Source organism: Balaenoptera musculus, chromosome 9 (genome assembly GCF_009873245.2).
Source record: "Balaenoptera musculus isolate JJ_BM4_2016_0621 chromosome 9, mBalMus1.pri.v3, whole genome shotgun sequence".
NCBI classification, from domain to species: Eukaryota; Metazoa; Chordata; class Mammalia; order Artiodactyla; family Balaenopteridae; genus Balaenoptera; species Balaenoptera musculus.
Genome location: NC_045793.1, coordinates 58,922,883 through 58,994,971, shown reverse-complemented (window position 1 = coordinate 58,994,971; position 72,089 = coordinate 58,922,883). Strand labels below are relative to the sequence as shown.

The following is a 72,089-nucleotide window of genomic DNA, read 5'->3' as shown; positions in this document are numbered from 1 at the left end:
AATTATGATCATCTCTTGTGCTGATAACTCTTGAGTTAGGATTTCCACTGCCAGAAACAAAGTTTTAGAAAATCGAATTGTGAAAATTAAGTGTCAGAAGTTTGGATAATTCAACATGTATGAGTTATAGCTGATTTGTGTAGAAAAGCTGGCTTCCGAGTGAACAAAAGGGCCATTTCTATGCTCAGAAACTTTCTCTCAAAAATTGGAAGAACCTAATGGCCTAGGGCAGAGACCAGTTAAATGCAAATTTGTTCTATTTGTCAGAAATTTTACTTTTTTTCTTTTTTTAGCTGTCAGGGTGAAATTATTATTGTTTTTTTTGTTGTTGTTGTAAAAAATTGAAAAGATTTTCAAGCTTTTAATAAAAGTACTTTAAAAAATTGGATTGTGGAGAAGTATTCACCAAAAATTGTGAGGGTTTGGAAGTTTGTTGGAATCTATTTGTGGTAGAAAAAATAGAAGTGTAGTAGTTGAATTGTAGATGTGTTGCCGTTTTAGGCCACTGCTGTCAGAGAAGATAGTACCTATAGAAAGGTGATTACTTTTCTTAGCAATGTAGTTAAAGGTTTTCAGGGAAGGATTTTGTTCAAGATGGTGTAGAAGGAGGTGCATTCACTCCCTCTTGCGAGAGCACCAGAATCACAACGAACTGCTGAACAATCATCAACAGGAAGACACTGGAACTCACCAAAAAAGATACCCCACATCCAAAGACAAAGGAGAAGCCACAGTGAGATGGTAGGAGGGGTGCAATCACAATCAAATCAAATCCCATAAATGCTGGGTGGGTGACTCACAAACTGGAGAACACTTATACCACAGAAGTCCACCCACTGGAGTGAAGGTTCTGAGCCCCACGTCAGGCTTCCCAACCTGGGGGTCTGGCAACAGGGGGAGGAATTCCTAGAGAATCAGACGTTGAAGGCTAGCAGGATTTGACTGCAGGACTTCGACAGGACTGGGGAAAACAGAGACTCCACTCTTGGAGGGCACACACAAAGTAGTGTGTGCCTCAGGATCCAGGGGAAGAAGCAGTGACCCCATAGGAGACTGAACCAGACCTACCTGCTAGTGTTGGAGAGTCTCCTGCAGAGGTGGGGGCTGGCTGTGTCTCACTGTGAGGACAAGGACACTGGCAGCAGAAGTGCTGGGAAGTACTCCTTGGCGTGAGCCCTCCCGGAGTTCACCATTAGCCCCACCAAAGAGCCCAGGTAGGTTCCAGTGTTGGGTCGCCTCAGGCCAAACAACCAACAGGGAGGGAACCCAACCCCACCCATCAGCAAAGAAGGGGATTAAAGTTTTACTGAGCTCTGCCCACCAGAGCAACAGCCAGCTCTACCCACCACCAGTCCCTCCCATCAGGAAACTTGCACAAGCCTCTTAGATAGCCTCATCCACCAGAGGGCAGACAGCAGAAGCAAGAAGAACTACAGTCCTGCAGCCTGTGGAACAAAAACCACGTTCACAGATAGACAAGATGAAAAAGCAGAGGGCTATGTACCAGATGAGGGAACAAGATAAAACCCCAGAAAAACGACTAAATGAAGTGGAGATAGGCAACCTTCCAGAAAAAGAACTCAGAATAATGATAGTGAAGATGATCTAGGACCTCGGAAAAAGAATGGAGGCAAAGATCGAGAAGATGCAAGAAATGTTTAACAAAGACCTAGAAGAATTAAAGAACAAACAAACAGAGATGAACAATACAATAACTGAAATGAAAACTACACTAGAAGGAATCAATAGCAGAATAATTGAGGCAGAAGAACGGATAAGTGACCTGGAAGACAGAATGGTGGAATTCACTGCTGCGGAACAGAATAAAGAAAGAAGAAAAAAGAAATGAAGACAGCCTAAGAGACCTCTGGGACAACATTAAACGCAACAACATTCACATTATAGGGGTCCCAGAAGGAGAAGAGAGAGAGAAAGGATCCGAGAAAATATTTGAAGAGATTATAGTCGAAAACTTCCCTAATATGGGAAAGGAAATAGCCACCCAAGCCCAGGAAGCGCAGAGTCCCATACGTGATAAACCCAAGGAGAAACACGCCGAGACACATAGTAATCAAATTGGCAAAAATTAAAGACAAAGAAAAATTATTGAAAGCAGCAAGGGAAAAATGACAAATAACATACAAGGAAACTCCCATAAGGTTAACAACTGATTTCTCAGCAGAAACTCTACAAGCCAGAAGAGAGTGGCATGACATATTTAAAGTGATGAAAGGGAAGAACCTGCAACCAAGATTACTCTACCCAGCAAGGATCTCATTCAGATTCGATGGAGAAATCCAAAGCTTTACAGACAAGCAAAAGCTAAGAGAATTCAGCACCACCAAACTAGCTCTACAGCAAATGCTAAAGGAACTTCTCTAAGTGGGAAACACAAGAGAAGAAAAGGATCTACAAAAACAAACCCAGAACAATTAAGAAAATGGTAATAGGAACATACATATCGATAATTACCTTAAACGTGAATGGATTAAATGCTCCAACCAGAAGACACAGGCTTGCTGAATGGATACAAAAATAAGACCCATATATATGCTGTCTACAAGAGACCCACTTCAGACCTAGGGGCACATACAGACCGAAAGTGAGGGAATGGAAAAAGATATTCCATGCAAATGGAAATCAAAAGAAAGCTGGAGTAGCAATACTCATATCAGATAAAATAGACTTTAAAATAAAGAATGTTACAAGAGATAAGGAAGGACAATACATAATGATCAAGAGATCAATCCAGGAAGAAGATACAAAAATTATAAATATATGTGCAGCCAACATAGGAGGACCTCAAAACATAAGGCAACTGCTAACAGCTCTAAAAGAGGACATCGACAGTAACACAATAATAGTGGGGGACTTTAACACCTCACTTACACCAATGGACAGATCATCCAAACAAAAAGTTAATAAGGAAACAGAAGCTTTAAATGACACAATAGACCAGGTAGATTTAATTGATATTTATAGGTCATTCCATCCAGAAACAGCAGATTACACTTTCTTCTCAAGTGCGCATGGAACATTCTCCAAGATAGATCACATCTTGGGTCACAAATCAAGCCTCAGTAAATTTAAGAAAATTGAAATCATATCAAACATCTTTTCTGACCACAGTGCTATGAGATTAGAAATCAATTACAGGGAAAAAAACATAAAAAACACAAACACATGGAGGTGAAACAATATGTTACTAAATAACCAAGAGATCACTGAAGAAGTCAAAGAGGAAATCAGAAAATACCTAGAGACAAATGAAAATGAAAACACGACAATCCAAAACCTATGGGATGCAGCAAAAGCAGTTCTAAGAGGGAAGTTTATAACAATACAATCCTACCTCAAGAAACAACAAACAGCTCAAATAAACAATCTAACCTTACACCTAAAGTAACTAGAGAAAGAAGAACAAACAAAACCCAAAGTTAGTAGAAGGAAAGGAATCATAAAGATCAGAGCAGAAATAAATGAAACAGAAACAAAGACAACAATAACAAAGATCAATAAAACTAAAAGCTTGTTCTTTGAGAAGATAAACAAAATTGATAAACCATTAGCCAGACTCATCAAGAAAAAGAGGGAGAGGACTCAAATCAATAAAATTAGAAATAAAAAAGGAGAAGTTACAACAGACACTGCAGAAAACACCCATCCTTCTCAAAATCTTCCAAAAAATTGCAGAGGAAGGAACACTCCCAAACTCATTTTATGAGGCCACCATCACCCTGATACCAAAACCAGACAAAGAAACTACAAAAAAAGAAAATTACAGACCAATATCACTGATGAATATAGATGCAAAAATCCTCAACAAAATGCTAGCAAACAGAATCCAACAACACATTAAAAGGATCATACACCACGATCAAGTGGGAGTTATCCCAGGGATGCAAGGATTCTTCAATATATGCAAATCAATGAATGTGATACACCATATTAACAAATTGAAGAATAAAAACCATGTGATCATATCAATAAACGCAGAAAAAGCTTTTGACAAAATTCAACACCCATTTATGGTAAAAATGCTCTAGAAAGTGGGCATAGAGGGAACCTACCTCAACATAATAGAGGCCATATACGAAAGACCAACAGCAAACATCATTCTCAATGGTGTAAAACTGAAAGCATTTCCTCTAAGATCAGGAACAAGACAAGGATGTCCACTCTCACCACTATTATTCAACATAGTTTTGGAAGTCCTAGCCATGGCAATCAGAGAAGAAAAAGAAATAAAAGGAATACAAATTGGAAAAGAAGAAGTAAAAGTGTCACTGTTTGCAGATGACATGATACTATACATAGAGAATCCTAAAGATGCCACCAGAGAACTACTAGAACTAATCAATGAATTCGGTAAAGTTGCAGGATACAAAATTAATGCACAGAAATCTCTTGCATTCCTATACACTAATGATGAAAAATCTGAAAGAGAAATTAAGGAAACACTCCCATTTACCATTGCAACAAAAAGAATAAAATACCTAGGAATAAACCTACCTAGGGAGACAAAAGACCTGTACTCAGAAAACTATAAGACACTGATGAAAGAAATTAAAGATGATACAAACAGATGGAGAGATATACCATGTTCTTGCATTGGAAGAATCAATATTGTGAAAATGATTATACTACCCAAAGCAATCTACAGATTCAATGCAATCCCTATCAAATTACCAATGGCATTTTTTACAGAATTAGAACAAAAAGTCTTAAAATTTGTATGGAGACGCAAAAGACCCTGAATAACCCAAGTGGTCTTGAGGGAAAAAAACGGAGCTGGAGGAATCAGACTCCCTGACTTCAGACTATACTACAAAGCTACAGTAATCAAGACAATATGGTACTGGCACAAAAATAGAAATATAGATCAATGGAACAGGATAGAAAGCCCAGAGATAAACCCACGCACCTATGGTCAACTAATCTGTGACCAAGGAGGCAAGGATATACAATGGAGAAAAGACAGTCTCTTCAATAAGTGGTGCTGGGAAAACTGGACAGCTACATGTAAAAGAGTGAAATTAGAACACTCCCTAACACCATACACAAAAATAAACTCAAAATGGATTAGAGACCTAAATGTAAGGCCGGACACTACAAAACTCTTAGAGGAAAACATAGGCAGAACACTCTATGACATAAATCACAGCAAGATCTTTTTTGATCCACCTCCTAGAGTAATGGAAATAAAAACAAAAATAAACAAATGGGACCTATTTAAACTTAAAAGCTTTGCACAGCAAAGGAAACTACAAACAAGACGAAAAGACAACCCTCAGAAAGGGAGAAAATATTTGCAAATGAATCAATGGACAAAGGATTAATCTCCAAAATATATAAGCAGCTCATGCAGCTCAATATTAAAGAAACAAGCAACCCAATCCAAAAATGGGCAGAAGACCTAAATAGACATTTCTCTAAAGAAGACATACAGATGGCCAAGAAGCACATGAAAAGCTGCTCAACATCACTAATTATTAGAGAAATGCAAATCAAAACTACAATGAGGTATCACCTCACTCCTGTTAGAATGGGCATCATCAGAAAATCTACAAACAACAAATGCTGGAGAGGGTGTGGAGAAAAGGGAACCCTCTTGTGCTGTTGGTGGGAACGTAAATTGATACAGCCACTATGGAGAACAGTATGGAGGTTCCTTAAAAAACTAAAAATAGAATTACCATATGACCCAGCAATCCCACTACTGGACATATACCCTGAGAAAACCATAATTCAGAAAGACACATGCACCCCAATGTTCATTGCAGCACTATTTACAATAGCCAGAATATGGAAGCAACCTAAATGCCCATCGACAGATGAATGGATAAAGAAGATGTGGTACACATATACAATGGAATATTACTCAGCCTTAAAAAGGAGCGAAACTGGGTCATTTGTAGAGACGTGGATGGATTTAGAGACTGTCATAAAGAGTGAAGTAAGTCAGAAAGAGAAAAACAAATATCATATATTAATGCATATATGTGGAACCTAGGAAAATGGTACAGATGAACCAGTTTGCAGGGCAGAAATTGAGACACAGATGTAGAGAACAAACGTATGGACACCAAGGAGAGAAAGTGGTGGGGGCTGGTGGTGGTGTGATGAATTGGGAGATTGGGATTGACATGTATACACTAATATGTATAAAATGGATAACTAATAAGAACCTGCTGTATAAAAAAATAAATAAAATAAAATTCAAAAATTCAAAAAAAAGAAAAAGGGCTTTCATGAAGATCCAGCCTTGTAGGGATAATGGTAGCAGTGGTGCTGGGTACTTTCTCTACACCAGCCTCACAAGCTGCAATGCATTCCTGTTTCCGATCCTAACAGTCCGATGGGTAGTGCCATTGTTATCACCATTTTATGGATGATGAAATGGTGGAGACAGGATTTAAATCCAGATAGCTTGTCTTACTAAGCTCCTGTTCTTTCTGTCACATCCTCGTCTCTCTGTTCCATATAATCCTTAAAACCTCTTGCTTAAATCCTGAAGGATTACTCATGGTATTTGGGGGCAACATTTGCAGCATTGGACAGCACTGCTCACCCAAAAGGCCATTCTCCTTTTGAGCTTTATGTTTTTCTCCTTGGGACTTCCATTTATTAGCTCTATGGGAGAGATATTAAGGATAGATTAGAGAGGGTAAGTAAAAAAAAGGGAACATTGAGGACATAAGGTAGACCGCTATGGACACTATCTCTCCACCATCTGGAGAGAAGGCTGTGTGTCTGGGGCAGACAGGAAGTAAGCACAGGAAACTGTTCTATTTTCTCCTCCTAAATCCGAGTTTTCATTCTCTGATGTTGTGCATGTGGCAGTGTTAAAAGACCGGGGTGTTCTATTATCCAGTCAGCAGGGGGAGCAGTGAACTTGAAGTGACATCCAGTAGGGAGAGAAGGGCCATCCACTCAGCACAGTGGTTTGTGAGTAAGTGTTCTTATCCTGCCTGGCATTAATAGATTCCATGAAAAAAACAAAATTGTTTCTGTTTTTTTTCCATGCTGTTTATGGTTAATTATTCAGTGGACACCAACAGCAATGCTGCAGCAGAAAAATATTTACTTTAGCAGAAAAGTACATTTAGTGTTATGATTAGTAATAAAGTACATCTTTAAATATGTAGTGAATTGTAGTTTTAAAGATACCTTTCTAGAATCCGTTAGGATTGCTAATTCTGGCCAAGATTACTCTTACACCTTGGACTCAGAATAATAGCTCTGCTTGGGAGCAGCCAGATGAAGAGGAGACATTTTGGTTCTAAGAGGTGATTTGAGGGTCCCTGAAAAACATGTTCCTATTACTGTCCTTACAACCTCTAATAGTGCCCAGATTTTTAATCCCTTTTAGGTTAAAACTTCTTTTTTTCAAAAAAAAATATATAACTTACATATACATATTTTACCTAAAAGGAATAACTCATTAATTGATCTCCATTATTGACTTTGTTCTCATTTGAAGAGGTTCCATGGACAGGTGCATTTTGATGTTGCAGAGTATAAGGCTGGGTCATAAAGCATGTGCAAAGACTTGTTAAAGCATAGGATAGAGGTCTATAGCAGGGAAGTGAAAGAATGAGTGACAAACCTCTATTTTAATTTGGACCATTGTTGGTTCATTCTCTTGGGTCTTAGGATAGGAGAAGCAGCGTGTTGAGTATGAGACCCAAGATGAGATATGAAAGTCTAGTTCAGAAAAGTTCAGGTTTAATGAAGTGAGTAGTACTTCTTTTGGTTATCGGTTTATAACATCTTTTTTGGCCATGTACCCCTTGGCTTAGCTGAAGAAAGTTGTGGACCCTTTTCCAATAAATATGCACACACACACAAAATTTAACACTCTATTTCAGGAGTTCACTGATGTTCTGTTCTCCCCTGGAGCCCACCATGAGTCCTTGTTTAGAGCAATAGTCTCTGAAATGAGGGTGGGTAGGTGATACATGCCAAGGTGTGTGCCAAATGATCCAATGGAGTGTGGAATTTTCTATTTGTATTTATTTTCTGTCTTTTAACATTTTTTTCCATGTAGGTTTTATATTGCACATAATATATTAGTACAACTGTACACATATAACATTTATACATAAATAGATTAACAAAATTAGTTGGAAGAGCTCACATTTTTACTGATAGGGAGGCACAACTCAAAATTGATAGACTACCAATTCAAGAATGGTGCTAATTAAATTTAAATTCTAGTCTCTCCTCTCCCTAAACTGGAGGGCCAGGGATAGGAACTTAAATCAAGAGGAGATTACAAGTGACTGGAAGTTTTGGACCTAATGATGACAGGTAACATTTGCCTACACTTCATTAAGCACTTTCACATATGCCCCACTTAGTCCTCCCAGTGGTTCTGTGAGATAGGCACAGTAGGTATGCTGATGGAAATCTCTGAGAGCAGGTATGTTAACCAAATTCTCAGAAAACTTAAGACTTTCCCAAGGGCCCATGGCTAGTCGGTGGTGGAGCTGGTGCGCATAACCTTGGCTGCCGACCACAAATTATATGCTCATTTCACTGAACTGCAGGGATAAGTCAATCATTATGGGCTGTCTATGGCCCCCTTGTTGCAGTTACTGGTGCTCCCCCAGGCCACTGAGTTGTTGAATCCCTGGCTGATCCAGGCACAGGGATAGAAAACATACTTAGCTACTTGATCAGAGGGCCAGGAAGCTGAGCTAACAATTCAGCATTAGCTCTCTCCTGTTGGTACTGTAATACCAACATATTTCAAAACAGATAGAGGGTTCTGGAAGGGTTTAGATACATCTATGTACAAAAAAGATTTACAATGGGTTATTAAATGGGAGTTTTGAGGCTGGCTTCATGGGAAGTGCCAACCACTGTTTCTCCCAAATTTCCCCTGGTGCCACTGTCAAAGGCAAAGTACTTATCTAGATGGATTGTTGTTCCGACCCAAAATCACATTTCCAACTTTTCTTATATATAATCCAATTTCTGAACTTCCTTTTCAGTGATATTAAGTGGAATAGCATAAAAAAGTCTTTTGGCATTAAAGATAATAAATGTGTTCAGCATTGCTCAGGTGTCTTTGCTCTTTGCCAGTGCGTTAGCTGTATTGACTTTAGAATTTTAAATGACCAGACTTCATTTTTTTACCAGACTTCATTAATATCTCTTCCCCTCATCTTGGCTACCTAGCTCCTTCAACTCTCTCATGTGCAATCTTCTTCCCTCTCACACTAACACAAGTTAGAGGCGGCTGACCTTCACATGACCAAGGGTCGGGAGATGTCATGAGGAGGTTCCCTTGAGTCTGGTGATTAGCCTCTGAAGAGGGGACCTGCTGTTCAGAGGTCAAGCCTTCAGTACATTGCCCAGGCCCTGGAAACACTAACAGTGGACCTCCTGTCTTGGTAAGTACCAGACTGTTCTAATATGTGGCTTCTGGAAAAGAAACATTTAGCCAGACAGAAGGCTAGAAGGTGATATGAGATCTCTGGCAAGAGCTGGCCAGCTCAATCCAAATATCACCGTTACTGCGTGAGGCTAAGGTCAATTTCCTGGGATTCCATCTCATGAATTAATAGTGTCCTCTGCTATCCTCAGAGGACACTTCATTTAAAATTGTGTTCACACATTATTTTATTCTCTCTCTGCAACTGAACTGCGAGATCCCTGAGGTTGCTGCTGCCTGGTATGGCTTTGTGCACCCCTCCCCAGTGTCCCTCAGAGTGGCTGGGACATGGTGAACGATGACTCTTAGGTTAGGATTTTCCTTCTCTTTCAGAAAGTGGGTGGGCGGGAGGGTGACCACCCTTCCCCTGGAGTTGGTCACTCCTCAACCAGGATTGTTTTCACTTGGGACTACTTATTTCTTTTCATGATATTTTTTTTTTTTTTTTTTTTTTTAAATTTATTTATTTATTTATTTATTTTTAGCTGTTGGGTCTTCGTTTCTGTGCGAGGGCTTTCTCTAGTTGTGGCAAGCGGGGGCCACTCTTCATCGCGGTGCGCGGGCCTCTCACTATCGTGGCCTCTCTTGTTGCGGAGCACAGGCTCCAGACGCGCAGGCTCAGTAATTGTGGCTCACGGGCCTAGTTGCTCCGCGGCATGTGGGATCTTCCCAGACCAGGGCTCGAACCCGTGTCCCCTGCATTGGCAGGCAGACCCTCAACCACTGCGCCACCAGGGAAGCCCTCATGATATTTTAAGAGTAAATTTGTTGTAAATGATAAAAGTAATATAACTACATTATAGCAGATTTGGATAATTTAGACATAAAAATCATTTCTATCATTACTACATAAATGTACCTACTCTTAGTATTTTTACATGCATTTAAAATATTTTTAATGACAGTGTGCTTGAATATTATATTTTAAAGATTGTAACATTCTATTACATTTTTTCTTTTGTTTAATTATCCTCATAAATGTTATTGAGATACAAAAATTTATTTCACTATTTTCCTATTATTATCTGTTAGATATATCATTATTTTTTCCTCATTAGTATTTATTAGATATTCTATCATTTATTTCCTTATTGTTATCTATCAGATATACCATTATTTAACTATTTTCCTATACTAGTCTCATAAGGATGATTAAATGATTATTAAGGAAATCTGCCTATTTGGATACAGTTTGACAAAAGTCATTACTAACATGTAGCATAGTTTTGGCTCGTAGTTGGTACTCAGTAAATGTTGGTTTTCTTGCTTCTTCTCTTTCTCCCTTCCTTATACCAACTTTATCAACTTTATGGTTTGTTCTTGTACTGCGAGCCTGAGGGCATAGCATATGCTTTATCCAGAGATTTCTAACTGGTTATTATGTAAGTTTGTCTTGGCTGTTTCAATTAGTAATTTGTGGGGAGTACTAGTACTCTGATCCCAGAGGTTCAGTTTTCTTTATGTTGCTTGGTTAGGTATATTGATTCGTTCTTGCCAGACATAAAATGTTAAAACTACAAAGGATTGTTGAAATCACCTTATCCAGTGGTTTCCCAATTGGTGCATGTCAGAATTTTTCGAGGTGCTTAAAAGAATACTGATTCCTTACTAAATCTTAATTTGGTGGATGAGGATTGGGAGTCTGCATTTTAATAAGCATTCTAGTGTTCTGATTTAGGTGGTGGAAGGACCATAATTTGAAGTTACCATTTGGTTAGCAGACCTTGCTAACTTTTTAGAGTTAATTTTAGATTTTTATCATGTTCAGTCTTTTGCTTTAAAAACTAATTGAATCTCGAGATGACTTGTAACAGGAGGCAAATATTACAATCACAATTATGTTCTGCAACAGGAAATAAGCTCTAAATGAATCTTAACATTTTACTTGACACATTACTATGTTTAAGTGTATTAAAGATGTCATTGAAAGGTGCAGGGGAGGAAAATGAACTTGATTTGGCAGGTAGGTGTTCATGGTACTATTATCCACAACTGTCTGTGCTGATTGACAGCACACACATTACCTCTTAACAGGCATTGTACTCAGTTGCATCAGATTTAAGTGTATGGCATTTTTACTGAATATTTGAAACTGTTTTAGTTAATAGTATTAATTGTGCATAGACCAACTTTCAGCCACTGTTTCAAAGTGCTTAATGGATAATGAACCAAAAAGTTCTATGGATCTCTACTTAGAATAAACTTAGGTCAACAATTGCCATGTTGCTTAGGTATTATGTATTTTGAGTAGGGCAAATGTTTAACAGTCCAGAGAAGGAATCTTCCCCGTGTTATAGATAAACTGAAACTCAGAAAGGTAAAGCGCTCAAGGTCATTTAGCCAGAAGGAGCTGAGCCAGAATTGGAGCTCAGATCTCCAGGGTCCTTGTTCTCTGCTCTTTCTACCATACCAAACTGCCCTTTTTGCATAGTTCCTATCTAATGAGAAATACTCGGTCTAATGGCTGGTTAGAGATGCTATAATCCATATTTATACTGCAAAGAGCATGGAAGCAAGGAATTCTACTCAATATTTTCTTTGGAAAACCAAACATGCTTTATTTCATTTTTTGCACAATTTATTTAAACATCTCACATATACAAAATAGGTACAATTTAATTTTTCTGCTTGTCCGAGAAACAAGGCTTCTTTGGAACCACGGGAGAGGATGAAAATGAGACTGGCAAAGAACAAATGCTGAATTTAAAGAAGAGGACAATGTTGGGCAAACGATCCACTTACTTTTATTCGGGAATAAGATGTAAAGTACTGATGTTAAATCAAATGAAAAAAAATACACAATACAACTCAACACAGGAGTATTTCTTCTCAAATTCTCCTAGCACCATCAACATTCTTCAAGTATCTGAAATACTATTAGTTAGCACCTTTGTATTCTGGACAAAAAACAGATACCTCAGCTCAACTCTGTCTAGGTCAGCACCTAATGGTGTGGATCACACTCACAGGAAAGTGTTTTGAGGTAGTTTACACCTTTGGAAGTTTGGGTTTTAAACTTCCCTCTGTGGAAGATATTCAAAAGCCACAAGTGGTGCAAATGTTCATGGTTTTTATTTTTCAATTTTTATTTTGGTTTTCTTACAAAGGTTGACATTTTCCACAACAAGTTTAAGAGTGTTGAAAAAAAAATTCCAAATCTTTTGGAGAGGGGGAAAGGGAAAGGGAATTAATTAAATCGTATTGCACAATGCTCTGATCAATCCTTCTTCTTCTCTTTTGCCCACAATTTAAGCAAGTAGATGTGCAGAAGGAATGGAAGGATTCAGCTTTCAGTTAAGAAAGAAGAAAAAGAAATGGCCAAGAGAGAAATTTTTCAGATTTCCTTTTTCTTTAATTTAGGTTGAGTTCATTTATTTGAAACAGACTGGGCCAATGTTCAATCTGATTTCTTGGTCAGCGCCACCGATGTCCAAAGGTGCAATATCAAGGATGGGCAGGCGAGATGGCTTATTTGTTTTATATTCAATGATTGTCTTTCTCCATTCATTTATCTTTTTCTGTTTAAAAAGAGAAGAAAAATATACATAAAGCAGCACTATTACGGAACCTAATCATCTTGTATAATATTATATAATTATATATTGCATACAATTGTATTATATAATATATAATTATATAGAACATATATTTATATATAATTATATATTAGATAATATTTATATATAATTATGTTATATAATATTATATACTAGATATTATAATAACCACTTTTTGGCTCATGTCCTTCTGAAGATGTGTGTCTCAGATCAACAAGTTTATCTTTGAAACGGTAGCATCAGGGCTGTCTTTACAGGGAGAGGTTTCCTACCAGTCTAATTTTATAAAAAAAAATTCCAATGCATATTCCAAGTGGTTTATTTCTACATTATCTTTTCAGGATGTGTGTGGTAGGGTGGCTATGCAGTACTACTATTAGTGAATTTAAATTTTCTTCAATTTATAGTATATTATAGAGAAAGCATAAAGAAAAATTAAATGTAGGCCATACTAATAAGTAAAATAAAATACATATAACTATAAATTACAGTTTGGGCCCTTTTAACCTCAAGTAATTTTAAGTTATGGGTATACATCGTCATTTAAGAAACTCATGTTAAAAGACAAATAACTAATACGTGGAACAGAGTATATATTTCAGTATTTCAGAAAATTTCAGAAGGCAAGATCTGATAAGAATATTCTGAATTTACCATCTGAATTTAAACAAATACATTTATGAAAGAAAAATCAAATAAGTTAGGTCTCTCATTCATCTGTTCATTTAATGGTCTATGCTCCACTATCCCACTTCCCAAATAAATGTTATTCCCATATTTCACTATTACTTACAGAGCAGCCATCTACAAGAACAGTGTAAGTGAATCTGCTGTTGCCCTCGGCAACAAGTTCAACATCATTGGATCCTTGCAGAATGACAGCCTTTTTCAGGTTGCCAGTCTCCTCATCCATGTATGCAATGCTGTTCTTGCAATGGTAGGTGATGTTTTGAGAGGCATGGTTGGCCAGCAGGCGCATGAAGGCAAGTTGGGTAGCCATTTCCTTGGTGGTTACTCCTTCAACATTATATTCAAACTACAGAGAATAAGATGGGCATTCCAGTTAAATGAAGAAGGACTCAGATACTAAGAGTCAAATAAAAAACAGTCTGGTATAGAGAGGAAAAATGGACTCAGATCTGAACTTGTACTTTTAAAGGAAACTCAATTCACTTGTCTTTGAAATATAAGCTACCTAGAAGGAACATAAGAACTACCAGGCTGAGGCAAGTCATCTCAAAAAGGGACCTGTTTCAGATAAAGCCCAGATATATATATATACAAATACACACACACACACACACACACACACACACACGTATATGTGTTTCTTTTTTAAAATAAGAGAGCAAGGGGGCTTCCCTGGTGGCGCAGTGGTTGAGAGTCTGCCTGCTGGTGCAGGGGACACGGGTTCGAGCCCTGGTCTGGGAGGATCCCACATGCCGCGGAGCGACTGGGTCCGTGAGCCACAACTGCTGAGCCTGCGCGTCTGGAGCCTGTGCCCCGCAGCGGGAGGGGCCGCGGTGGTGAGGGGCCCGCGCACCGCGATGAAGAGCGGTCCCCGCACCGCGATGAAGAGTGGCCCCCACTTGCCGCAACTAGAGAAAGCCCTCGCACGAACCAAAGACCCAACACAGCCAAAAAATAAAATAAATAAATAAATAAAGTAGCTATTAAAAAAAAAAAAAAAAAAAAATAAGAGAGCAAGGATATAGAGATTCAGACCCCTTTAGTTTTCTGTAATTCCCACCAATAAAGTTGATGAAAACTTTTAATTAGAAATTCAGAAAAGCTCATATCTTGAAAATACATGTGGCATGAGTACTGGACTACATGCTGGCCAGTACTCCTTCACACTAAATGACATTAGTCAGTTTCTCCAGTGATTATCAATTAAGTCACATTTGAATAATTACTTTTGAATTGTATGGATATGTCTAATCAATCCATCTTTAACGTGCAATCTAGGATATAACCAAACCCAAGAACACAGCAGGTTCTTTTAAAAAGCCCATTTTGGTAAAGGGCTAAAATGTAGATAATTAAAAAACAAATAATCCTAACAAGATATTATTTAGTAGGAGAAGGAATGTTTGTAGGATTCCTTACCTGGGTACCACCATTGATAGTTTCTCCTACCCAGACGTGCTTCTTGGCCTTGGAACTTCTGTACCAGTTCTTGACTGGGATGTTTTCAGGCTGAGCCCGGATGCAGGTTTCGCCAGTAGAGAAATCACAGTATACTTTGATAGCATCCATAGTACATCCTTGGTTAGGGTCAATCCAGTAGTAACCTTTTAAAAAAAACAAGACCCAGATCATAAAACCTCTCATTGAGCGGCACATAGGTTCTAACAATTACTAGTCAAAGATTCTGATTCCCATAAGTAACATTTTTGATTGTACTGTTATATTGTCTACTCCACCTTAACAGGAAGAGGGTGGCTATTTTCTAAATTAGACAGTTCCTCCTCTCCTCTCCATGAAAATCAAATCAGGGTACATATTACCATGAAAAGGGCAAAAACAGATATCAAGACAATCTTGAAAATGGGTGCTGGTTGGGAGAAGAAAATGTTTTATTAAGTGGGTATGATTTCACATAATGCAGTTTTTACCCAAATACCTTTTTACTCTAAATATCAGTGGGGACTGATTTTGAAAAGCCTAACTTGTGAGAAGGGTCATTCTGGTTGGACATCTCAACCTACCACTGCTCCATTCTGGGTGGCTGAGTCTCAAGTCACGGCATGTGCGAGCTGGGTTCTTCTTAGAGCCTTCTGGAGTAAGAAGAGTCTCAATCTGGTTGTTGAGAGATTTCAGAGTAGCATCAACTTCATAATCCTTGGGTCTGAGAGATGGTGGTGAGCGAGGCTGGTCAGCCCTGTAGAAGTCTCCTTCAAAACCGAAGTCATAACCACCACCACTTTGGCCAGGAGGGCCAGGAGGGCCAGGAGGACCAGGAGGGCCCTGCAAAGTGTAAATAAGAAAGAGGAGGCTTTGTATTTGGTTACAGTGAGAGAGAACGAGAGCAGGTTTTCCGTCGAGATTCACACAAAAGCATGTTCTAATAAGTAAAAAAGAATCAAGTTCATGTAAATAACAACTTGCTCCCAGGCATACTTGCAGGGATGGGCTTATAGAGCTCATTACATACAGACAATTTTTATATATTTTAGAAAACATACAGAAGTGGGGGATTACTTTAATGTGTTGTTATAATTGTCTTGGTTTAGTCTAAAGAAGATATTCCCTTAGGTCAGTGATGCCCTTTATTATTTCCCTAAATCATACTTACAGCAGGACCTTGGCTACCCTGAGAGCCACGAATGCCAGCAGGTCCGACTGCACCAGGATGTCCAGTGCGACCATCCTTGCCAGAAGGGCCAGAAGGACCAGCAGGGCCCTAGGGAAGAAGGACACCAAGTCTGTGTGAGCCAGTGAAAACCCCACAAGGGAGAAGAGGTCTGGGGCTCACTGCCTGCCATAGGCTCCTTTCAGAGATAAACGTCTCTTAGTTGACCTACCCTAGGACCAGCAGGACCCACAGTGCCAGGAGAACCTTGATCGCCATGATGACCCTTTAAAGAGAGAATAGGAAAATCACACTTTCAGAACATGTGTCGATACATAGATTTCAAAAAACTGAATGGAAAACTTTAGTTTCAATGGACTCTGGATTGAGAAAATTGAAAATGTAAAATGGGGCTCTTTTCTTTCATTATGTCTATTATATTCAATTATTTTTTTCTACAAGCCATTTCAGAAGTGCAATATTAGTCATTCCTCTAATTATATTTATTTTAAGTGGGGATGAAGGACATTGTTGCCAGGAGATTTTAATATATGTATATTTCTATCTCCCCTAACCCTCACCTTTTCATGTTGGGATGAAATAGCATTACCTCTGAGCTACGGAGTTAGAGAACGGGAAGTGAATATGATGTAGGACATTTTAGAACAATACCAGTGAAATTGTGAGGAAGTTCATTCTGAGTTGAAGGACTTTAAGATCTGTGTACATGCTGGATGTCCACATTGTACTTACAGCAAAACCAGGAAGACCCTGCAATCCATTGTGTCCCTTTAAGCCAGGAAGACCTCTGGGCCCCTTATCACCAGGCTCTCCCTTATCACCTCGAATACCTTGTGGGCCCTATAAAGAAAAAGAAGGACAGATAGGACATTTACCTTTAAAAGATGACACTCACTTCTCCACAAATATTGTTCAATCTGTTTACAAAGATAATTCAAGACATGCAAAGGTCTAAAAGCCATGTGGGTGCTACTCCCAACTCTTAACCTGCTTTATAGTTGAACTGTCTGTAAAGTGGCTAAGCGTTGTGATAATTTAATACAAATAAGAATAGATTTGAAGTATAAGAGATTAAAAGGTATTTGTAGCAACTCTCCACATGGACTAAATTTAAAAATATATATAAAATCCAGTCTATGTATTATTTATCTTCTTAATGGACAGTGTGGACTGATGCTCCCTAACTGCTGTACAGAAATTTTCACCATGTACGTACACTGGGACCTCTTGGACCAACAGCACCGGCCAGACCAGTGGGACCAGAAGGACCCTGTGAATTAGAAAAGAAAAACACAATTTATCAGCCAAGCCCAAGATCCTCCTCCCTAGGCCACCACAGTTCCCAAGTGTGGGGAGGTCAGAGGTAAAGCCTGCTGAGGATGACAGCATTAAGGGACTGGTGTTTCTAAACTTACAGCTTCACCGCGGTTTCCATGTTTGCCAGTGGGACCCACAGGGCCTTGAGGACCAGGTGCACCCGCAGTACCAGTGGGACCAGCGTTACCAGGGTAGCCACGATCTCCCTGCCAAAGGTAGAGAAATGAAGCTTAGCATCAATCTGGCCTGTAGTTTAGTCCCTTTTAAGTTAGAGAACAACGATGAGGTGTACTGACCTTGTGTCCAGCTTGACCATCGCGGCCTGGAGGACCATCACTCCCAGGGTTGCCCTGTGAAGACACCATGCCAATTAAGGTGCTTAGGGAGGCTCTGTAGCCCACTGGCCCCTACAGTTCAGCTGTCTGCCTTCATTACTCCCAGTGCCCAATGGAGAACCCCCTTTCAGGCTGTTAAAAATAGGAACAAGAACTTGCCAACCTAGATTTTTATAGAATTGGTTTTTTTAATATTTTGGCCAACTTGAAGTATGCTACTTAAAGACTCATTCCCCAGCCCAAGTTATTTTTAGGATTGTCAATGCTGGGAGTGGTGAGTACATGTAGACCTCAGCTCAGGATACAAAGTTACACACAAGGAAGTACTGCTAGGTTATATTTTACAAACCAAATGTTGGACTCACATCACGACCAGCTTCACCAGGAGCACCATTGACGCCAGGATTACCCACAGCACCAGGGGGACCACGGGCCCCAGCTGGGCCTGAAATGCCGAGAGGGCCAGGTTCACCCTAAAGAGGCAGAGAAGACAACATTCCTCTCATTGGATTGAGTGCCACTCTCATTCTCCCAAAACAATGTTAGCCAGGGGATTCCAGTTTTAAGCGAGAAGGCAGATTGAAAGTGAGTGGGCCACATAATGGTAAGAAGTGTCATTAGTGTCATCTTTGCCTTCCTCCTACACACTTAGATGGTCAGCTTTATGTACTTTTGGAATGTTGCTCTGTACAAGGTGAGTCTAGTGTCATCTGATTTTCCAAATAAAATGAATTCATAAAGTTGAGAGAGTTTATGGAGATTAGATGGTTCCTAGTTGCTGTCATGTATTAGGTTTAATGGAATGATTCAGAACTTCTAGAGTTTCATTCTTCCTACAGGATAAATGATGCTAGCATTTCATACTGCAGAGGAGTAAATGCAATTAGAGCTTATATCGTTTTTAAGCATGTAAAAAGAACAAAAATTGTTCTGCATAATGTTAAGCTGTGTCTTTATAGCATGTGTCTAAGTAAGGTGGTATTAAAGCTTCTTAGATAAGTGACATGTGATCTGTATAAAGAAAATGCCATGAATAAAAAAATCTTAAGTGGAGTTATTCAGTGATCAATCTGTCACAGTTGAAGTGGCAGCTTTTAAATCTTTTCTTATGTTAATGAGAATAAGAATGGTGTCAAACACTCACCACAGATCCAGCAACACCTGGTAGACCACGTTCACCTCTAGAGCCTGGGAGACCCAGAAAACCAGGAGCACCAAGAAGACCTTGAGGACCTGGGGTGCCAGGAGATCCCTAAACAACAGTAAAAATACTGAGTATTACTGTAAGACCCTAGGAGATAACACAGGTTGGCTTGAGGCTTCTGAGAATGAGTTTATCCTCAGTTTAGAAAAAGGCTAATGACCTCCTATTAGTAGAACATATCTTTGGCTATCTTTTCTCTAGTGAAGACAATGAGTTTACATCTTGGCATGTTTATTTCTTTGTACCTGGTTCCTCCTTGAGACCAATGGAACAACATTTAAAAATATGTGGTTGGGATTAATGAAGCCATCTTGGAGTGAGGGAATAGAGTTCTTACAGAATTTATGCTGGGAAGCAAATTTTGACCTTGGCCTCTAACTGCACCAGGTCTAGTAAAGTCACATGTCAGAGTAGCAATAATACTGCACATTGCATGTTTAAAAAATTGGTAGCTTACTTATATTGATTAATTTACAGTAGAGTGACCACAGCAATGGGATGCTGTTCTAATCCCAGTACCAGTGAGGTACCCTCACAACAGCTTAAAGGGCTGTACTGATAAAACAGTGAGTTCCCTCACTTATTGTCATCTCCATCTAGTGCCTTCTGAGCATCTGCTGAAGCCATGACACCTCAATATCTGTTGGATAGATTTCCTGGTTCACCTGAGCTCTACTTGAGAGCCCGCAATACTCATCAACAAATATATGCCACCTGAAGATTTGTATAAGGGATTTATATTAATTCAACACAAGGTATTAAGAAAGAGGAGTTTGAAATAACTTACAGCAGTACCAGGCTCTCCAGAGGGACCCTTCTCACCAGCAAAGCCAGGAGGGCCAGAAGCACCTGTTTCTCCAGTTCGACCAACTGGACCTTGGTCACCACGAGGCCCACGAAGTCCTTCTTTACCAGCAGGACCAGTGGGACCAGGGGGGCCAGTGATACCCTGTGAGCAAATACATGAGGTCATTTACTTTCTGTTAATCATCACGGAATGGGAGAGAGAAGCTGAGGTTCTAAATATTAAGATGCAAACAACTTGAGGCAACAAAATAATATCCTGGTCATTTTGGAGAAATGTTTAGAAGTTTTAACAATCTTTCTTGTAGAAAGAAGCAACTTTCCTCTTCCTCTCCTGGGGCTGTAATAAAGTGAACAACCGAGGCAGAAGCTATGGCAAGTGTCTGTGAGGAAAAGCAGTGCTGTGCCACCAGCCACCTGGCGTACTGGAATCAGCACTATGTCGAGTTATAAGAGCTAGCTGTAAATGAATGGGAATTTGGGTTTTGGAGGACTCTGCTTGTTTCTTTTTGAAGAAAGCCAATACAGGCATTTTGCTCATAATTGAGGAATCACATATGCTCTCAACTAGGTTTAATTAAATGCCTACAGGGAATGAAGATTTTTCTGTTACGAACCTGTGAAAGGATTCCAAGAAATCAACATCTTCACTATTTTTTTTCCCTGAAACCTTAACCAGAAGACTTAATCCTTTGTAATTAATTAAATTCTCTTGAGTCCTGACAGGAGAGTCTGAATCAGAATTAAATTAGAGGCCAAACCACCTTTAAATTCAGGAACAATTATACTTTAACAACGGAGGCAGAATGTTGGCCATAAAGGGTAATTAGATATAGAAATATCTGATATGTGACTAAAACTGTTCTGTTTTTTATTTTTAACAAAGAGACCATGCCCCTAAAAGGGGACAAGGGGACTTATGTTCACATGAATAAAAGCCTCTTAAACTGATATTTCTAATATAATTTCTGATGATTTTGCCTTAATGATTCAGAAAAACTGATTTCAGATTAGGAAAGTAATAGCAAAATATTAGTAGCATGTTTTTCATAGGGAGTTTCTTACCAGTTTCCTACTAGAGGCTAGGGATTTTGGCTAGAGTAAATAAATGAAGACACATTTTGAAGTGATTTACTTACAGAGGGTCCAGGAGGACCAGTCCGTCCAGCAGCACCAGGGAAACCAGTAACACCCTAAGAACCAAGCACATAAAAATTCCACAGTCAGCACCAACTCCAGGAATTTGGGTAAGATGGAAATTTCTCCCTTGGAAAATCCTCAGTACCTGTGACCAAGGATGGACCAAAGAGTAGGCAGTGACAGCCTCAGGTAGGGTATTATTTAACCAGGACCCCGAAGACCCTCCATCTCTACACATCTTCCTGACCAGCATGCTCCCAGTTGCAATGCCTATATTTTGCATTAAGGCTCTGATAGTTCTTTTCTGAAATGCTAACATATTGCCTGATGGTTGTAAAAGCAAGAAGACAAGACACTATACTATTACTATATATGATCTGTATATATTAATAACTCTTAACCACCTGGCTGGGTGCTAAGGGAATGGACACTGAGTAAGTAATTTTGTTTACAGAAGAAGGTATAATAAAAGACCAAGGGTATTAATTGCTGTCCAATGAGAGGAGGAAGAAGTCAGGAGTTGATTGCTGGGGAGCTTTGGGTCTCTAGGAAGTCAGTGTGATAGCACTGGACACCAAGGGAAGGGACCTAATCAGGCAGAAGAAGGGGGGCATCAACAAAAGGATAAAAGGTACCAAAGAAATATTTTACCCATTTCACAGTTAAACTACTTGGGGTTAACTTTGTTTATCACTACCTCAACTGAGTTCCAACTGGGATTAAGTTAACGTTCCATGAATCTGATCTTAACTTCATTATCAGAATTTCTTTAAATAGTTAGCCTGACTCTCAAGACTCTCATTATAGGCCAAATTACCAAAAATTTCCAAACTTTCAAGTTGTCCCTAATAGATTCTGAAGAAAGAAAAATTATCAGAATACACTGTAAATACTCACAGGGGGGCCTCCATCACCACGACTTCCAGCAGGACCAGGGGGACCATTTGGACCCTAAATGGAAACAAAAAAAGATGGTCAAATCAGAAAACAATCTTTATAAATGTTACTCTTTTCTTCAAATGGATCATTCCCATGTCTATTAGAATCAAATCTAGAAATGTAAAACGATTATCTGTGTTATATAAAATAAATGTCCTTACTTCAGTATTACCACCTTTATGGGTAATCAAAGAAGTGAGATAAAACAATATTTATGAAACTATTATAATGTGTAAAGTGGTATGCAAATGTTAACTCTTATTTTAAAATTGTCTTCTATCTGATATGTTCCCTGATGTATAGCAGGCACTTGATTGATTTATGTTGAGTTATAAGATTTCATGGGTGACTGCACAGGCTGTGTTGACCATCAGTGAATTCAACTTACAGCTGGGCCAGCAGCTCCAACGGGGCCTGTGGGGCCAACAGGGCCATTTTCACCCTTGGGTCCTTTGGTTCCTCTCTCTCCTTTAGCACCAGGTTGACCAGCAGCACCCTGTTGGAAAGGAACAGTTACAGTTCAGGTGTTCCAACTTACTCTACTTGCTAACTTGGAATGTTTTCAGATTAACCTTCGTTACATGATACTCACAGCAGGACCAGCAAATCCATTGGGGCCAGCGGGACCAACCTCACCACGCTCACCCTAGGTGGGAAAAGGGATTTTAAAAATGTCTTAGCAATCTTCGATTCCTCAGTGTCTAGAAGTTATGAGTGTCTAAAACGACCCAGGTGTTTACTTACAGGCATACCACGAGGACCAGCAGGACCAGCGGAACCGGCAGGGCCAGCTTCACCCTATAAGGGGGCCAAACATGAGTGTGTCAGTGTTCCTCACACAAATGCTCCACGAGGTTAGGAGGGAGAGGGAACAGTCGTAGACAGTGGGCTCTTGTCAGAGTTTGCAATTGCATCCAAAGAGATAACTAATTCACATCTCACAGAGAAAAGTGAAATGGATTCTTACTCTGCATAATATTGTATTAATTTTGGAGGGTGAAGTGGTATTGGTTATACACTTGCCAAAACACTGTAAATCAGTGCCCACAATACCAGGAGGAGGACATTTTAATTTTTAGATGGACACAGGGCTGATCTATTTGCTGCAATTTGTGCAATACAATAAATAAGGTCTATTTTAAGTGGACTGTTCGATGTGAAATAGGCACACTATGTATTTTATTGATTTTTTTTTTTTTTTTTACAATGAAGGCTTCAAGAAGGCTCAGTGCATTAGGATATTGTTAATGGGCAACCCCGAAAGACTTTAAAACGAATGATAGGGATTGAAGTATAGATCAGATACCTGGCACGTGTATAGGAAGGGAAAGAGAACTTTAAACACACAGCGTTTGTTTCTTGCTGCCCCATACTAATGGATAAGTTTTTAAATAAATGAGCTTTATACCAAGCCATACAAATGAATTGCCAGGGCCCTTTGGGGCCAGGGTGGCAGGGAATTTTAGATACCACCATTGGCTCAGAGAGCTGCAACTCAGTGAAAATGCATGCTTACCCGGTCCCCATTGGCTCCAGCAGGACCAGGGGCACCTACAGCACCAGGAGCACCCTAGTACCAAAAAGAAAACAAGTCTTGTTAATAACACCCCCATACCGTCAAAAGTGACCCTTGCTGTTTCCCCTTGCTGTGCTTATACAGTGACTGAACACTTTTACTGGACACTCTGGGTGGACATCAAGAAAGCCTTTGAAGCATTTCAGTTCTAATTATCAAGACTATTAGAAGGCACTCTCAGGAGGAGAGTACCCTAGTGGTGAAGGTTATGGAACTAAGTCACGGGCAGGTTAGGAACTGGGGAGATCTGAAGTCTCTGCTCTTGTAAAATTCCCTGGACAGTAGCAAATGACTAGCCTTGCTAAGAACTGTGAGGACTGGGTGAGTCAGAGAAAGGATATGATGAATGTGCCACAGGGAGTTATCAGCCCTGAGGGAGAGGTGAGAAGAGCCCAAGTGGCTTATGGCCTAGAAGAGCCATGATATCAACACTCTAGGTAGAATTATTATACCTTTATGGGATTATCATTGGCATCTCCAAGGCATTAACAGTTAATCTTTGGGGCTGCTCTTTGAGTGATAAATTCTTAGGGTATACATTTGAATAAATAGGAGGTTTATTAGAGGTTCTGGCTTCCTAAAATGTAAGAATTATTGTTTTTTCTAAAGCCCTATGCTAACTTAAACAATCATTTAATGTTCTATTAAACCTAGAGATTTTGGATTGTAGTTTGTACTTGGTATAGTTAATACTAAGGAAGGTAGAAAATTCAGGCTATGATTTTCAAGGGGATAAGTCCTCATTTGAATTTTTCTTTTGGAACATGTAAAGTGATATTATTAGTCATAAATCCAGGAAGGAATGGAATACTCTTTTACAAAACTTGAAGCCCTCTTTTGTCAGTTCAGTTTTGGAAAGCTTCTCAACTCAAATTGAGTGAAATGTAAAACAAAACAAAACAGAACAAAACAATCTGAGCACCAACAGAATTCTACTCACACGAGCACCATCTCTGCCGTGGCTACCAGCATCACCCCTGAGACCAGTTTCACCCTGAAAGTAAAAAGCAAGAGCAACTTTTTGTCTTCCGGCCAAATTTTTGAATCAAAATTAATCTGCAGTTTTTTTTTAACAGAAGACGCTATAATACTTTTACTCATTTAAGATCTTTAGTAATGTTTTGATTCCCTACCATTCTATAAAATATTGAATGAGGAAAAAAATAAGGAAAAAATAATTCAAGGCCCTTTCCAGATTAGTGTTAAATATTCTTTTCTAATTTCCATACACCCTCCTGAAGCATAATCAAGCAAGGTACAAATTCATGTGGACAGAATTATAAGGCAACATCACAATGGGCTTCAGTGCCTGATCACTCTTATGGCATAACTAATGCAGCAGCACGGTTGACAGCTGTTCAATATAGCTTCTTCCCATTAATTAGGGCAGGCTGAGGCATTATTGTTAGTGGCATTAAAATGAGCCTCATGTATTACTCAACACCATCTGTTTGCGTGAAATTCCATGGTAGCAAGGAATTCTGCCAGATTAGTGAGTTTAGAAATGCGTAGGTGCTAGGTGGCAGAGGGACATGTATATAGATAGATATCAAAATGCTACCAGACCACCTGCCAAGAACTGTAAAAAAAAAAAAAAAAAAAATGGTTGACCTTGCACAGCCTTCTTTGTGAGAGTTCATCAACAATATGTATTGAGGTCAAACACTGAGAGGCTACCTTTTCTCCCTTGCCTCCAGGTATGCCAGCAGCACCCCTTTCTCCCGGGAGTCCACTAGGACCAGATGGACCAGCAGTGCCTGGGGCACCAACCACACCAGGTTCGCCCTTGAATCAAACACACGTGAAATCAGTTATTTCTGTGGTACAAGAAGAAAATGAAGAGCCAAACTCTTGAAGCATTCCAATTTAAACATTTCATGGATAGCATGCTCGCCTGCTTAGAGACACAAAGGAGGCCTACTGAAAGGAGGGAGAATATAACTGAGGAAGACGCTGTTAATGACACGGTGACTAAAGAGAAGAGGGTAGTAGGATGGGTGCCTGTGATTTTTCTATGACCTGCTCCCGGTCCTCTTAAGGAAGTCAGGCATGGGAGAGAAGAGGGTACGACAATGGAAGGCAGAGAGTGAAAAATGCCCACAAACGTTTTTCAAGGTTAAGTCTCTTAGCTCAGACAGGAAATGTGGAAACAGACCTCATCAACCGGGGAGATGTTTACGTTCTAATCTTCTTAAAGAGTGTGGACTATAGCTTCCATTTTTCTATAAAACCTTACAATTCCACATACTTAAAACCTGTTGACTCACTCCTGAGATAAAACCCTTTGAAAGTACTTTCTCACAGAACCAGTATTTCCTTTCTTACTTCCTCTCTCCCACTTACCTTATTTTTATTTTTTCCAATATCCTTCCATATACCAAAACAGCCTTTTATAGCAAATCTTTACCCCTTAAAGGTAAGAATCAGAAGTAATATAAGTTACCTTCTCTTTATTGTGGTTGAAGTAATCTGTTTTTCAGAAATGTGTAATTCCATCTATTTTAAGATCTAAACCACAGATTCTATTTTGAAACACAAGTTTTCAGGCTTATGTTTTTGGGATGAATGTACTGTCCAGTTAATTTTTATCATCATAAAATTCTCTTATTATTAAAATTTAGATTACTTTTTGAAATTTTACTTTATGAAGTAGGATGTTGGGAAGGTAAAAGTTCATTCTCTAAAAAATAGTGTCCAAATGTATACGATGTTTCTAGATTAAGACAAAAGTATAAATAGTGTGATGAGAAAAGAGTGAAAACCCATACTAATTCATTTTTGTGTGTAGAACACTGGGGTTTTGACTCTTTTGGAATAATTCAGGTCTGTTGGAATCAGATTATTATTTACTGAGGTGGAAATCATCACAGAACTGGAAATAAATTAAAAAAAAAAATCTGAGAAACGATTCATTTACTACTGTAAAGGATTTACTTATTCTAGAGCACACTAGGCCAAACCAGCAATATGTAACAAAGTTTTACCTTGTTTCCATCAGGCCCTGCAGGTCCAGAAGGACCTCGGTTTCCAATAGGCCCAGCAGGCCCAGCAGCACCACTTTCACCTGGGGGACCACGCTCCCCCTGTGAAAAGGGGATTAGAAGAAGTGTTACACTGTTCATCATTTTCAGAGATACCATTTTACACATTAGAGTTCACACTTGTTTAGCTTTTGAATCCTAGTTCTGCCATTTACTAGCAAATTATAATGATTTTTCCCTGAATTTCTCTACTAGTAAAATGAAGGGATGGGATGAGATAATCTCTAAGGTCTCATTCAGCTCTAATGTTCTATGGCTACAACTCCAAAATTTGTTGCTTTTGGAGTATAATATTCTACTTTTGGAATTCATTTCCTTTTTTTGTGATAGGCCCGTAGGTAAAAACAGATGCCAGTTATGCACAGTAGCGTCATTTTAAGTGAATAGCAATGCCAGATGTAAATAAGATTAGATATTTCATATCTATGCTCTCTTTATACAATTGCATGCAATAGTGATGTAACAGCTATAATATAGTTAACAGAGAATATACGTATGAAAATGTGTGTATGCGTGTCTATCTTTCTATCTATCTAAATATTTCCCAATTTGCATGTAAATATCACTACAACATAGTATTCTATGGTCCAGAATATTTAACATGTAAGTTCACATTGCAACTGTTTCAAAGGCCCTTGTTATAATCTGGTTCTATGATACTATGGTTCTATGACAGTAAATTTGTTTGGGCATCCTAGTTATATGGTAACTAGCCACAAAACAAGATACTTTAGGGGCCAACTAATCTTTCCAGTTATTCTAATGACCACAGACAAACGACATCAATTTATTTAATATTTAAAATAAAAGTAGGCTCATGATTTCAGCTTTTAGACTTTGAACACCAACACACGTTACAAAATTTGATTTTAAATCTTAGTAAGATATTACTTTTCCTTAGCTCAGGTCGAGCCACTGTCATAAATATATCATACTTGTTGGTATAAATCACTGAATATAATACATATGTTAGTTCATTTATGTTTCTTATAATCCTATGGTTTTTGAATAAGAAATATGAGCAGTTACATAAAAAGTCTACTATCAATTTAGAAATTGAATGTTCTCTGCAGATTATGTTTGACTACAGAAGAGTGTCAGGAATTTGCTGTTAACAAAGGTCATCAGTAGTTTTTAGGAGAAGGCACTATTTGTTTTAAAAACATTGCGAGAAGTTTATGAAAGTTAAGTAACACTTACTCTTGGACCAGCAGGACCAGGGAGACCAAATTCACCAGGGATACCCTAGGCAAAACATGAGAATAAATAAAGTGTGAAACTTACGTATGTTCTCTAAATCCACTTATGTTTATGATATTTAGAAAAGTTTTGAGAGTGAAATAAAGCCAGATAGGCTCTACCTACGTGAGTGTATAAGTACACAGGCTGTTAGGAACAAGAGAGCTTTCAGTGGTGTACGGAAAGATTTTAAAAAAGTGAGAATTCCACTGATATTAAACATATATCTATCCTAGAACCTGGTATCAGAAAATTTTAGTCTCTCATTATTTGGTTTATTGCTTTTTAAAAAGTGACAAAAGACTATCTCCTTTGATAATATAATAAATAATGATGATGAACAATATCAGACATTGCCTATTTTTAGTTATATAACAGACTGCTTTCTTAATAGAAATGATCATATTCTGCATATTACCTAGTTAATTGTATACCCAAGTGTATCTCCTTTATTACTGACCAGCTGTCTCCTTAATGTGCCCCACTGTTGACAAAGGAGAGCAGGCCACAGAATGTAACTGAATTGAGGCACATTCATCACAATTACAGATAAAATGACTCAGAACTCATGCCCTGATTGTGAATAGCAGTGTCATGTCTGAATGCCAAGAAAAACATTAAAAGCAATTTTTCAGGGTCTAGTTTGATGGAAAATCAGTGCATTTATTTTTTTTTACTATGGAGAGGGAAATAATTTGTATTTTAACATTACCAAGAACAATACAAAAAGTAAGGCTATTAAATGGAATGTTCATGATATTGTACTTCCATAATGTGATGTTTCATTCAATCCTTAAAACAAAGTAATTTGAATGAAAATGAGTAACTTGGCTCATTCTCTCCATCAGTACCAACATATGTAGAACACTATCATTAACATATGAAATATGAAGTTTCCTTTTGCATATTATAATTGCACTGCAGTAGGGTATTAAACAGAGGGAAAGTCCCAAGTTTAGGCGAATTTACTATCACTTGTTTTACTCACCCTTTCTCCTGCTTTGCCAGCTTCACCAGCTGTACCTGAAGGGCCAGGCAGACCCTAGATGAAAAAAAGACAAACCTCAATCTTTATGGCTATATTTGGGGGATTTTCTAATAATTGGTTTTTTGGGGAACTATCTAATATCAACATGATCACTAACTATTATGTGTTATTAAAGGATTACAGAAAAGTTTGCCTTGAAAAAAATGTACACTTCTTTGCTTCAGTTCTGAAACCATGTTCTGTGTGGCGGGGAGAGTGTTATAGTGATTTACAGCTGGAGAGTCTGACCAAAAGCAGGAGTCTGTGTGTTTCAGCTGACTTACCTGGAAACCTGGAGGACCAGCGGGACCCTGTTCACCTTTTCCACCTGAGACACCCTGAAAGTGATAGGAAAGATTACATAATGAAAGATTACATACATACATTACATACATAATTACATTGCTATCTAGCTACATAACTTTTAGACTGGAAAAAAAGAGATGGCCATTTTTGTGGGACTAGATTCATTTTAGTGCAAAATAGAGCAAGAGTGAGAGAAATACTCACCTGTAGTCCAGGAGGTCCCTGAGCACCATTGTTTCCTTCAGGACCTGGAGCACCCTAAAATGTTCAACAGAAAGGCTCAGAGTTAGTTGCCTGTGAGTCAGACAATTTAAGATACCCCAAAGCCTCCCTCATGTATTACTTCCTCACAACAAACCTTGTTATTTCAGCATGAATTAAACACATTGTGGCCAAGGCCCAAATACTACCTACTAACTTGTGATACGGCTCATAGGAAGTCCATGGATGGAGGGCAATTTATGAAAGTCAGAGAATGCTACTAGCATATTCATAGCCTTTTAATCACAAAATGAATTAAATAAAAACCAAATGCATCCATAAATATTTTTGACTTAATATACATTCTGATTCGTCATAGCTCACTGCCTTATAAGTGTGGTTAAAGAGAAAAGACATTTTGTGATGGTAAAAGGAAGCTTGGGGATGCCATCTTAGAAAGAAAGTGATGGAATGATATCAGATGGCCTCAAAAGATGTGTATCCTACGTGAATACTATGTGGATAGAGCCGCATAGAAGTTAGTACCTACCCGAGGACCGGCAAGACCCGCATGACCTTTTTCACCATTTTTGCCAGGATCACCCTATAATGAACATTAAAAAAAAATACATTTAATGTCAAATTAACCATGACAATTTTGAAATGTGAATTTCTTGCCTTTTTTCTTTTTTTAGATTCCTAGTCCTTGAATTCTGTTATTTAAGGCATGATCCATCATCATGCAGCTCCAGATACAATAAAGTACACTTATGTCTGCAGGAGCATGTGACTCAAGATGTGGATTTTCAGCAGGAGCACAATGATACACTGGAGGTCAACTTTTGTTGTGGTAAGTGGCTTGCAGTTTTCTCGTGTTGAAAGGAACCCCCTTGAGGTAGAGTGGACTGAGGCAGGAGAGAAATAAGAGTTTTGGTGAAATGTGGCAAAAAAGTGCCAAGGGAGAGGAGGTCGTGGTGATTCTTACAGTGGGGCCTTTGGGTCCAGGGAATCCGATGTTGCCAGGCTCTCCTCTTGCTCCAGCCGGGCCAATTGCTCCAGGCCTGCCATCAATACCAGGGAGGCCCTGAAACCAGAGTTTATTTAAAGTTTACTCAGCATCAAAAGGGCCTCACAACCTCAAGCTTGTGATGTTGCCACAGGATGAAACAGAATCATTTTCTGATTGTATAGAGCTTCCTGTATAAAGTGTCAATAAATTATGAATCCACTTTCCTTTTCTAAATAGGATGTCGGTACATGGACATCCAAGTCAATCTCATATGTACACAATTCCCTCTTTCTCCTCTCTTTTCATACCCTTGTCACCCTCTTCAATATTCCCTACCATGTTTTTCTTTTTCCTTCTCTCCTTTTGCTCCTGTGTTCATTTGGACTCTGTAATTACAATCTATTACTTTTCATTCTCAGATATGTATGTGGCTAATATTTATTTTCAATGTGTTCACATATAAATAAGCTACAGGAAACACTTGATAAGGGTGCAATAAGTGTCCTTGAAAATATAAGCAATACTTACCATCGGACCTTCTTTACCAGCTGGGCCAATATTTCCAGGGGAACCAGGAAAACCCTATAAAATAAATGAGGATGCTTTCCTATTGGCACTTTAACACATATACTCAAGGCTCCAATTAATTGAAATCTCACAAAAGCACTTTCCCCCCACTTTTTGTTTGTTGACTAGGGCAAAACATTAGGGGTATTAGCCACTAGCTGGGAGGTATGAAAGAGCTCTGAAAACTTTCTTCTTTCTATTTTTAATGCCTTTCCTTTTACTGAATTTTAGTGCAACTGATCCATTTAAAGATATCTCAAGAAACTGTTGAGCAACATACTCTATGTGCAAAATGTATATGTTTTTTACCTTAGAATAGAAAAACAAATACTTTTAGTAAGTAATTTTCAAAGTGGATTTTTTAAATTGCTATATTTGGTGTCTTTATTACTTGTTTATGGTACAATGACAGTTGATACTCATCCGTAAGAGATAACGGAGGCAAAAAATTACTCTATTGCTATGGATTAGAGTGTCTACAGATCTAAAGGTCATTTCTCCATAGCTAGTGTGATGCTGAATACATTACAGCACTTTGTGATCGCTGGAAAAATGATTCACTTATGAATCTAATAAACTGATAATGTATAGTCCTAATATATTTCATGAACACCTTATATAAAACTCACAAATTGAGATAAAAGATTCATGCTGATAGGAGAACCAACCCAATTTGGATATATTAAAATAAATCTATTCTTCCAAAAACCTCACAGCCATTGTATCAAGTAATAAATAGGAAATGTATGAACTAACTAAATTCATCAAAATATCTACTGGGCTTTGATAAAGTTAAATTAAAAAGGGAACCATCAGCCAGTCTACTAACAAATTAACTTTTGATTTTTTTTATTGTTGTCTTCAAATATTAATCATCCCTTTAGAAAAGGAAACAGTGCTAGGTGTGACTTGCTCAAAATCAATCTGAAACTTACTCGGGGTCCCATGAGGCCAGGCTCTCCAGGGCGACCAGAATCTCCACTGGGACCTCGCATACCAGCAGGGCCAGTTCCACCACGACTACCAGGAGGGCCCTATTAAAAAGAAAAGGGAGGGGAGGTTGTTAACTCCAGTGACAAACCCACGGCCAGAAGCATCAAGTTCCTTCCCAGGATGTGAGTAGTAGACAATTTACCATGACACCAGCTCTGCCATCAGCTCCAGGAAGACCACGAGAACCAGGATTTCCCTGTAGCAAAGTACATGAAATAGAAAAGAATTGGAGAGAATCCTTATATCAGGTAGGGCAGAATTTATTGAAACATGGCATGCATGCAAGAAATCTTGATGACCTTAAGGGGGAGATACAATTACAAACCAAGCCAAAAAACTTCATCCAAACCCCAAAGGACTGTGTGGAGGAAACATTCTGCAAAAGTAGGTCAACATTGTTTCCAGACCAATTTTATAACATATCAAATTGAGAGTCAGTGATTTAATAAAGCAGATGGAAAGCAGATGTTTCCTTCATCTAGAAAATGCACTCAGTAATTCTGACCAATTCCCAATGAATGGGTGCCTCTGGTGTGTCTGGGTGTCAAGAGCATTTGGAACCTACCCTCAGCCCAGGAGGTCCTGGGGGGCCAGCGGATCCAATTTCACCAGTGGTGCCTCTCTTTCCTTCTTCGCCACTGGGACCAGGAGGACCTGTGGGCCCAGCAGCACCCTATTTAATGAAAAAACAAAAGAAGGGGACACAGGAAAAGTAAAATTTGTGTTCATATCTAGCTAGAAAAAAAAGTAATAACTTAAAAAAAGTGAAAGTATTACTTTTTGGATTGAAAAAGTAGTAACTCCATAATATTGTGATTATAGAACTACTTACGGGCTCGCCCTTGTTGCCGCTCTCTCCTTTGGAACCAGCTGGACCAGGCTCACCCTAGGGTCCAATACAAAACAGTGGTCAAATGACAAACATTTGTCACAACTCTCTGGAAGACAAACATCAGGGGCTATTTACGAATCAAAGTAAAGAGAGCTTTAGTTCTCTAAGAAATATGCTTGGTTCATATTTAAACAACCTACAGGGGAATGGTCTTGGTTGAAAGGACAAGACTGATATAATAGAATTGTGCCTCACTGACCTTTGGGTAATGTTCTAGGATAGCAGGAGGGGTGTGTCTGTGTGTGTGTGTGAGGGAGAGAGTATACATACGTGTGCATGAACTTACAGAAGACATACACACTGAAAACGCTAAGGAAGAAATAAGGATGATAAGACGACAAGACGAAGTCTAGATGGGGATGAAATGATGGTAGAGCTGGTATTTCAGAATGATGAAAGCATCAGCCATGACCACTTACAACAAGTCCTCTGGCACCAGTAGCACCAGCAGCACCAACAGGGCCAGGAATACCCCGGGGTCCAGGGAGGCCAGGAGCCCCAGCAACGCCGGGAAGGCCCTGGGAAAGAAACGCAGCATGGTCCCTCATGAGACAACTGGCAGGAGACACAGCATCCATTAAAATACCTTTAAAACCACAGCAGCACGTTTTAGCCATATACTCACAGCAGCACCCTTAGCACCAGGAAGGCCATTGGCTCCAGGGTTGCCCTGTGACGAAAAGGAAGGGAGAAAGATATGGTTCATAGGAGTATTTCTGTTCTTCTTTGACCCCACCTTCATTCTTTTTGTTTTCTTCCTTCTACTCAATGAAGTTAATGACAGTGGCTACTTACAGGAGGTCCAACAGGGCCAGAAACACCTGCAAGACCCACTTCACCACGGGAACCCGCGGGACCAGGAGGACCAGGGTTACCGACAGGTCCAAGTTCACCCTAAAAACAGGAATGACATTGAGGCATTAGTCAGCAAATAATGAAATAGCATATCTCTGTTTTTAGGTCACCAAGTTTTATGAAATTTCTTCAGAACTGCAATAATTTCCCTTATCTGATCTGGTCCCACAGATTGGGGTTTGTGCTCCTATCTTCCTGGCCTGGTTCTGCCATCTTGGCTACCATTGCTATCTTCACCTACCTCTGTCTCTCTTGGTAGAGACTCTGGTTCTCAGCCAGTCAGTCCCAACTACTTTGGGAGTATCCCAGAGGAACCCCAGGGCATCAGTTTCCATGTTGCTATCTCTATCTATGCTCATGGTGCTCGGGTACAGAGAGATCATCTATTTCAAGTTTAGAGTGAGAAAACTGGTCATTCTGTATCTGAGAAAACTGGTCATTCTGTATCTGAATTTTGAAGGAGGGACTAATTAAGCTCCCTGTTCTGTAATTATCTATATGCAAACACAGTCCCTATCTTTCACATCACAATAAAATGTTTATCAAGGTAATGACAATGGTCACCAGCATTTTTACCTTGGGGCCAGGAGCACCTGGGAAGCCTGGAGGGCCAGCAGAGCCAAGAGGACCCTGAAATCAAAGGGGAAGGTGGTAAGAAGTTTCCTCTCAGTAAATTAACAAAACAACAACAGAAGATTGAAGTGGCTTAGAGTGGCTTGATCTTACTTAATGTTGGCAAAGAGAAAACTGACAGCTAATCTGTTGTCATTGGTATGTTATCGAAGGGAAGACATTCCAGGTATCCCAGGTGAGGTAGATTTTACTTTATATATCAATTACAAACCTCAGGGATAGTAGTTCTTATAAACAGAACCTTTAAATGACCTCTTAGAACATTTGGTAAGGTGTCTAAAGTGGTGTTATTTCATAGGGAATTAATAAAGAAGGTAGCTCCCATCCCACACTCTCAGTCCCTTCCAAATTCCTCAGTGTCACCACTTACAGCAGGACCCACAGGACCCACACTTCCATCACTTCCACGGGCACCCTATGAAGAAAATAAAGAAAAAAGTCAAGTGGAAAGTTAAATGGCACCTATTAGAAGATTTTAAAAAAGAATAAAAATGAACAAACGTGGAAGCACTCACAGCTGGGCCAGGGGCACCGACACGTCCTCTCTCACCAGGAAGCCCACGAGCTCCCTAGAAGCAGAAATATTTCCATTGAAATCCAGAATGCTAATTTAAGAAAAAGTTACAGGCATCATTTCCTTTTTCCAATTTCCAACATGCGCAAGAATCCACTAGAAATAAATAGGTCTTGTTCTAATTCCAGCTAAAAGGTAATGGATTTCAATTAACTATGCAGAAGGCTATTAGAAAAATATCAAAGAATACAATGCCAAGGGAAATGGTAATTAGCAAAAACATTAAAGAAGTTACAGCTTGCAAAGAGTGTACACATTTTTGATTTACAATAAAGTAATCAATACTTACCATTTGACCTGGAATTCCATTTTCACCAGGGGCACCAGGTTCACCCTACATGGAAAAGAAGGATTGAGTTTTTGTTCATTATATATATCAATTATTTTCTTCTGATTTGGTAACTTTTACAGTATTACTTCAATTTCAACCATTCATATATTTTGTAACATTTCTTACATAGATTGTTTCTCAATTATGCCAATCACATACATTTAAAAAATTTATAAAATATGGGTTTTTATTTAGATAATACCAAATATCACAGAATCAGGGAGATGTGGTCGAGTGTTATTTACCCTTTCCCCAATTTTCCCCTTAGATTTTGGATATCATTTAGACTAGGCTTATATATTAGCAATGATAACATAAAAAGAGATGATAGGATAAATTGCTTTCAACATAACCATATTTACCCTCTTTAAAGTTATTTTGAACACTCAATATTTTTATTTTTATAAAATATGCATGAAAAATTAAAGCTTCATAATATTTTATAAAACTGTCTTATTTACTTCCCATCTACATTCTTTTTTTTTTTTTCCAATCTACATTCTTATCTTGAGTAAAAACCATGTTGGTGGGGGTAGTGGTGGTAGTGATGCTGGTGCTGGTGGTAATTTAATACAATGGCACATGAAAAGGAACTTTCCTTCAAGATAATCTAATTTAGATATAGAAGAAACCTGGTTTTCGAGACCATTTAAGGACCCTTCATTTCTAGGATTTTATCTGAAGTGTATTCTTTGTGAGTAAGCACGAGAGTGGGAGTCAGGAATTCTAGCCTGTGCTCTTCTAACTTCTAGATGTGTGACTTTGGGCAAGTCACTCACTCTCTCTAAGCCTCAGTTTCCCTCATCTGCAAAATGAGAGGGTCTCCAAAGCTCCTTGCAGCCTTAACATTTTATGATGCTGTGATCAGTAGTCTGAGCTCTTATATTAGGCTCCAGGGAGAATGAGTTTGACCTTATCCATTGGTGTGGCAGCTGGAAAGTTAGAACAGATTCTCCATATTCATGTTCATTGCTGGTCCCACTAGTATTCCTTACTCATTAATTTGTGATTACGTTGGTATTCACTTTAATATCACATTATCTCCTTAATAGGAGAGAGAACATTTTATAGTTGAAAACGCTGTCAGAGAAGAGCCCAGCCAAGAGATAACACACTTCTGAGACTTTAATTACCTAATTAAAATTTTTTTGAGTGTGCACAGATAAACCACAGGAAAGAGGTTGAAAAGTATATTGTGACATGAATGTACCCATCTAATTAGTGCATGGCAAAGGAGAATTTACTATTTAAAATAACATAGTGTTCTAATATCTGATTATATGTTTATTTACTTTTATTTTGGCTGCAGAGATCGACTAAAATTATAGGAGGAAAGGAAATGGAGGAAGAAACTATTGACATTTTAAAATCTCAATTGCTTAATAGATATTGAATTAAATAAATATTATTAATAATTGGCCTTTTGTTACAGAATCCCATAGTCCTCACCACTGAGGGATTTAAAGTATTGACGAGGAAGTAAGATATGCTTCAGAATATGATTAGCCTTCAGTAAAAATATACTTTCTGAAGGCGATGGGAAATTACAATCAATTGTCTTAAAAACAGTGCTTCTGATTTAGTATTTACCTTCACACCTGGAGTACCAGGCTGTCCCTTCAATCCATCCAGACCATTGTGACCCTGAAAGGCAAATCCTTATTATTAAAATGCTATTCCATTAGTGTTTGGTCAACTCAAACATCTTGTATCTTTGCAGTTAATATCTCCTGCATGAATCTTGTGAGTGCTTCCGTAGAACGGAGTCCCATTGCCCCAGCTCCCAACAAACTCCCTCTGTTGCCCTAGGTAAGTCACTAAACCTCCCTACACTTGAAAGGGAAGGATAAAGAACTAGATGCTCTCTCATGTACTTTCCATCATTAATAATTTTATGATCTTCAGAGGGTTTTAAATACCTCTTAAGTTATACCCATTTTATACCATTTTCCCTGTAGGGATCCTCCTTTCTTGGAAGCTATGAACAGACTAAAAAAAAAAAAAAAAACTACACCCCACTTTACTTTCTGGCCACCTTACCCTTTAACTCTCTCTCCACTCCGGCAAATTCCAGGAATTTGGAAGCAAATATGTGTCATCCAGGAGTTTAAATATAGTTGAGGTTTTTACTAAAAGTAATCAACATTTTCTCTTCTGTGGGTAAAGAATGTGCTCACCCTAATGCCCTTGAAGCCAGGGAGTCCAGGAGTTCCAGGGAAACCACGAGCACCCTTAAAAAGAAACACAGAAGATGACGAATGACGTTTTTGTCCTAAATAAAAAGACGATGATTTCTTCCCTCCAAAGTGTTTCTTCTCATCAAAGTCCAAGCTTGGAATCAAAGACTAGTATATGTGTAAGCACAGAGCAGCAAATAAATTGCTCTAATTTGAGTAACTAATACTATGGTACTTGTAGAACACACAATTTAGTTGTTTAAAGGATGCTCACCATCATTAATATTACATTATTTGCATTAATAAAACCTGTATGCATTCTTAACTAGGCTCCTTTATTTGTCAGATGCCTTCAGTGAGTGTTATAAGTATGACATCTATGTTGCCACTTAGTCTGATTCTAGTTTTAGCAACTATCTTATATATGAGATACCTCTGATGTTTGGACTATATACTGTTGTAAAAAAATCTCACCTGTGGCCCAACAACTCCTCTCTCACCAGGTCGTCCAGGTTTTCCAGGGTGACCCTAAAACATGAAAGCATCATAGGGTAAACCCTCTCTTGGTAAACTATCAGATGAAAGTCGGGGCATCTTGGTTTTTACAACAGGGAAAAAAGGCATCATATAAAAATGTGGATCCAAATATATATTTAATTAACAATTATATTTCCTTAAATACAAGAAACTTAATCATTATTTCATTAAAATGTTATTATCCATATGGGGGAAATTATGTCAGGCATATTCAGCTTTTGGCAGAATACTTAATTTGAATCTAGAAATTCTGTTGAGGCAGGAGTATTTAAATGGCATTTGGAAATGCTTAAGAGTAAATACTTACATCCTCACCAGCCTTGCCAGGAGGGCCAGGTGGACCACGAGAACCTGCAGGACCCTAGGAAAATAGGAGACCCATTGTTTTGTTAATGCTATATTAAGAAACTTCTTGAAAAAAATATTTATCACAAAGGGGGAAAAGTACTCACAGTTTGACCAGGCTCACCAGGCTCACCAGGAAGTCCTTGGAAACCTTGAGGGCCCTAAGAAAAAACAGTATGTCACATTCCAAGCCTTTATTTAATTCTCTGTCTTTTTACATAAGAGAGATTACAAGCTTTCGGTACTTACAGGGGCTCCAGATGCACCAGGAGGGCCTCTAGGTCCCATCAAACCCTGTAAAGAGGACAGATATAGTTAGCACTGACAAGTCGTCATGGCCTAGGGTTGGGTTAGACAGGACTAGCTTAGTAGTGCCATAGACGTTTTGTGATGGACAAATGAACAGAATTGTCCTGGTCTCATTTCACAGTTTTTGTTCCTCCCAAGGAAGCATTTAAGGACCCAAGTTTCCTCCACTGTGTCTCTGCCTTTGCTTTCACCTTTGCCCCTCCTAATCCAAATCAGAACTCAGTTAGATGAGGTGGCCACAGGTTCCTTAAAGTTGTGCACAATTGGGCATATTGAGATTGCTCTAATGCAATGAAGTGACTCAGTCTTTGCACAGTACAGAATATACAACTGCCGTTCATGCAGCTGACGAAGCATTTCCATTTGGATTTCCTTATCGTATGTCATCTCCTCATATCATACTCAGCTAAGAAATTGATATTTTTATTGCCACAAGGGGCATAAATTGAAAAGGATCAAAAGTCTTTCTTAATGATTAGAGGGAGGTTTGTTATAACCTTATAGCTCCTTTAAGGGCTATTGGTGACTGATGAAAATGTCAAACAAAAGTGGATATAGTAAGGGGTGAAGGAAAAATAAAATATTATTGAAACATCCTACTGGAAGAATCTATTATATGCTACTATTATTGAAAATATGGCCCAAATGACAGCAGATTGTTTTCGCCTTTGTTCTTCATTCTGTAGCACACAGAGTAAAACAGAGTGTTACTAGTTTGGGAGCTAAATACACATTGTGACTCCCCTTTGCAAGGCCTGTGCAAACTCTTCTGTAGGGGCCATTCCTCTAATGCTGAATATATTGCACAGACAAGTCTCAGGTAGTTTGTTCATGACACATCAAGCATGGGGACTCTGCAGTCAAGTCTGCCCCACTGTATTAATGCCTAGAGTGAAATAATATGGATTTTATTAAAAAGCTCATCATCTTAATTATGAGTTATTTATTTGGTTTTAGAAATTGCTTCAGAGTTAAAAGAAACTGTCACTTTTCAATCAAAATAATATTTTTAGGTGTACATTAAAAATAATTTTCCTTGACACCATGAATTTTTAATTATATTTATTCATTTTTCCATGTATGTGCAACAATTTCATTTACATAAAAGGTAGTTTATTTTGTGGAGGCTGTGAGATGGACAATGATTATTCATTAATTCAGAGAAGAACCCTGTGGGGTTTTATAGTTATTGATTTTCCAACATGGAAATTTATTTTAATGCTTTATTGCTGCCTATCTTTCCTATTTGTGAAACATATCTGTTGATTACATATGTCTGTGAATGTGTGTGAATGTGCAAGCTTAAAGTATATTTTAAAAGTAAAACACTCTGCTTTATGCCCCCCAGAGAGATGTTCCAAAGTCAGGGGAATCTGAAATCCATATTAATTTTCCAGGCTTATGTAGGCTTTTTTTTTTTAATTAATGCTTTACTTTTTTTTCTTTTTAGCTTCTTCTTGAGATATAGGTACTGCTTTAAAACTGACTAATGTCCAGCATTAGCTGAAATGGCTAATTTCAAATATCCAATATAAACAAAGCCAAAAGAAAATCTCTACTTCTTCATTTCAGATATGAATGTTTTAAATTACCATGCAAAATCAGGAAATTGGAAATCATCAATTAACGGCATATTACTTCTCAAGTGAGAGTTTTAATTTACAGAATATATTGTCTTGCCCTTACAGTGTATTAGCTTATTGCGGACCATTAGCTCCAGCAGAACGTCTTTTGAAGACAGAGCACTGAATGCATTGTCCAGGTAAAATTTATATTTTAAAGACTATCTTAACTTGGGCAGATAAATACCTTTGTTTGCAAACAATTAATTAAAAATCACTAAATTATGTGTGGGTATGTACTAAACTGCAGTGTTTAATCAACTTAACATTTTTATTTCCAGCAATTTTCCCCTCTATTTTTTACATACTAGTATATATTTTGCATGCTCATATCAGTTTTTTTTTTCCCCTAACATATCTCACTAATGCTTGTTAGAAGGTTTACTTGTTAAAGATAGACCATCATCATCATAGTCATATTCTCTCCTATACTGATTTATAATTAGACTTTAAAAAAGAATTTTTTATCAAGACGGATAAAAAGAAACATTTCCTATGTTGTTAATTCCTTGAGGGAGGGTGGGAATCTGTCATATTCACTGCTATATCCCAAATGCATAATATAGTTTGGGTCTTATAGAAGACCAACTTGGTAAATACTTGTTAAATAAAGTAATGTTTTATTCAAGTACTGGATACATGAGCCATGATGTTGACTATCAGACATCTTGCCTGGTATTCTGTCATTAACCACATATATGACCTTGGGAAAAGGCTTAAACTCTCTACCTAGAAAATGAACGGGCTACACTAGAACTTGCTGATCCTTCCCAGCAAGTTCATAGAACTTAATAGTTCTGCATCTCTGTGGGTTGCTTCAAATTCTAGGCAATGTTAAAGGGCATAAAAAAATTAATCAGAGTGATTACTTTTCTGAATTAAGTTGGTTTACCTAAATTATGATTACTACGTCCAGAGATTATTTCTTGGATATAAATATCTGATCTATCCTAAGGAGGCATGTTTGTAGAAAATATCGAACCCCCTAACCTAGGCTTAGATTTTTATAGATTTGAATACAAAGAGAGCTGCTGCTTTTATCTGATCTGAGTATTGAGTATTAAACTAGGTAGCTAAATAAATGGCAATACGAAATTTAACATAAAGTAAATTCTCTATTCAGTAATTTTTTGGCTAGATAAAAAGAGATTAGCATACCATTGGTCCAGGGCCCATTCCGACTCCTTTTCCATCATACTGAGCAGCAAAGTTCTAGATGGGGAAAAAAAAAAAAAAAAAAAAAAAAAAATATATATATATATATATATATATATATATACACATATAAATAACTGTTGGCCATGTAGTTCATTTTCTCATTCTACGTCTAAAGATTTTTCTGTTGTTGTTTAAAAGGAAGCAGTATTTCTGACATAATTATTAGTTTAAACTTCCATACTGAGCTAAATTCCTAAAAATTCAGGAGAGGTACAAGTTTAAAATTTAGTCCACACCTAGTTTGAAATAGGGAGCTTCCCTACCTTATTTTTGAACCTTTTCCTGCCCTGTTATCCCTCTAACTCAAATCTCCACCCACTACCTGTACACTGAGGAAGACAGCTTTCTAAACTTTAAAAGTCAGTGAGGGCCCCTGATAAATTAAGCAGAAACCAAGAGAACAACTTTATATTTCTACCTGTTGCCCTGCTCCTCCATGACTACACAAAATGACTAAGAGACCTTTTTCTTGCTGTAGTTTCAAAAAGGATATAAAGAGTTTTAAAGTTTAGAGGAAAATTAAATTAAAATGCCCCTTGGAAGATTAAACTTTTAAAAAATAGTTCACAGTAATAGCTTTACTGTTACTGATCTCTCTTACAGTGGTAGACCTATTAAGAAAGGTGCTTTTTAATGCACTCAGTAGATAAGCAATCATAATAAGATCTTTGGGGGAGAAAGGTCTTATTTTACTGGTGTACAGTTGGGTATTAGAATCAGGCTTCTGATTCATAGCGCTAACCAATTAAGCAAATATGTTTTCCTTCCTGCAGTGAGGCCATTTGGCGCTCATACCATTGTTAAAGCATAAAGCTAAAAGAAGATATTAATGAAAAAGAGAAATGTACTTTTCTCAAATTAGTTTCAAGCAAATTAAACCAAAAACTGCTTTGAATGTTGGTTCAGTAGACTTCAAGCCAAGGAGAATAAAAAGAGTAGGATGTTTGTGAAATTGCTTAAGATCAGGGATTTCATTTATAATTCAATCTAATCAAACTTTTTAATAATGCAACACCTCTTATTTGTGCCCTACTGATAAAAGATATTAAATTCCCAAATTAAATAATGGTCATGAGGGCTGCAGCTACCTTCAGCGAACACAAAGACCTGTCCTGTAATTGACAAGGGCTCACAAAGAGATCAGGCAAAGCAGAATCGTGAATGAAGAAACCAAAGAAATGAAATAAAATACTATACTAATATCCAAATAGCAGACTCTCCCTTAGAACTACTAAAAATAAATTCCACAATGAATCTTCTTCCAATACAGGTGTAAGAAACTGAAGTTAGCTAAAAGTTAACGATACTTAAGACACCTTACCCCACCAAGACCAGGGGGACCAGGAGGACCAGGTGGACCAGGAGGGCCTGGGATACCATCATCACCGTCTCTGCCTGGTGGGCCTGGCGGACCCTGTTATGTAAAAAGAGAATTAAGTCAGGGTTAGACAGACTCCGCAGAAACCTAAAGGAGACCTCAGATTACATGTGGTAAGATCAGTTGGTCAGAATGTACAAGTGGTGTGGAAATTTAAAATGCCATATTTGCCACTGTTGACATGGGTCTATTTTAGAAGGAGGTTGAGTAGCTGGTGTCTGAAGAAGACACAAGACAGGATAGTTCCTCTTGGAAGAGGACTATGTCAGCCATTGGATATTAATTCATAATGGAGCTCCAGTATTCAAATGAAGATAAAAATTATAGCTAAAATTTATAGCTATAAATTCATATGGTTAACAGTGCACAGTGATATACTGTGTATATTGATTGTCAGTTTCTGACTGATGAACTTAATTGTTTTGGTATGTTATGTGTGAAAAGCAGATTAATTGATATAATAATTAATAGTTATTTTATCACAGGGTAGAAAATCCTGCAGATTTCCTACCATTAACACTATTTATGTTGTTAAAGTAATTTACTGACATAACCCTACCTCTAATAGATTGCTTGAGTGGAATACATTTAAGTCTGCACTTCTCGATGGATACAAGGTATAGGTATTTATATATTGATGAAAGTGTCATATAATGAAACCATGTGGTTATACATGCCACATAAGCATAGCAAGGAGATCTAAGAATACAATGAATAAAATGCAAGCCTAACTTGTACATTTATTAATTTAGACAGAAACATGTTGTTGGCTGCTGTTTAACTATTACTCTCAGCCTAAATAAGAGATCTTACTTGAAAAGCAAACAAAACATGTTAAAAAGAGAAGGGCCATGTGGTGGTAGGTAGATATATTTCCATTATGTATGTGTTGGACAGGTCAACTAAAAACAAAGAAAGATAGACCATGCAAAGAATACGGCTGCCTGTAATAGTTCTACTTTCTTAAAGGATAATCTTGACCTAAAAAGAATACTGATTATATATAATAATGCTTATTCACTTTCTGTAAGGCATTATTTGCTTAAAAGGTAGGCAATTATCTGGATACATAATATCCTTATAAATTGTCAGTCTCCTGTAGTTTCTGATATGTAGTTATTAAAATATGGGCCAAAGCCCTTTAATAGTTCAAAAATTACACACCCTTTCTCCACGTGGTCCTCTATCTCCAGTTGGGCCCTACGAGGAAGGTAGAAACAGCACAATAATAAATGTCTAGGTAATTTCCAGTGAATGAGCAAAACATTCTCGATAATAATTAGTCGGTAAGGCTGATCTAACCATAATGTTATTAGATAGTAGCTATAAAAATGGCACAATACAATAGACAAAAGTATTTTGTTTTTATTATAATTACATGTAATTTTTTTAAACTGGGAGATTGGAGGCTATAGTCTCCAGCATTAGGCCAATATTATGACCACTATTTTTAGAAAGATGATTTCTGTGGATAAAATTATCATTTTGTAATATCGATAACAGCATATTTATATAGTCAAAGCCCTTTAAAATAAACTTTTGTTTATCACCTATAATTAACATAATATTCATTCCATCTCCAGAACAAAAACAAGTCTTTTCTTTTCCTTTAGTATGTAAATCACCAGTTGTATAATATAAGTATAATTAGAGATGACTCTGGAAGATAATAAAGCTTTGTTATCTTACACATCAAAGCTATTTTATTTTATGGTTTAGCTAATGCATATTCATGTGGGCAAAATCTTGACAAAGTATTTTCCTTCTGTAGTGTACCATAAATTTAGTTAAATTGTAAGTTATCTCTGATCATTTCAGGTACTATGGAGAAGTATTGGATTCTTACCTTTTTTGCAGTTGCCTAGAAAAGAATAAGTAAAGGATTATTATGAGGAAGATTATATAAATTTTAAAATGGCTCCCATTTCCATGTAGTGTACAAACATACCTACAGATTATACATATTATGCATTACTATTATCTTAATATTTCAAAGCACAATTTAAAATTTTACCAATAAATAAAATAAAATATGTATAGAAGCCAGATATATACTTATCTGTAATTATGCCTCAAATTCAATTCATGAACTAAGAATTTGTTCATAATAATCTTGCAAATGATTCCAAGGGAGTGATAAAATTCTCTAGCTTGGTGAAGTCTTCTAGTTCGTAGCAGCTGATGCTAAAACCCAAACTTCCACTGGATAATTTACTCTCTTTTCTTATGGGTGTTCGTTTTAGGGTGGTCTTATTCAGTAGCCCCGCCCATTTCGGAAATTGGGGTGGGTACTTTCTAAGGCAGCCAGAAAGGTTTGACTACCATAACTCCTGATGATTATTTTGGAAATTCGGGTTGGTCAATATCAATACAGCCTCCTTTTCTTTCCCCAGAGAAGACATTACTGTGGCCAAGGCAATCAAAGTCTAAAATAACAAATTCTAAAAATAATTTTACTCACCTCTTGTAAAGCTATAGAGGAAAGGGGAAAGAAAGAAATAATTATTAGTATTATTTCATTGATCACTAGCAGTGATTAACAAATGGGTATATTAGTCTATAAAATTGACTTACCTAATTAAAAGACAAATTGTATTTTTTATTAAGAATATTCTAATGACTTAGAAATTATGCATGTCAAAATTATGGCAGGGATCAGCAGGATGATTTGTTTTCAATATTAATATGTAAATATATTTTGAATTAAATTGTTAATTATTTACTACTTTATAAATGCTGTGAAATATTAATGTGTCTAAAGGATACTTCTAATGTTTAGTAATTAAGATGCTATATTGCACAGGTGAATCACTGAATATGAGCAAAACTAGTATATTGATGAGGAAATAATTTGTATTAGTTTAGACAATTTTTGATACTTAAAAATTTTAAAAGGGGGAAATTTAGGAAAGTACGTTACCTAAAGTTTTTTTCTAAAACATTAACGTTACAGAGTTTGTACCATTCTTAATGTCCTTTTTCAAAAGGTCTAATTTGCAAATAAGTCACCATGAAAATGGATTCATTTGGACATCTGAAATTTTGCTTTAAATAGGTTCACTTAAGTTAGGTAAGGTCATTTTACCAATGTGTATCACTTTTGTCCCTGAGGAAGAACTGCTCTGTATAAATGGAAAAACTGTGGATTAAAGATCTAGAAAAATAATGGGAAAAATACACTAAAGGAATATCCTCCCCCTTTGCCATAATTGCTATAAGTCCTTAAAGACTGAATTCCTCTCCTACGGTATAAAAATTATAGGTTAACACAGGATATAAGGCCAAGCTGGCAACAAAATGAATCACCCCTAAAAATTGCTTTAATTAGGTGGCCAAGAAGTGTGTCATTTGGAGTGGGAACAGCTGCTGCAACAGTCACAGTTCAGGAGGGTGGACCACATCCAGCACTGACATTTAAGGGCAATTTGTGAGAATTACTTTTAAATTAGGAAAATGATATGTTTACTTCATTGTGTTCATCAGTAGGAAGAATAATTATGCCTGGACTTGATTAACGGAAGTTCTTATGATTTTGGAAATTTGCCTTTTAATTATTCAGACTGAGCCACTTTGAAGAATGTGTGTTTGGTAACTTTTATTCAGACTGTAGTTGGATGTTGATCAGAAGGTGAATTGCCCTTTGTACCTCCAAACTTCCCTAGGTCTAATTTCCTCTTTTCTCTAGGAGACAACTCTTTCCCCCTGCCACTCTCAGATCTCATAAAAAAAAATGAACTTGGTAATGTGAATTTGTTCAATGCAACTATTCCTTAGCATTCACAGTGTGTATACTAAAAGTGAATGAAGGGAGAAAACACACATACACACACAAATGCATCAGTAATAATGCAGTGGTAGACACCGTGGCATGTGGGTGGAGCAAACTTTTAGAGTGTTGGGTGTGGCCAGATCCCCCTCTTACCCCATCAAGTCAGTATCTTTGGTAATTAGTCAGCCATTTTCAAGGCAAAACCGGACTGATTTTCTTCATTCTATCTTGACATGGAAATCTGGTCATAAAACCTACAGCTGGAAAGCAGCCTTGGAGTCCATCCAATTTCTATCCTGCATTTTAGAAAAGGCTCGGTTTGACTTGCCCAAGGTCACATGATAAATTATTGGCAGAGTCATGGGAAAAACCGGGTCTCCTGAATCTCAGATCAGTGTTGATATTTCCCAACTTGCTATGTTCAGAATGCCTGTCTTTGGGAACATATTAAAAAGCTAACTCTGGCTCAACAAAAGGCAGGGCAGATTTTAGCTAAATAATGTTACCATTTCCATGACCAGGTAATGAAATGAGAAGCTAATTTTACTTTTCAGAATGTATCCATTTTTCTTCCCAGGATACACTGACTAGCTATGGGGATTGGCTTCAATGAGAAATGCAGATCATTCTCTGTATAAACCTGTGGAGTCTTTAAATGGGGATTCCATTAACCTTAAGCCCTGGACCCCTGTGCTCTCATTGTCCTCCCTCCAGAGGGCGCCTGATGGCCATCATCATCATCATCATCATCATCATCATCATCATCATCCGGACCAGTCTTAAAACACCCAGAAGAGAAAAGCCTTTAGGGGGTGAGTTTTTTTATTACTAAATTAAGGGCTTTCTAAACCAGGCCTCAAGTTTCACAAGGTGGGCATCAGTGCAGTTTTGGGGCCTTTTAGGCGGAGGCCTTTGCCTTCCTTCATCATGTCAGTTAATATCTCATCTTTAAGGAAAAGGATTTCTGCTCCCTTTGAGCTTCACTAACTGCAGGATCCAGATCAAGTTAACAGGTTCACTCTGAGTTGGGAGAAAAGTTCCCTAACTTCTGGCGAGAGTCGAGCCTTTTTTGTTTTCATTTCTAAAGTATTTTCCATGTTTCTCATAAATGCCAGCGTTTTTCCACATGCCAGAGAGCCTTCCCTCCAAGCTGTACCTAGAACTTTGTTAGGTTTTCCTTTTCAGACCAGGTGCCCACCCATCTAACCTCTTTCCCCGACTGCCCGAAACAAGCTGAAGGCACTTACATTGGCATGTTGCTAGGCACGAAGTTACTGCAAGCAGCAACAGAGTCCGCGTATCCACAAAGCTGAGCATGTCTACCACCTAGACATGCAGACTCCTTGTGTCGCAGAGCCCCTGGGTCACCGGCGGAGGTATCACCTGGCGGGCGCAGGCATACAGTCGTGGCGAGTACCTCCAACTTCGCCGAAACCTCCTGCCGCCTTGGTGCTAAAATAATAAAGCCCGGATCTGCCCTATTTATACGGCCAAAGTTTCTCTGGCCCGAGGGTGCTTCCAAAAGCGCTTCCACCAATGGGAGGGCTGGGGCTGGGGGCCCGGGCAGCCACAGCTGGGAGGAGACTGCGGGGGCGCAGAGGAGGGAGCGGAGGGGGGAGGGACGTGGCCACGGGGCTGGCTTCTTAAATTGGTTCCATCCTTTTTGAGGACGTGGACACTTTTGAGGCTTTCAAGGGGAAACTCTGACTCGCTGTCTGCATACCTCCGCCCTCCCCATCTCCCCCGGCCCTCCCCCGCCCTTTCCAAGTTTGGAAACACTTCTGTACACGTCGGAGAGCTCTGCTGACACCGACGTGGGCAGAGTTCGCAGATCTCCGGGCAGCCGGGCAGCTGTAGAAGGGACTGGAGCCCAGAGATCAAAGCAGGAGCTGTCCAGCTCTGCCTACCTGGTGCCCCGCGGGCCACCGGCAGGGTGGAGGGCCGGCGGGCGCGGAGGGGGCAGGGGACCAGCGAGCAGGATCCGACTGCGTGGCGCAGCCCGAGGCCGCCCTCCTTCCGCCCCCTCCACCCCGCCCCCACCCCCGCCCAGCTTTTCTCCCTCTCTGGGGCGTCTGTGCGCCCACTTTTTCAGCAGTAACGCGCTTTCTCTCTTCTGGCTCCGGGAAAGGGTGAGAGGGGGGTTCAGTCGGTGGAGGGTTTACTTGGAGTCCGAGGACGCCCACCGTTGGGAGGGTGGGGAGGGAAGCGGGCTAGGGTCAGCGTGGCATCCAGCACCAGGGAGGACGTGCTTTGCGCACACCAGACTAGACCGAGCCACGGGAGAAATCATACGACCTCCTCGCTTCCCTCTGTTGAGGCTGATTCTAAACCGAGGCTTTGGGGATCGTCTGGCCCTGCGAAGTGACTGCAACTGACCAACACGGACTCCTTTCTTACTTCGCAGTCTCTTTCTGAGGTTGCGGTGGAAAAGTCCACCCCCTCCCCTTCGGGTTTCCAGTCTCCCCCTCCTCTTCTCCACAGACTCCTTGTCTGGGTTTACCAGCTACAGCCTGAGCCTAGACTCAGATAAGCCCCCAGTGAGGCGCCGCCCGCCATCCCTTTTGTCCTCTCTGCCCATTCACCGACCCCACACTTACGGGAAACGCCCAAGCACCTCCCAGCTAATCTCCACACCTTGGAGAAAACGCCTAGGCCATCTAGAGGGACTTCTAATTTGAGTTTGGGATACAGGCTGTCTTCTCTGGTAACACCTCAAGCGGAGCTCCCACCAACGTGGGTGTTAGCTCTCTCCCCAACACCCACGTTAGGGAGAGAGCTCCTTCTCCCCTTGAGGACCCTTCCCACCCTCTGCTCCCCACCAGGGAGAGGAGAGGACCCTGAGGCATTGGAAATGAGAGGCCAGAACTCTTGAGAATCTAGAATACTGAGTGCAGTCAGCTTCAGTGGACGGCCCTTTCCCCAACCCTTCTGAGATGGCATTCCAGGTCCAGAGGAAAGGCCATTGGTCCGGGCTGTGCCTCTGCTTGCTCAGCACCCCCAGTGAGGCAGCCATTCTCTCCCAGAAGTCAGCGCAAAAGGGGCATCTTTAGGTCAATTCTGTCTCCACCAAACAGAAATGAGTGGGCTGTAGTTCCTTGCTAATCTTTTTTCCTTTCTTTCCCCCATCTCTCCGCTCCTCCTTTCCCCCCCACCCCCTGCCGTACTTTAAGGAAGAATTTCTGCCTAACTCTATCAGCAGCTGCTATAAACCAAAGGGATTGAATATTCTTAAACTGGTTGCTTCCTCTAAGCTTATAAACAAACAGACAAACAACAAAGTTAATGGAAATAAAAGAGAACAACCAAAAACTATTTTAAAAAAACCCAAAAACCTCTTCTTTTAGTCTAATTAAGAGCACTGACTTGGGAGATAACTTGAGAAGACTTTTTGAAATTGTAGTACATTTTTTGGAAATGTGATTATAATTTCCCTTTTAGCATAACAAAATGCTCAGCAAGGTTTTGAGAATTCGAGAAATTCAAGCACACATTTATAAACTAAAGGAAACGTATCTCTGCAGAGTAAACTGGTAACTGGAAAAGCATTCCTGGAAACTGATGCAAATACCAAACGCTGCCGGGCTCCCTCCCTGCTGATGTGGCAGGGTTTGAAGCAGGCAAGTCCTGAGCATTTGGTGGGAGGCCCTGGATCTAGAGGAAACAATGAAAATGGAAAAAACTGAAGGGGAGTTTTTCTTTTTTAAGCGGGAGACAAATTTTTGTTCCAGCAGTTTTTACACATTATTTTGCCCTTCTCTTTCTCTTACTCATCACTTATTGGGGAGGGTAGTTAATTAAGTGTTTGTGTTATTGGAGGAGTTCTTTAATGCTTACATTTAGGTCTCTGTTAAATATTTTGTGCCTCCAAACAAAGCGAGAAGCTTTGTGAGTGGATAGGGGTGGGGCTGGGAAGAGGGCTGACTCAAAGCCTAAACTGAGTGTCCTGGCAATGGCTGTGATGATGTATGTGAGTTTAGGGGAAGCCTAGGTGACTGGGTGGGGGGCAATTGGAGACTGAGCAGGAGGAAAACAGAGTAAGGGAGTAAAGTGGGGTAGAGGCTGAGTGGAGGAGTGGAGAGAAGGAAGAAGGGAGGTAGACATCAAAGACCTCTACATTGTGCTGTTACACAGTTAACACCTGGGTTCCTATTCCTAAATCATTCTCTGCTGAAAAAAAAGATGATCACTTTAGCTCCCTATAACCCACAGATTACAAACTGAGCCACACCCTAAAGTTTGGCCAGAGGAGGGTCGAGAGTCCCACTGATTAAAAAAATGCAGGGCAGCCTGATAAGACTATGCTGTCTTATGCTTTTATTCCTTTCTTTTCTTTGATCAAGCATCAAACTGACATCTCCTTTCAAACATTTTTGAGGATCCAGTCTGTGGAAAGCACGAATACTCTACTATCTTATTCTAGTTCTAGTTGAATTGGTTTTTTGCTAAGAAGGTATTAGCTGATAATTAAGGTGGTAGCTGAGAAAGTTTGAAGGCTGACTTCTGTCTGTGATATTTGTTTGGAAGACATGGAGATTCCTGCCCTACATCACATCTTTTGGGTCATTTGGTTCTCGCTGATTATTGAAATAAGACCAGATGAATATTCACTCAAGTACTATTTAGTGTTGTACCAGGCATTGTGCTAATTGGTGGGTACATAGCATGGTTATTGCCCTCGGGGGCCATATAGTCTGTTGGAGATTAAGAGTGTGGGGAGTACTGTGATGGGGGAGCACAGGGTGCTTATGTGTTTGTGGGACGATTAGATGGACACCTAATCTAGATTTAGGTGGGTGGAATCAAAGAGGGCTTCCTGGAGGATGCAAGAAGCTCAAGCCTTAAATATGAATAGGATTAGAAGAGATGAGGGAGAGATCCAGGCACAGAGGCATTAGAAAACTTGGAAGTTCTGAGGAATGAAAGTGTTTCAGCATGGTGGGTTTGTGGAGGGAAGTGGGGAGAGCAGAGGAAGGAGCTGGAGATGAGATTGGTGGATTTAGCAGGAACCAGATCAAAAAGCACCCTTTCAGCTGTATTCTGGTGTTTGTGTTTTCCTGACTATGTTATGGGGAGTGTTTGGATGATCTTAAGCAGAAAACTTGTGTAATGAGAGAGTGCTTTCAAAAAAGATGACTGTGGCTGCAGTGTAGGGAAATGATTAGAAGGAGAAGACAGTGGAGACAAAGAAACCAGTTAGGAGGCTGCAGCAGTACTTCTGAAGGAAAACGATGGTGGCCTAGAGTCGTGCTGGTAGAGTTGGAGAGAAGTTGGCAGACTTTGTAAATATTTTGGGAGTAGAAGAAAAAGACAGATGTTTGGTTGTGGGGAGTGAGGGAGAAGGACTCAGGGAGCATCAGCAGGTTTCTTGGCTGAGCACCTGGCTGCCTGGAGGTATCGTCCATCAAGCAGGGAAACAGTTGAGGAGGGGAAGACTTGGGGTGAGGGAGGGGAGGATAAAGAAGTCAAATCTGGGCATGTTCAGTTTTAGGTGACTGTGGACCATCCAAGTGGGTAGGTCTCATAGATGATTAGATATTTAGGCCTAAAGTCCAAAACGTGTACTGGGCCTAGATTTATCAACAAGGGAGTCAGCAGATTACTGATGTCATGGGAGTGGATGAAATCCCCCACGTCGTACATGTAAATGGAAGAAGTTGACAATAATAAAACCTAGGACAAAAGCCTGAAGAGCTCCGGCATGTAAGCAGTGGACAGTAGAAGAGGAGAATCCATAAAGGTGACTGAGAAGGAACAGCCACGTGGGATGGAGGAAAACCATAGTGTTCCCATCACAGAAGGCCAGGAAACAGGTTGTTTGGGGGAGGAGAGCAAGAGAGGTCAAGTAAGGCTAAAAAGATGACATAAATTAGCAAATTGGAGATCACTGGTGACCTTGGTGAGGGTGGTTTCAATGGAATGAAATCCTACTGAGAGAAAGTGGAAGAGTGAGGAAATAAACACATCTAGAGTAGAATTTAAGTTACATCAGGAGTGTAACAGGAGTCGGGAGAGAGCTGGGATATAGCTTAAGGGTGATGTTAGGATTAATATGGAAGAGAATTGTGTGTGTTAGAATGAGACCATCCAAAGCAGATGTTTAATCTTGATACAAACCCCATTTTAAAGCCTTCCATTGAAATGTCTTCTCCTTCTTTAGGTTTCCTACATTATATTTCTCCTCATTTGCTTTTTATTACTGAAGCAAGGAGCACTTAAGTGCTTGCAGATATTTTTTTTAAAACTTGGTAGTGAATGATCAATTTTTTTTCGGGAGATCCCTTTAAAATGTGTAGACAGAGTCAATTTATTTCATGGTTTTTGAATCCCAGTTAATCTGGGAGATTCCTCTGGGATTCAGTGCCCCATTTTTCATGTCTAGAAATATGAAATAGACAATCACTTCTTTACTTAAGCACAACTCTGAGTATTCTAGAGTGTACAGATTGTATGGATACAGGTGTTTTGTGATATCTTGTTACTGACTATTCCAGGCCCTGTAATTCAGAGGGTTATATTAGGGCACACAAATTTCCGCTTTTAAGTCCACCTTTTTCTTTGAGAAGATGCTGATTACATTTCTTCAGCTAGTTCCAAATCCATCCTTAAATTGAAGAGCACCAGAATGCTAATGCATTCCAAAAGTCCACTCTGGGTTCTTAGGACTTTGGTTGGCTTGGTTTCCAGACTCATATTTTTCAATTCTTTTCAAGTGGCTGAAAGAAATAAGGAGACTTCTGCTTCAGTTGCAACTGAAGATTCTGGGTGTTGGTAATTGATTGATTCACCCATTAAGTTGAATTGAGATATATTACATATAGAAAAAGAATTATAAAGATGTAATTATACATGATACCATATTTAGAATTTATATAATTTATATTTTGTCTTTTAAAAATAACTAGCAAATTAAGTTAATGGTATTACTGACAAACTCTTTAGAGTTTAAATTTGATTTTGGCCTTTAGAATTCTCTACTTGCATAGATAATCTTCCAGTTAGTTAATGTGACATCATAACTACCTACTATATAGTTTGTTAAGTACTGTGCTAGGAATTTTACATAAATTATCTCAAACCTCCAAAAATCATTATCTAAATCTTGGTGGGGTATGTTTTATTATTCCCAAGTTTACAAGTAAAAAAACTGAGGCTTAGAGAGATGAAGTAACTTGTCTGAGGCTTCCCAGATATGCTAGAATGGGTCAAGCCCATTCTTGGGCATGGATCTGTTGCCTATTGTACATTTTCAAATGCCTTGTACTTCTAATATCTAGTATCTATCACCATGATAACTGATTAATTAATTAAAGGAGCTAGTTGTTCATTGACTGGCTTCATTTAAATGTGAGGTCTTTAGTGACAGAGACAATGCCTATTTTATTCATACTTCCAACTCTATATCCTAGTACAGTGCCTGCTGAATGAGAGATGCTCAACAAATATTTACTCAACAAATGAAGACTGATTTGCATGACATAACTGGAGAATATGGAACTAAATGTAAATTCTGGTTGTTTTCTTCACTGATGGTTTACCATTTAACCCACACCCTTAAAAATTTATTTTTGTTAATAGGTAAGAGTGGCAATCAACATATGAAATTTACTTGAATAATACGTGAATATATTTTAGCCAACTCACCTGATAATAACACCTAATTATTCCTCGATATCTCATAAAGATTTTATTTTATTAAGTCAAATTTTTGAAGGATGAAGTGATTGAAGAATAGGAAAAAGCTAATTTTATTAATGATAAAGCCACAGTTTTAGAGTTGGAAGATAATTTAGATATCATCCAAATCATAATCGTAATTATAGTGTGTGGAATCAGGATTTGTTTTCCTACCATATTTCTAATGTCTGGCAGATGTCAGTTACACATCAGGTGTTCAGTAAGTTTTAGTTGCATGAAATAATACATTTTATAAATGAGAAGACATGCCTAGAGAGGTTATGTGACTGGTAGCTTATGGTAGACCTGTAACCAGGGGTCACCTGATTCCCAGTCTCCTGCTCTTTTCTTTAAATTGAAATAATATCTAGCATTTGTCTGGAATATTTTGCAATATTTAACCTTTACAGCAATCTGAAGACTAGTTATGATTTTACAGAGGATAAATTGAGGCTCAACAAAGTTAAAGTTATTCTCCAGATCAGTAGTTCTCAAAGTGTAGTCCCTGGACCAATAATACTAGCATCACCTTAGAACTTGTTAGAGAGAAAAATTGCATGCCCCATCTCAGACCTACTAAATCAGAAACTCTGGCTGTGGGTTAGCAGCAATCTGTGTTTTAATAACCCTCCAGGTGATTTAGTATTGAGTATGGTGACTGTTAGGTTAAACTTGAATTAGATAGATCTAAATCTAGTATCATGGAGAATAGCTGTGAGCATAACAGGATAGAAAAGTAGGAAAGTCCAGTTAAGAAAATGTTAATTCCTTTATTCTCCTTCACTCCAAAGAGCCTCCTCCACATGCATTTTTGCTCTCTAATACATCTGTTGACTTAATATGTCTTTTCTTGATTCTCCTTGGTTCAAGAGTATGGGTAGCTGAACATTCTGAAAGGCTATTAATTGTTCTTTACTCACAGTATTTTTTAACATCGAAGGACGACTGTTTTTATCCTTTTTTTTTTTTTGCTGATTCAGACTTTAAGGCTATTAGGGTAACATAACATTTAAAGTGGAAAAATGTGTGTTGAAGGATATACCTTAACTCTTCAAGAAAGCTGAGTGTGATTGGCCTAATGGTTAGAACTTGGTGCCTATGAAGTCTGGTTTGTAGCATCAGTTCCCCTCTGGACTTCTCCCTGTTTCAGTAGCTTGGAATTCATCGCTCTGTGGACCTGGGGTGTAATTCCCTGGGTAATTAAATAGTTCAGGTGAGGCAGAAAAGATTCATGGTTTACTGCAAATCCATTACTCATTCTAGAAAATGCTCCCAAAAGTCCAGGTGATGTTTTGAAACATTTTATTTCTATATTGACATCACAGACATATATGCTCCTTTTTCCTGTAGTTCCCATATCACGTTTTGATACTTGAATTAATAATATGGCACTCCACAGCCTTAAAAAATGGATTTTCCTTCTGAAGCACCCAAGAGAGTAAGTAAGAGGATAGATCTTCCTGTTCAGAACATCAGAATGTGCAATATGCTGGTCTAAAACAATCACGGAAGTCATTGTTTTTGCCCGTGAGTCCCTACTGGGTTTTCTGACAGGCTCCTTATATTACAACTGTAGCCACTTAGGCACAACTGCAAACCCAGTCCTGCCTGGAAATAGGCCCTGTCCTTGTACATGATGAATTGAAGAAGCTCCAGTTCTAGCATTTTCTAACTACCATTCATTGGATTTGACTCTGTGGCACTCTTCTTTTATCTGGGCTTCATATATCCGAAACCCAGTCTACATGTTAAGCCCATTCTTACAACATGTCTTTATCTTGTCTTCTTGCACCTGAGTTCCTCTTTTGATAATGTGCTTGTTTCCTGTCTAATTGGCTTTATTCACTCTATTCACTCATTCATGCATTCATTCACTCAACAAACCTAATGTCTATGCAGGATACAATGTTGGAAACTGGACCTGAGATACGATCTTGGCAACCCAACCTTTTCTGACACCCTGGCGACTGGAGTCCTGCCCCTAGACTTCAGCACCATGTCTCCACATTCATGTCTGCTCCTGTTGCAGACCTACCTGCCTGTATCTGCTTCCTCAGGGATCTGTATTCCAGCACCTGTTGCGACACCTGCATTCCTTCTTGCAGGACCTCACTGATGGCACTCCTGGCTTGGCCCAGCACATACTAGTTATCTCTGTGCTTTCTCTGCTTCTGACTTCCAGCTATTGCCTGCAGCTAATTCCATTGCTGTTGCACCTGTTCCCAATCTTCACTTTTCTCTCAGAATGTCCATCTGCAAGACGATGGGTTTTACTAGTTCCTCTAGCCACACCTTGTTTTGGATTGCATCCTCAACAATCAGTGATGGAGTTCCAATTGTGCCAGATGCAGATGCACGCATAGAGGGATAAGATATAGATTACCATCTCAGGAGACATCACAAATGCAGTAGATCCTCCCCAGTTGTGAGGGGACGGAGATATTTCAGTTTGAGGTACTTAAGATTTTAGGGAGAAAATAAGGTTATAGAGGGACTAAAGGCAGGCCCTTATAAATCTTTGTATCATCTCTAGAGCATCAAGACAGCATGCTAAATGAAGAGAGTATCAGTGACATTTTTCATGTCTTAAATTACTAATAATGGCTATGGTACAATTGCTTTCCATTTACCATATCTTGCTCAGTAGAAATTTCTCAGGATCTTTCTCCCCTGCCATTTCAATGAAATGCCCATAAATTTGCTTTGCTTTGCTGAAGATAATATGCATGTGAAAGGATTTTTCCCCCTGTATCTCTTTCTCCATCCAAATGTTCAGTGCCTTTCAGATATCGTGATTCGAATTGTTGACTCCTGCATCCTCAGTCCCAGAGATAACTCTCTAAAGCACATGCCATCAGGCCCCTCTCACACAAATATCACTTTCCTCCTTCCTTGCAGCTGCAGGAGTACCATTTTAAGGTCCTGGTTTATGTCTCCTCAGATTCCCTTATTTCCTAAAGCCTCAAGGCAAAAACCTCTGTTACTGCCATGCCATCTGCTTTACTTTACTTTTTTATTCCCAACACCCAATTTCTTCTTTTTCTAATTATCCCCAACAGGAGTGACTCATAATTCTTATATACTGGAACTAAAAAAAAGTACATAAAACTAAATCTGCATATACTGAAATCCCTTGTTTACTAAAATTTGAAGTAGGGGCAGTTCACTAATGGGGAGGGATTACTTTACCTAACTGGAGAAAATAAGGCATTATCTCATTAGAACAAAGATATTTTGCACTTATTCAGTGTACAATGTATTAACAAGGTTTAAGGGAGTCCATAAGGAGGATCAAAGAGCAAGAAGTAACGGATTCTACTTGGGAAGGTTGAGCAGGGAAAGGTAATGTTGAAATTGACTCTTGGAGGAAATTCATCAGGCAGAAAAGAAAAGAAAACCCTTTCTAGGGAGATGTTACCACATGTGTAGAGGCAGGTGACATTTATCATAATCTGTACTCAAAAATAATTAATGTTATAACAATTATTATCAACAAGGTGTGTTGTGTGCTACTGGTGTCTAGTGGATAGAGGCCAGGGATGCTGCTAAATATCCTACAGTACACAGGACAGATTCCATAACATGTGATCATCCACCTCAAATGTCAACATTGCCTCTGCTCTATAAGGTAGGTCCCATGAGACCTGGAACCTAGCCTGTCTTATTCACCCCTGTGTCAACAGAACCTAGTATAGTTTGAGGCAGAGTTGGTACTCATTTAACATTTGCTGAGTGAATGGAGGCATGAAAGAAGAGGGAAAATGTTTGGGGAGGGAAAATACATATTCAGAATTAGAAGTTAGGGTATAGTTAAAGAGCAGTGGGAAAATAATAAGGCTATCAATAAAGTAAAGAGAAATTAGGAAGGGCATCTTGTGCTATCTTAAGGAGTCTTCTTTTAATGTATAGTCCATGGAGAACTGCTCCATGGAGGGTTTTAAGCAGGAGACTGATATCTGATTTATGTTTTAGTAGGATGACCAAGCAGTGAGGAAAGAGCCTGGAGGCTGGGCAGTCACTTAGAAAGGCATTGTAATAGTGCTGGAATGATGAGGGCCTAACCTAAGGCTGAAGCAGTGAAGATAGTTAGAGAGAAGAGAGCAGATTTGAGAGATATTTAAGACTTAGAATTCTTAGGACTTGGTGATTAATTAAATATAGAAAGTGGGGGAGAAGTTTCTGCCTTGGGCTGCTAAGTGGATGTTGGTATCATTACTTGAGATGAGGAAGATAGGAGGAGAAGCAGAATTTGTGTGTGTGTGTGTGAGCTTGTCTCTGTATACCCATTAAAACATTAGCTTATATCAGTACACTCAACAGACTTTTGATTAACCAATTTCCCAGGCACTAAGGGTATCAAGGTAAATAATTCCAGTTTTTAAGAAGCTAACATGTTCATAGCAGCACTGTTCACAATAGCCAAAAGGTGGGAACAACCAAATGTCCATCAACAGATGAGTGGATTAACAAAATGTGGTGTATCCATACAATGGAATTTTGTTCAGCCATAGAAAGAACGAAGTAATGATACATGCTTTAACACAGATGAGCATCAAAAATATTATGCTAAGTGAAGGAAGCCAGACATCAAAGGTTGTATAATGTATGATCACATTTATTTGAGATATCCAGAATAGGTAAATCTATAGAGACAGAAAACATACTACTGGTGGCAATGGAGAATGACTTCTTAATGGGTATGGAGTTTCCTTTGATGATGATGAAAATGTTCTGGAACTATATAGTAGTTATAACTGCATGACACTGTGGATGTACTAACTGTATTTTATATTTTAAGATGGTTAATTTTATGTTATGTGAATTTCACCTCAATAATTTTTTTTAAAAGGAAGCTCGCAGTCATGAGAAAGATAGACTAGTAAAAAATATGGCAAATCAATGTGAGCCATCTATAATTGTCTCAAATAATACAAAATGTTCTTCAAGCTGAAGAAACTGTCCAGAAAAAGCCTCACTGGCTATGAAAGCCCATGGCAGGAGCAGGGAGAAAGAAGGGATTGAAGAGACCATTTGCTCTATTTTTATAGTCCTAATTGCTGCACTTCATGTAAGGCATAATGGAGTTATTCCAGAGACCTAAAGTGGTTCCATCAATGTCTTGTGACCAGTCAGTGGCAAAGGTCTGAAATAGTACAGTTCATCAATTCTTGGAACTTTAATCTTTTCTTTCTGTCGACTTCATCTCCAAAATATTTGTAGAAAGTAAAGTCAGAGAATGATGGTGATAAATTGAAGGATTACAAATAGAAAAATAATTGAGAAAGAATAGTGGAAACTCATGACACAACTTAAAATCGAATGGCCTTTAATGTTTTAGACAAATTTCCCAAAGAACATTAAGGAATCTCCACTACTTAAGTTGTTTTTCGAAGTAAAGAGTGGGCCAAAAGATGCACTGTAGTGACCAATAAGGAATTGGCAGAGTGGTGTCACAAGTAACTGAAGGTGTTTTCCTAATGTAAAATTACCATATTTACCCCCTTATTTTCTACACACCTTTTAAAAGATAGAATGTTGTTTTGTACATGTTTACAATACCTTCCAAATATGGTAATGAAGAACTGGAATCACTTAATAGTTAGGATAGCTCCATCCTCAACATTGGAAGAAATATTACTTGACCTACCTCCTTCTCAGGGGAATCATTTGTCCATTCATTCAGCAAACATGTATTGAATCAGAGGCACTGAGAAGAGAAGGATGCTTAAGATGAAAATTGCCTTCAAGTTGCTCATAATTTAGCGGAGATGTGTGAGAGAGAAACAAAACAATGTGATAGAGACCTTTTTGTGGGAAAACAGAAATGAGGTATCTAACCTTGCCTGAGAATATTAAGGTGAATCCCCAAGAGGAGATGATGAATCCTGATGGGTTAGAGTTTGTTAGGTTGGCACTGCATGAAATAAACAGGAATATATAAAATATAGCACCATGGTTCAATCGAGTTATTCATTCATTTATTAAATACTAATTTTATGCCTACTCTGTCTCAGGCACTGTGACAGGCATTGATAATCTAAGGTGAGAGAGTTCCTGCTTCATAATCTTATAGACCAACAGAAAAGACAGGCATTAAGCATGTCTGCATAATAAACTAATGAATCCTCTGACAGGAAATATGTGGGGTGCTATGGGAGTACATGACAGGGGCCCTGACCTGGCCATGGGACACAGGGAAGAACTCTGAGGAAATGACAGACTCAGAACTAGAATGGTGTCTTGGTCAGCTTGGGCTGCCATAACAAAATACCATGACTGGGGACTTAAAAAAAAGACATTTATTTCTTACAGTTCAGGAGGCTAGGAAGTCCAAAGTCAAGGTGCCTGCAGATTTGGTTCCTGATGAGAACCCTCTTCTGGCTCACAGATGGCTGCCTTCTTGCTGTGTCCTCACATGGAAGAGAAAGAAAGAGAGAGCTCTGGTCTCTCTTTCTCTTCTTAAAAGGACACTAATCCCCTCATGAAAGCCTCACCCTCATGACCTCATCTAAACCGAATTACCACCCCAAAGTGTCACCTCCAAGTACCATCACACTGGGGATTAGGGTTTCAACGTTTGAAATTTTTTTGCGGGGCGGGGGGTGGGGGGCGGGAAACACAAACATTCAGTCCGTAAACAATGGGTGCCACATAGCCAAAGGAAGGGAGATGGGTGAGGTAGGGGTTGAGTTCATAGAGGGATATTCCAGGTTATCCAGAGGACAATCAGGGAGAGCCTTGAAAGGCATCTTAAGGAATTTGTCTTAGCAGCAGTGAGAATCCACTGAAGATTGTTAAACCCTAGTCCAAACATTAACCCTAACTCTCACTCTAATGCTAACCCTGATCAGATTTTGTTTAGAAGGATAACTCTGTCTGTGGTCTAGAGAATGGATTTGAGAGAGGAAACTGGAACATGACCCTTTAAGAGACTCTTCCAGATAAGAGATGAATGGTAGTGGGGTCTGGGGTGATAACATCGGGTGAGAAGAGAATTAGGTGGATTTGGGATGTGAGAATCAGAAACGGGTATACCTACGAGGTTTCTGCCTTGTTGTGGTAACATTTCTGAGACAGAAGAGTGGATCTCTTGTGAAAGGTTATAAATTGTGAAAATTATAAATTCTTTTTCAGGCATGTTGTGTTTGAAATATCTGAATATAATTTCCTATGGCCGGAACATGTGGGCTGCTTGCGGTAAAGAATCACAGGAGAAGCGGAGAAGTAGGCAGTATCCATGTCATGGAGGACAAAGGTATATCTTGTAAGGTATGGAGAATCACTGAGGGATTTTCAGTAGGGCACTTTTGTGTTTTAGAACAATTATTCTGGCAACAGAAGAATACATCATAGGGTGCTGATACTGGAGGCAGGTGGTTAAAAAGCTGCTGTATCACATGACACGGTGGTGGTAGGCTGGACGGGAAAAAGAAGAGGAGAATCATATTTCAAGGACACATTCATAGAATTTGTTGTGAGAATGTCAGGATTAAGAAAAGAGTTGTGAATGATTCCTAAATGTCCTTTGGAACACTGAGTGGATGATGATGTCATTAACAGAGATGGCGAAAGTAGGGGGAAAGGCAGAGTTGTGAATTTGAACTTAGATTTGCACGTGGTATCTTTGAGATGGTGCAGGATATCCATCTGCTGCTGAATAGCAGGCAACAGCTGCTAGTTTCTGTGACATCACTACTGGTAGCCTTATTAATGCTGGCTTATTTCAGTTTCCCTCTGTAAGTCCTTTCTTTCTCTTGGTCCATAAAGATGAGCCACCTCTTCTCTCTGTACACTGTTTCTCTGAGAAGACCTTTTATCAAGGAGACAACCAAATATCACCACTCTAATGTAAGCACTACCACTAAAGGTTGATTCTTGTTCTATGAACTCAACATTAGCCTTATATATACAACTAGTTCTAGATGTTTCTATTTGGATGTTTTGTCATTTTCTCAATTCAACATACTCACATCAAAACTTTCCAAAATTCTTTTATTATGTCCAGAATCCATATCATTTTTCCTGAATCTCTTTGTGCGTTAATGTTCTCCCAGTCATACACATCTGAAACTTCAGGATCGTCCCTGGTTCTTCCACAGTCGTCATTCTCCAAATTCAATCAGTCATAAATTCCTATTTTTTTCCTTTATGCTACTTGTTTCAATCTTTCTTATATTGTTATCCCCAATGTTCTAGTTGATAAAAAGAAAAGAAAAACACTTATTAAGACCCTACTGTGTGCCAGGTAATCAAAGGTGCTCAGAGTGTAGTACCACTGGAGAGGCAAATACGTAAACCTACAAATACCATTTAATATGATGCGGAATCATTGCTGAGTGCAATGTATAGTGGAGGTCCTAATAATTCAAACTATGAAAATCAAGGAAAAATTTACAAGAGAAGAAAAACCCTAGCTGAGTCTTGAAAACGAATAGGAATGGCATGGTAGAGAAGCAGAGAAAGATGTAGCAGTAGAGGGCAGAGCATGAACAAGAGAGTTGAAGCTTAGGAAAGGTATGGCATGTTGAAGCTACCCTCCATAGTTAGTATGGCTAGAATACAAATTATGCAGCAGAAAGTGGCTGGAAATAAAGCTCAAGACTGACCAGATCAATCATCCTAAGTAAGGAATGCATCACCCTACACCCAGATTGCTATCCCAGCTTTCGAGCTGCTTTTGATGCCTCTAGTCTCTCACTCATGTGACTGACAAAAATTTATTTTATGTGGTATTTAGAATGAGCTTTCAAAGTACTGTCATGTATATGACCCATTTACCCATCACAACAACCCCTTGAGGTGGTAGCAAGCTGAAATTAGTAATTTTCTCAGTATTAACAAAGTTTAGGCCCTAGATCTTCTGTATCAGATTGCCAAATGCTTGCCATTTGTCTATGCATTTTGTGTATTTCTGTCAAACTATCTTGTATACAAAGCTATGATTATCATCCTTTTGCTCAACAACTTTTATTAGCTCCCTATTATCGTACATTAGCAAGAAAAGCCTCTCTGCTTGACGTTTTCAAAGCTCTCCATAATTTGGAACCAGCCTACATATTTAATCTGATGTTCTACTTCTCAAGAAAATTTACCTTTGCACTTCGGTTATCAATTGGTGCCTAATAAACTAGCCCAAAACGTAGTGGCTTAAAACAAATTCTTTATTTATGGACTGGGAATTCAAGTAGGGTTTAGCTGGGTGATTATCGTGTTCTACTTTTTATTGAGTGAGGTCACTCAAGGTTCAGCTGGCAGCTGGTCTGGTCCAAAGAGTCCAAGATGGCTTTGTTCATGTATCTCTTGCCTTAACAGAGATGCCTGAAAGCCTGGCTCAGCTGGGACTGTTGACAGAAATGCCTACATGAGGCATCTCTAGCACAGCAGTCAGTTTTCTTATTTGGCTCCCACAGAGAGCGTTCTAAAGGACTAAAGCAGAAGCTGCAAGACTTTTTCTGTCTTAGCCACGGAAATTACACAGTGTCACTTCTACCTCATTCTGTAATCATAAAGAGAGCCTCAGTGCCAACTGAGATTCAGTAGGATGGGATTACACAAGGGTATGATTACCTGGATGTGTGGTTTATTAGGGAGTAAGCTTTGGAGGCTAATAAACACATTTAGCTTTAGTCAGCTTCTCATTGCTTGTGCACACGCCATAGTTATTCCTGCATCTGGACCTTTACCCATGTTGATCTTCCCGCAGATTACATCCCACCTCTCCTTTGGCTTACCTAAGTCCTACCAGTCTTTCAAGGATCGTTCAAGTCTCATCTTGAGCATTTTGAATCTTTCTCTGAATACTCTTGTTCTCAAAAAATCTTCTCTATATTTAAAATACAATAGTATTTATGGTCTGGCAGTAGGACTAGAAAGGAGAAGACTGAGTTGGAGATATTTGGGGGGAAGAATCAACAGGGCTAGATACCCGTTTGAATGTTGTGGGCTAGTGACAGGAATCAGTCAGAGATGTTGTAGAATCGAACCTCGATAGGTGAGAGGATTGAGCTACAACTTACAGAATCACGAAATACCAGATGAGCAGTGGTTTGGGGGAAAAGATTAATTCCCTTTTGAACATGTTACTTTGGAGGTGTAGTGGAAGAGCCAGATGAAGGAGTCTTGCAAACAATAAAGGGAAAGGAGTGGAGATTGGGAGAGAGGTCAGAATTAGAGAGAGAGATCTGGGATCCGCCTGGTAAGGAGGTGCTGGTTGAAGCCGTGGGGTTGAATAAGCTTGCCAGAGGAGAAGTTGTGGAGATGGAAACCAAAACAGCCAAGGGCAGATCTGAGGGGAATTTTTGCAGCAGAAAGAATATGAGGATCCAGAGAAAGAACAAAGAGACAGGAGGAGACCTGAGAGAGTGCAAAACTCCTTAATCCAAAGGAGGAAGGCAAAGATGGTCAAGTATTAAGGCTGAAAATGTGTTTAAGAAGCAGGGAATAAAGAAGACCAGCGAACTTTATCGTGAAGAGGTCACTGGCCACTGATCTAGGAATCATTAGGAGGAAAGCTAGACTGGACCTAGTATAAGTAGGTGGTAGGGTTAGGAAGCAGGAGAGTAGTGAGGACAGACTGGCCGCTTTTTCAAGAAGTTAAACAATAAAGAAAAAATAGGATATCCTCTGTAATAGAATTACAAATAGAACTCTTAATGATGGCCATTCTTCTGTGATGCTGGTCATTATGTGGGAGTCGTGTGTGCATGTGTGTGTGTGTGTATGTGTGTGTTGGCGGGGGGAGGTATATATTATGTAGCAGTATTTTACCAGCCAGGTTCTGTATTAAAATCACCGGAGGACCAATTATACTCTTTAAGGCCCCAAACCACTTACTGACTGAGAATTTTTAGAGGTGGGTCCCAGGCATCTGCAGGTTAAAAAAAAAATCTTATAGACACTGACTTAAGGGTTTAGGTATATCCAGGGACCTGGAGCTTCACAAAACAGTTGATGTCTTCATAGGGGGTAGGGCTAAAATGGAATTAAGTTTTTAAAATGGAAAATTGGGAAATAAAAACTACAGTAAGAATTCAAGATGTAAAAAAGTAAACATAGAAGACAAATATCTCTATATTGAAGACAAACATTTTAGTAACAACAGAAGAAGTCATATACTTCAGGTAGACTTTTTTTTGCTTCAGCAAAAAAACACGGACAGTTTTATGAAAGTCTATCATCAGAATTCCAAGCCATTTTCCTTTCCTCTTTCTTTTTTTTTTAAACTGGGCTGGGGGAGGAGAGTAAAAAGAATGTGGTTTGTGAGGCCAGTTAAAGCTCAGAAATTATTTCAAACCAAGCACTTTTTCTAGTCTGCACTTTTTGAAGTCTGCAAGTCTGGATCTTGGGGGCAGGGGAGTGAGGAAAACTTTGTCTGTGGAACCATTTGTCATTTCCTGGGAGGAACCCTATGCTTAACCCTTAAGGGAACCACATTTGAATACACATACTTCTGGGATTTGACGAAGAGTAGGTCCAACCCTAGCCATTTTCTTTCTGTATTTCAGATTGGTGTTTTCCTAACCTACACCTCAGGGGAAAAGAGTGGCTTTCCTTGAAAAAGAAGCAAATAGCAGTACCATTTGGGGATGTCAGTGAGGCCGACACTGTTGAACTCCTTTCACACTTTCTTATGACAATCCAAAACACAGACACACACAGTGTCACATTTTATTAATCTTATTTAGATATGAATTTGACTCATAGTGTTATGTTGTTTGTATGTTTTCATAGGAAAATCTTTATCAAAACGGAGTGTTTGGCTTTTGTTTTGAACTAGCATGCCAGGAAAGGGTTACAGAAGCCTGTCTCTTCTTGATGTTTAACAGCTGGTAAGAAAGCACAGCCTCTCCCTCAAGCTCAGCTCAGTCATATAAGTAACTCAGGGCCATCACCATCCCCCACTGCCTTGCTTCACTTAGTAAAATTCCTTGCAAAAGTTGAAATCCGGTGGTAAACAAAGGAAGCAGCTTTGGTTCATTAGTTTGGGGAGGACTAAGGGTGAGATTGTTGTAGTTAAAAAGGAGGTTTTAAATGCAACAAGTGGTATGCAGTCTCCAAGATTTCATGGTTGGAGTGTTGTTCCTGAAAAGGAATAATTCAGGATGAGGAATAGTCTTGGCCTTACTGAGAGCCTGAGCTAGAATTGGAAGCCCCAAACTAAAATCACAATCAAGCCTGAAAGCTGGGCATCTTCAATTACATGAACACTACTTGGCAGCTTTTTGCTGTATGCAACTTACAGTAGATAACAACTTCCATTGTGCCTCTAATCAGTGTCTTACAGAACTGAGCTTGCTCGATACAAATAAACAGGGACACAAAGATGAAGTGTCCACAAAATGGCACACCCTTGGGTCAGCATAATAACCACTTAGGCTGTAGAGAAATCCACATGATTCATGAGGTCCTTAACTAAACACATTAAGGAACTACATATTACATTTTCTCCGAGTCAGAGTAAGTGCTTTAAATAGCAATCAGGAAGGAGAGGTCGAAACGTTGGGCTCGGAATGGCCTCTCTCTCTGTGTCTCTCTGTCTCTCTCTTGCTCTTTCTCATGAAGATAAAGTGTCAGTGTGTAACCCTCATCTTTTGAGTAAAATTAAGTCCCCAAGGAAATAAAAGGAACTCATTTTTCATTTAAATCCAAGGACAGCTGGGTGGATCCAACACAGTAAAATGCTCACGTGAAAGCCATAGGACTGATTTAAAAGATAGGAGTTGGGAAGAGAGAAAGAGACAGAAAGGAAGAGAGACAGAGACAGAGGGACGGGGCACAAAAGTTTTATAAATGCCTACACTCTGCTATGGAAGGGGACGGTTGGTTCCTGGGATGGAGGCTGAGGGCAGGTGCCCTCTGTGAGGATGCCTCTGTTGAGCCACGCTGGCTTCTTGCTGGAAGGGAGGGCTGTGGGACCACAGCTGGGCTGGGCTCCAGCTGGTCAGCTATGTGGCACTGCTGCTATTGTTGAACAAAATTCTTTCCTCATTACACATCTCTCTTCTCAATTTGATAGAAAGTACAGTTCTTGGAATTTTTCTCTTCATGAACTTGAAGGAAATCAGAAAAGAGAAGCTTATTTTCTCCTCATTTAACAAGGGACTATTTGCTGAATCGGTAGCTTGAAGCTCCTTTATATAAAATTAGCTCTAAGAACACAGAGAAAAGTAACAGAAATTTGATCAATCTTATACAATGAATATTCAAGCAAAACCCATAATTTACCGGTGGCGATGTCTGATAGGGCTGATTGGCTCTTTTTAATGGACTCTAATTCTGTGGCGATTTACTTTAAACTGGTTGTGTGAATTTAAAAAGTCTAATATTGTTCCTAATCATATATGTTAAGGGGAACTTCTGGAGCTGGAACATTAATCTTGTTTGGCAAATTATTAAAATCCTGGCAAGAACAGAAATGAGATGGGGTAACATCCTCTTTCAGCCTCATTTCTTTTATCTGTAAATTGGGGGTAACATTTTTCGCCTATGTACATAGAATGATGAACAGAAGCATTATTTGTGAATTCACCAATTGCTCTGGAAAATCAAAGGGGAAGGCTTTATATTATAAATCAGTGATGCTCAATCAGGGTGGGGAAGTTGGAGGAAGAGGAGTGGTAGTCACCTAGGCTTTTAACTTGAAGAAGACTGCAGCCAGACTTGAGGACACCAATTCATAATCTTTCCCCTCAGTTTTAGGGTCTGAAGCTTCTAATTCCTGGTTAATATGGCTCCAAATAAGATAGAATTTTGCATGATCAATTATCATTGAGTTGGCACTCTTGTGTCTTTAACAGCTTGGATAATTCAGGCCAAAACAAGATCAAAAGCAAAAATAAACCCTGTTTTTGCCAAAAGCCAAACTTAAAAAAAAAAAAAAAAAGATGAAAAAAATGGGACTTGTAGCCCAAATTCTCTAGAGCACTATGGCTGTGGCAGTCTAGCCCAGTGATTCCGACAGTGTGGTTCCTAAACTGGTAGAATCAGAATCACCTGGGAAACCTGTCAGAAATAGAAATTCTGGGCCTCTTCCTCAGACCTACTGAAACAGAATCTCGAGAGGTGGGACCCAGCAATCTGTGTTTTAACAAGCCTCTGGGTGATTCTGGCCCACACTCAGGTTTGAGAACTACAGCTCTAGTCTAATCCTGCTGACAATTTGGTCACATCAACTGTTTGAAAAATTACAATGGTTGTTGTCTCTCAGCCTCTACTTCTCTCTCTTTCTAATCCCTCCTTTGCATTGTCACTAATTATCTTCCTAAAGTGCCGTTTTAATCATATCTTTCTTTCTCTCAAAATGTCTCAGGGGATCCTATTACCTACTACATATGTTTATACAGATATTGTAGCTAAAAGGGGTCCTCATTATCAAATCCAACCAACTAGTTTTACAAAGGAGACTATTCTGGGGCAGAGAGGTAGAGTGGGGATGCCTGGGCAAGTCAGGTGATAAATCCTGGACGTTGAATCAGCATCTTATATCTGGTTAAAGTGTGCCTGAAAGCAGCTTTGGGGACGGAGAGATACGGGAGAAGAGGGAGATGCCAGGAAAAGGGAAACAAGCAAACCAGGGTGTGTGTTTAGAAGACGCAAGAAATCTCAGATCCAAGCCTACTGCTTTTTGTTAGTTGGGATGGTCAGACCCCTTTTTAATTTTCTTGGTACCAGCTCGTGGGGTATATTCGTTTGCTGGTGCTGCCGTAACAAAGTACCCCAAACTGGGTGGCTTAAACTACAGAAATTTATGGTCTCCCTGTTCTGGAGGCTGGAAGTCTGAGTTCAAGGTGTTAGCAGGCTTGATTCCTTCTGAGAACTGGGGGGGGAAGGATCCATTCCACGCTTTTCTCCTTGGCTTGTAGATGGCTATCTCCTTCTCCCTGTGTCTTCACATCACCTTCCCTCTATGTGTATCTCTGTCCAAATCTCCCCTTTTTATAAAGACACCAGTCATATTAGATTAGAGCCCACCTTAATGACCTCCTTTAACTTGATTATCTCTTAAAAAACCCTCAGCTTAATGACCTCCTTTAACTTGATTATCTCTTAAAAAACCCTGTCTTCAAATAAGGTCACATTCTGAGGTCCTGGGGTTTCGGATTCAACATACACATTTGGGGGGTTACTACCTTCTCCTTTGCGCTTGGATGGTCCAGCTCAATGATCACAAACGGAGTACTGTGAAGGAGAGTGGTGAGTGGGACAGAACTCAATTGTTGCCATTCAGAACAATTTAAAAAAAATTTTTCCACTTGGAAAACAACTCTGGTGTTAACTACTTCTAGAAATGAAGAATGCTAACGCTGGAGTTTCATTTAGAGAACTTCTGGTCTGACATCAAATTTAGACAGAAGAGCCCACTGTTGGAAAGAGCTTTCTTTACCCACAGTCACAAATCTCATCATGCTTCTGATTTCAACTTCTGTGCTTTTGAGTTGCTGCATGCCTAAGCAGTGAGGTGACTGGCCCAAGGTCACGGCAGAGCTGGGACCCCAGACTCGATTCTCCTTCCAGGATTCTGTGACCCTTATGGCTAGTGGGTCTTGCTGAGGGGGTCAGATTTACTTCTGAATACTACACACTACATAGCACTTGTGCTTAATTTTCCAAAGTTGTCCTGCCACCTGAGACAACTGCATTACTATGAACCATTGGAGGGTTCCGCTTCTTTCCATCAAAACGTATTTCCCCCACATTTTTACTGTACAATATTTGCTTGACTTCATAATATTTCCCTTAACTTGTTGTTTGCTAGAACTCTTGTAATAATTGGTACAGCAGGAAAAAAGAAAAGACTGAACTGATGAGTTGTTTCCAGTCAGAAGTCACCCATTTCCTGCAAATTGTCAGAGAAAAAGAAAATGGATTCAGACAGCTTTTTGTCTTTCAAGACACACAGCTGCATAAAAAGAAAGAGTTGCTGATCAGTTTCTGCCCTTGGAAAAAAGTAGGAAAAAGCCTCATTAATTTAGACTGAGTTGTGAGTTTGTGATTATATCAATACATAGAATAATATTAATAAGATCATAAGGGAAAAGATTAATTAGAGGAAAAGTGTTTTCAAGTGTACAAGAAGCAAGCAGGTGAAGAAGTAATCTCTCTTGTTAACCATTCTATCCCTAGCATCTACCATAGTTCTTGGCAAATAATATGTGCTCAATAAATTTGTATGGAAAGAAAGAATGAATAAATGAATAAAATAGTATACTTATAAGCAGATGTTGGCAATACTTGGACTGGTGCCTGGATATGATAATCTAATTGCAAATCTTGCTTCGTTATTTATTAAATTTGAATCTCGATGAAGCAGTTCTCAGTCTACTTTTAATTACCATAGATTCTTTAAAGCAATAAACCTGAATTTCATTAAAAGAATTATATTATCCAAACTTCATTAATTCACACTCCTTTTTCCCCTTTATTTAGTATGGCATAGTGAAGTCTAATTTCACTGAATGACCCAGAGGGAAGTAAGTGATACCAAATAGGAGACAAGAAAACTGATTAAACAAAAACTCCAATGTTTACCAGAATCCCTGTCTTTCTTTATGGAAGTCAACCTCACCTGAGAGAGAGAGAGAAGACACAAAATATATTTGTAGATAATATAGATAGATGAACATGGCTATCTTTGATGCGCCTGAGAAATTATTAGAAAGTATAGGAAATAATCACTGCTTTAAAGATAAGAATCATAAATATCTCCCCTAATCCAGCAAACACCATCACCCACACAGAAGAAGCAATGTTTAAATCCAGCTGATTAAGTCAATTCTATCAAAATAGTACAATATACCTTACTCAACTTTGCTCAACTCCAGAAGTGAAATAAACACCTACAATGTCATCTTTTAAAATATTGTTCAAATTCTTTATTCTAAACGTCAGTCTCTTTTATGTTTATGAATGCACTTAGTGTAGATAAGTCTCTGTGCTTAATTTCACTGCTTATAGGCAAAAAACTGAAATTGACATTCTGAGGCAACTCCGCTTAGTCGTCTCAAATGGTTAACTCTGATTGGCATTGGCCCTACCTAGCTGGAACCATTCTTTCCCTTCAGTTAAGAGCCAGAGCTGATTACAATCAAGAGAATAGAGAGAGACTGGAGAATGGTTTCCTTCAGCTAATCTTGTTTTATTTAGGTCTACTCTCTGGATTTTCAGTAGATAATCACAGTTTTACTTTATTCCTGATACCAGGACTTATTTTCATGTTTATCAGAGTTGTATTTTTCTCTGACATATTCGGCCTGCTATTGCTTTTAGTGCAATTTGTTTCTCTTTCCCAAACCATAAATGTATTGTCCTTTGGCTCATTCTCTTACATTAAGCAAATAAAACTTATATGCCTCATTGAGTCTTTGCATCCTTTATTAATAGCAAAGACATTCTACTGGGCCTAATGGAAAACCACTACATAATATTAGATTTCATAGAGATGATAACCAGCGGGGTTTTTTTTTTTAAATTGCTGAGTGTGATCAGACTGTTGCATTTTTCTGCTACAAAATATTATTAAGAGCTATTCTTTATTAATAGTACTTCCCTTTTACCAGGCATTTAGCATGCATTTATAGTTATTCTTCACAACAGTCTGAAGATGTAGACTTTTTAAAATCACATAAATGCAGATGGGAAAACGCAGGATTCTAGTCAGCCAGTAAATGGTAAAAGTTGGATCAGAATGAACTCTGCCTAGCTCTGAGGCCCATGACCTTTCAATAAAGAGCTGCCACACAGCGAGGTCTGCAGTTCAGTACTGA

The 72,089-nt window shown here is 39.0% G+C and overlaps 1 protein-coding gene across 1 annotated transcript; it reads right to left on the bottom strand.

Annotated features, from left to right (window-relative positions):
* Positions 1 to 12,492: 12,492 nt before the first annotated feature.
* Positions 12,493 to 48,303, bottom strand: COL1A2 (collagen type I alpha 2 chain). Its single transcript, XM_036862852.1, has 52 exons — positions 47,901 to 48,303; positions 45,346 to 45,356; positions 44,731 to 44,745; positions 44,049 to 44,084; positions 42,828 to 42,920; positions 41,447 to 41,500; positions 38,607 to 38,651; positions 38,465 to 38,518; positions 38,320 to 38,373; positions 37,950 to 38,003; positions 37,476 to 37,529; positions 36,889 to 36,942; positions 35,257 to 35,301; positions 34,909 to 34,962; positions 34,764 to 34,808; positions 34,337 to 34,390; positions 33,701 to 33,799; positions 33,531 to 33,575; positions 33,325 to 33,423; positions 32,846 to 32,899; positions 32,579 to 32,686; positions 32,156 to 32,209; positions 31,956 to 32,054; positions 30,982 to 31,035; positions 30,430 to 30,528; positions 29,995 to 30,048; positions 29,448 to 29,501; positions 29,222 to 29,275; positions 28,899 to 28,952; positions 27,872 to 27,916; positions 26,615 to 26,713; positions 25,308 to 25,415; positions 24,571 to 24,624; positions 23,571 to 23,624; positions 22,799 to 22,852; positions 22,647 to 22,700; positions 22,443 to 22,550; positions 22,013 to 22,066; positions 21,115 to 21,168; positions 19,959 to 20,120; positions 19,112 to 19,219; positions 18,333 to 18,440; positions 17,929 to 17,982; positions 17,731 to 17,838; positions 17,532 to 17,585; positions 17,048 to 17,155; positions 16,527 to 16,580; positions 16,298 to 16,405; positions 15,711 to 15,969; positions 15,109 to 15,293; positions 13,793 to 14,035; positions 12,493 to 12,960 (listed from the first exon to the last, which is right to left on the bottom strand). The coding sequence occupies exons 1-52, from the start codon at positions 47,968 to 47,970 to the stop codon at positions 12,814 to 12,816; spliced, it is 4,101 nt and encodes a 1,366-aa protein (XP_036718747.1). The 5' UTR covers positions 47,971 to 48,303; the 3' UTR covers positions 12,493 to 12,813.
* Between the last annotated feature and the right edge of the window lie 23,786 nt (positions 48,304 to 72,089).

Excerpts from the sequence above, each read along its gene's own strand:
- COL1A2 (XM_036862852.1), bottom strand. The coding sequence starts at position 47,970 with ATGCTCAGCTTTGTGGATACGCGGACTCTGTTGCTGCTTGCAGTAACT. Across the intron at positions 29,502-29,994 it reads CGGGTCTTGCCGGTCCTCGG|GGTGCTCCAGGTCCTGAAGG; the intron begins GTAGGTACTAAC and ends TGAACATTTTAG. Across the intron at positions 15,294-15,710 it reads CCACCCAGAATGGAGCAGTG|GTTACTACTGGATTGACCCT; the intron begins GTAGGTTGAGAT and ends TTTTTTTAAAAG.